This window comes from Aplidium turbinatum, chromosome 9, assembly GCF_918807975.1.
Source record: "Aplidium turbinatum chromosome 9, kaAplTurb1.1, whole genome shotgun sequence".
NCBI lineage: Eukaryota > Metazoa > Chordata > Ascidiacea > Aplousobranchia > Polyclinidae > Aplidium > Aplidium turbinatum.
In genome coordinates, this window is record NC_137480.1 from 19247849 (window position 1) to 19319937 (window position 72089).

General features: G+C 38.0%; 3 protein-coding genes across 4 annotated transcripts in view; 1 reads left to right on the top strand and 2 right to left on the bottom strand.

The window, feature by feature from the left end:
• The first annotated feature begins 11670 nt into the window (after window positions 1-11670).
• LOC145777025 (uncharacterized) lies at window positions 11671-28994 on the top strand. 2 transcript variants are annotated; one of them, XM_082588293.1, is made up of 16 exons: window positions 11671-11762; window positions 14151-14271; window positions 14568-14705; window positions 17134-17333; window positions 18447-18562; window positions 18741-18829; window positions 19217-19375; window positions 19656-19785; window positions 20140-20241; window positions 20503-20590; window positions 21213-21285; window positions 21624-21773; window positions 21877-21944; window positions 22114-22165; window positions 27650-27715; window positions 28260-28994. In XM_082588293.1, exons 1-16 carry the CDS (start codon window positions 11716-11718, stop codon window positions 28347-28349), a joined length of 1689 nt encoding a protein of 562 aa, XP_082444419.1. In that variant the 5' UTR covers window positions 11671-11715; the 3' UTR covers window positions 28350-28994. The 2 variants fall into 2 exon arrangements, with proteins under 2 accessions (XP_082444419.1, XP_082444420.1); XM_082588294.1 differs by lacking the exon at window positions 19217-19375.
• A 224-nt stretch (window positions 28995-29218) lies between these two features.
• On the bottom strand, window positions 29219-57131 carry LOC145777024 (extended synaptotagmin-2-like). Its single transcript, XM_082588292.1, has 26 exons — window positions 56990-57131; window positions 56526-56631; window positions 55825-55934; window positions 55505-55563; window positions 53455-53544; window positions 52843-52944; window positions 52270-52424; window positions 51734-51890; window positions 51187-51363; window positions 50914-51016; window positions 48912-48926; window positions 45759-45921; window positions 41669-41717; window positions 41155-41244; window positions 40511-40591; window positions 40144-40221; window positions 39610-39696; window positions 36730-36882; window positions 35620-35725; window positions 34819-34923; window positions 34153-34179; window positions 32539-32644; window positions 32057-32176; window positions 31630-31761; window positions 31225-31380; window positions 29219-30415 (listed from the first exon to the last, which is right to left on the bottom strand). The coding sequence occupies exons 1-26, from the start codon at window positions 57054-57056 to the stop codon at window positions 30385-30387; spliced, it is 2625 nt and encodes an 874-aa protein (XP_082444418.1). The 5' UTR covers window positions 57057-57131; the 3' UTR covers window positions 29219-30384.
• A 12001-nt stretch (window positions 57132-69132) lies between these two features.
• Window positions 69133-72089, bottom strand: part of LOC145777534 (ubiquitin-conjugating enzyme E2 J1-like) — a 6579-nt gene continuing 3622 nt past the window's right edge. The window contains exon 2 of the mRNA XM_082588937.1: window positions 69133-69464. The gene's annotated coding sequence lies outside the window, so the exon portion shown is untranslated. The remainder of the gene's footprint in view (window positions 69465-72089) is intronic.

Sequence of the window (72089 nt, forward strand, 5' to 3'; positions counted from 1 at the left end):
AATGCCAGATGCAGATTTATCTGTAGCTTTCCATCACGCATTGAAGCGGTGATCTGATCATGAAATTTTCTACGGTTCGAGAAAAAGTTTTCTCTGCCTATAAAACGTTGAATGGTAGTTTAATCAATTATTTCTAAAAATGTATGGTCATATAAAAGGCATTATGAACAAAGTACGACTTTGGAAAGCTCACACACAGACAGGACATTTTTTCCACTTTCCAACTTTGAGAGACTATGGAATGCATCCGGAGAAGAAAACTAAATTTGAAAAATTGTTGTATGAATTTTTGGCTCGTTTCAAGGACTTCAAATCTCATGAACATTTGTTTGATATATTCTCTTCGCCATTCAACACGGACATTGACAAAGCACCAGCTGATATCCAACTTGAACTGATTGATCTTCAAGAGAAAAAGGATTTGAAAGCAAAGTATTTAAAAATGAATCTTGGCGATTTTTACCGAAAACATTTCAACTAAGATGACTTTCCACGTTTCAAAAATCCATGGCTTCAAAAATGGCACTTTTTGGCTCAACGTATTTGCGCGAACATTTTTTTCTAAAACGGGCGTCATGAAATCTTCCTATTCATCGGTTCTGACAGACCAACACTTGGAAAATGGACTTCGAATTGCGATCACTTCCATTAAAGTAAATTTGGAAAAAGCCGCCAGGAAAAGAAGCCAGCTGCAAACTTCTCACTGAGCTCGTTTAAAGACAGTGTGACAATAAATTTGAATAGTAGTTTTCTTCAGAAATTTATGCGTCCTAACTTATTATTTCAGGAAGGAGATAACCCCTAATATAAGAATAACATGAATAACAAGAAAAACTACTCTTTTGTGCCTGCAACTACTAAAAATCATATGTTAAATAAACGTGCGGCCCGCGGTTTCACCCAATTATTTATATCTGGCCCTCCTGTAACAAAGGTTGCACACCCTTGAGCTACAGTATTGGTGGTAGGCTAGTTAGTGTACATTCGCATTAGGCTACACATACTGACAATGTTTCTTGATTTGCAATGCTTGTTGGAAGCAGTTTATGCTTTTTTTCGAATCATAGCTTATTTTGAAAAACAAAAAAGTATTTGCGACCAATTTTCTGTTTTATTTGTATTTTTAATTAATTTTATTTTATTTCTTAAATGAAACTAATAAGCAAACTCATGTAATGAATTCAAGATATTTTTAAGCTTTCAATTGTTTAAAACTTTTTATGCGAAATACCCTAGAACTTCACTAACTTGCAAATTATCTTTCACTTTTTGTACCGTTTGTTTGCTTGGTTTTGCTTGCGTTCTTTGTTGCTGGACTTTGGCATTTAATTTTGACACTGTGACGTTAAATTTGCGAAAAAAAAATTAAATTCTAATTGCAATGTGTTAATTCAACATTACCGTAAATGCGCTACAGCAAATAATGGATGCAACTTAAATTTCCATTAACTACACGCATCGAAGTAATTTTGTAGGCTGATGAGAGGCTTTGGTTGCGGATAACTTTTTTCCACCAAATTGACCTGTCCATTTTCCTTAGGCTGCGCGTCAAACTTCATTAGAAGTGAAATGTAATTTTTTACATCCCATCAAAGAAATAACCGTTGTTTCATTTTTTACCAGCATCAATGACAGCTTTTGGAATGTCACTGAGATGATAGCCATTTTTTAAAGATTCTTTGGTAGTAGATTGTGGTCTACACCCTTTTCTACACGAGCTTTCTGATCTTAACCTTCATGGTCTCTGATTTGATATCTTCGCTTTTTTCAGCATCATCAATGGAAGCTGTGGGAATGTCACTGAGATGATAACCATTCTTTATGGATTCTTCTGTAGTAGATTGTGGTCTATGTAGTAAAACCATCTACAATTCCTCTATTAGAGAATATTCTGCTAAAAATGCAGCTAGGTTACTCTGAAGACAGACAGAAACTGCAAACTGAAATCAGACTGAAAATAAACACCAGTAAAAGCGACAAAGGAACTTAAGGCAACGTAGCAACAAAGCAATCAGCAACAACGTAAATTACAATACAACTTAAAGCAATAACATAACATTCACCCCTTCCAAAGATTATAAATAGGGATCAACATAAAATTAATGACATTAATACATTAAAGACATAAAATTAATTCACAAATCTATTTGGCGGTCGCCTTAAACGTGATGTGCGTCTCAATTGCAAAAGGTCGCAATGACATGACAGTCCACACACCTTTTTTACAAGCTTTATAATCGCCTTCATGGTCTGATTTAATATCTTCGTCTTTTTCAGTAGCATCAACGGAAGCTGTGGGAGTGTCACTGAGATGAGAACCATTCTTTAAAGATTCTTCGGTCGTAGATTGTAGTCTACACTCATTTTTCTTTACGAGCTTCATAATCTTAACCTTTGGTCTGATTTAATATCTTCGCTTTTTACAGCAGCATCAACGGAAGCTGTGGGATGTCACTGAGATGATAACCATTCTTTAAGGATTCTTCGGTAGTAGAGTGTATTGTAGTCTACACCTTTTTCTTTACTAGTTTTATGATCTTAGCTTTCATGGTCTGATTTAATAACTTCGCTTTTTACAGCAGCATCAATGGAAGCTGTGGGAATGTCACTGAGATGATATCCATTCTTTAAAGATTCTGCTGTTGTAGATTGTGATCTACACCTTTTCTTTGGCATTTTTATGATTTTTACCTTTATACGGTAGTTCATTGATTGTTCATTACCAAAAATGAAGATTTGTTGTCGTGCAGCATATGATTCTGTCCTATAAAGCACATATGGGCAGTAAAAGCATGCAGAAATTGACATTCACCTTTTTTGGTTATATAGTCGTAGGCCACATCAGTTATAGTCTATTTCGTTTAGTTTACTTGTCAATGTGGCAATGTAGTTTCTTGTAAGTTGATTAAAATGATTTAATAAGCGACAAAAAAACAGTGATATAGATACTTTGATATTTTGACTTTTCAACATTTTGATAGCCTTATGAAAAAACAGCCATCATCATTTTCCAATTCGCTCTCTCAACGCCCATGTATATTGTGTATAGGGCTACACCAGGGTGCACACTATTCCGTTAGCCTATACATTTTTTCTTTGTCTTTAATTGACTTTTTCTCTGGAAGAAAAACATTTTCATACATTTGTAGATTTTGACCAGAGTAGTAAATGTTAAAATATCAATATTTTAAAAAAACAATTATCACCTTTCTCGGCCACATTTCCTTACTGACAAATAGTCAAATACATTGTGCGCCCTGTCTGGTTCTCTTTCTTTTCTTTCAGGTCTAGGTTTATAACGCCATGCAAATAAGAAGAAACAATAGTGCGCGTCTTCGTTTTATTTCTCCATTTTTCTCAACTGCTGGTGATAAGGAAAAGAAACGACCGGACAATTTTTCTCCACAGTCAAAAGATGAATCGTGTGACTTACAAAAAATGTGAGATCATCTGAAGACAAGCGCGAGACTAATTTAGTTTCTCGCGCGAGCTTGCGGTGATCGAAGCCAAACGTCACAACATAGCAGGCCTACAGCCTACTCATAAATATGTTTTTAGTAGCTCGTTTGGTAGAATGGATGATTCTTTTCTTTGAACGGATTTCGTTGAACTTCTCGTCTTTTGAATGGATTTCGTCTTTTGAATGCATTTCGTTGAACTTTTCTGTTTCAATCTTCTGGGTCTCACCTGTCATCAATGCATTGAAACTTCAAAATTTTGTAAAACTAGAAATGTCTCCCATTCCGGTAACAAATGTATTTGAAAAAAATTGATAGCCTACGTAGCCTATATATTTTCTTTTTTGCCCATTTTTCATAGCAAACCATCTTATACCTACTATCATCAGCACTTTTGATGAAGCATCACGGTAATTTGTAGCAAAGCTATAAAGCAATGGTCATTTGTTTGAGTTTTGATGACGTACGTTTTCATCGTGAAGTTTCATCATTTTGTTTTCGCACCTATTTTCTTCTAATTTTGTTTCAATGATGCGGTATTCTGAGTGCTTAAATTATTTTAATTGTTTGTTTTTTTTACTTCACTTCGGTCGAGCACGTCCTGGCGTTCGCATTTTATCGCTACCGGTACTCCATTTTGTCTGAACTACTTTTGATTGTATGGTAAAAATAGGCCAACAAATATAATGTGTTTTTTTGTTTTTTTGAAAAACAACATCAAAGAAAACTAACAGATAAGTAAAAAAATAAAAATGACGCTTGTTGCGGGAATATTTTGATGCCCCAGTAGATGAAGAATATATTTGCAAAATAATAAACTGATAAGTTGGTTAATGTTGAACTATCTCCTACAGTTGGTTAGCTCTGTTTGCTGACTTTTCAGTTTTATACCCGATTTTCTTGTGTTAATTATAATTTATAAACATTTTTAATGGTGTGGTTGAATGTTGTGTTAAACAGACAGACTCGAAATCTATTGCTGGTTAGAACCAGAGTGCACCAGTTTCCAGTTGCAGAACACCAGGATTGCAATATAGTACGGTGCTGAAAGAACTGTACAATCAACGACTGGCAATCCCGAATGTATATAAACTTGGCGCTACTGTGGCTTATCTCGGATAAACGCTTAAACGGATTATCTCGGATAGGCAAGCCTACACGCAAGTCTATGTTCCAGACGAGACAGGCGAACTTGGTTCTGTTGGGGTTTGAAAAGGAAATGACCAAGAAAATAGACCTGGACGTTTTTGTTTTGTTAATAGATTCAGTGAAGTCCATCCACGCCGTCTGTTGAAGGACCTAACCTATCTATGGCGACATGGCCACCTGGAGATGCGGCCTGATTTGTCACATTTTGCAGATTTTGATTACAGCTACTGCTAGTGTTTGACTGACATTTTTTGAAATGTTTTTACTTTTTGCGGTTTCCCAAAGACATAAAACTTTTTTGTTGCCTTGGGGAAGCAGTAGCAAATGAGAAAAAGCAAGTTGAAAAACGCTGAATCAGACTGTTATTGAAAAATTAACAGTCTGACTAAAATCTTCGAAATCAAATTTTCTTTGCTTTTCAACATGTGAGGATGTTAAAACCTATTGTGTCATCTGGAGAAAAGAGAAAAGAAAGCGTAAAAATCTAATTTTTAGAAAAATTTATTTAAACGTTCGCCCAAAGTTAGAAAAACCTGGAAATTTTTGCAAAATGTGACAAATCAGGCCGTATCTTTAGGTGGCCATGATGGCGAGGATACATTTCACTGATGGTGTGAAATACATTCTCACTATTGTCATTAAAGAATTGATCTTGAAGAGATGATTGTTGATTCTGCACTAATGAAAATGAGGTGTCATGTAAACTTCTTCTTCATCCGTTTAGTCGTTTACGACTCTCGGTCACTCTATGTGTAATCTTTCTCCACATCTCTCGATCCCACGCAGCCTCCTTCAATTCATGCACTCCCATACCACTGTCATTTACGATTGTGTCAAGCCATCTTGTTTTTGGGCGCCCCCTTCCTCTTCCTCCGCTGACCAAACCAAGCATGATGTCTTTTTTCCATTGATTTGCTTCTCATCATGTGGCCAAAATATGAACGTTTCTGCCTGACGATTCTAGCTTCTAGGGTTATGTCCGGTTTAATTTGTTCGAGAATTTTCTCATTTGTTACTTTGGCTGTCCAAGGAACACGCAGTAACCTTCTCCAACACCACAATTCAAATGTGTCAATCTTTCCTCTGTCTGTTTTGTTCATTGTCCATGTTTCGCATCCGTAAGTTGCAATTGGGAATATAATAGTTTTGATCAGCTTCTTTTTTGTTTCTAATTTTACATTCTTGCTCTTCCAAATACTATTCATTCCAACAAATGCATTTCTTTCCAGCACTATTCTTCTCCTTATCTCTGGTGAGTTATTAGAGTCCCAGCTTATTTTTGAGCCTAGAAATATGAATTCCTTCACTGCTTCAATTTCTTGATTATCAATCTTGATATTTATGTTATCTGCTTTACCAGTTGTTATAATTTTTGTTTTTTTTGATGTTGAGTTCGTAAATAATTGTGCAATGTAAAATTGCACAATTATTTACAAAACGATGAGTGACAGGTGCAGCGGCTGCAGCCTTATTTGGTCATAGTTAAATGCAGTGATGTACGCGCATACAAAAAATATTGACGCCGTCAGCGTAAACGCAAACGTTTAAAAAACCATACGCCGTATGCGTCAACGTAACTTGTAAAAAAGTTGTCAGCGTCAGCGCATACACTCGCGTAAACTCATTTTGTTTGCTAGGTGCCAAACGTTCACACGGTATAAACCACTCGAAACAAACAAGTTTTATATTGAATTTCCACGAAGAAACACAAGTATCTGAAAGTGTTCATCTGACATTTTGCTGCGTTTTGGTTTCAATATGTCTTTGCCCTTTGAAAACGTTCTTTCAACTGCAGCGCTGGAAGGTAGGCTATTGGCGTGTTGTATCGAAAAAAGGACATTAAAAAGTATACGTTGACGCTATACGCTAAAAAAACGCGAAAACTTTACGGCGTTGCCTCAAGCGACAACTATCCAAAAAAATGTGGCCGTAAGCGTTAGCGTAAATAAAAAGTTTACGGCGTAGAATTTGCGACGTATACGTAGCCTTCATCTCTGGTTAAATGCATATTTTCTATGTATAGTATGTTTTGTGTGATGTATGCAGCGCATTAGATATGATAATTATGCCAATGTAAACACTGTAATACGATTAATGTTTTTGCGTAAATATACACCCAGATTGTGTAGGCTACAAACATCGTTTTCGTACATAATACGGAAGGTTGGGTGGTTTTGAATCTTAATCCTCGGATTGACAAAGCCTTGATAGGTTATTCCTGATAGTTTCGTATACTTGTAGAGGCTTTTGACGTAGGGCCGGTTACCGAGATTGACAGAGTGAAGTTTCCGATTGTTGAAGCGTTGTTGCCCGGGAATTGCTCCATCCATTAGGTGCCACTGAGTGGAGAGCGGTCCTTAATTGCTTTGCTCAAGCGCACATCCCGACAGTCGAAACAGCGCCGCTTGATCTTGATGCTTCTTCGTTCACGAAGTCACGCGCTAATCAACTGAGCTATCGGGGCGGATATTTTTTTGTCCCGATAAAAGTTAGGCCCCCCTCTAGAATACTTATTGTCCCACTGGACCCTGGTGCTCCAAGGTAGTTACGGACCTAACCTCTTTGATATTTTTGCTTATTTTTACAAAATTGATGTAAGGACGAAAGCTTATTACTTTCAATCTTTGATAAGACCCGATCTTGGATTTAGCACAAGCTTGCAAGAAGCAGAGGTGATAAAACAAACCTGCTGAGCTGGTAGTGAGCGAAAGTGTTTTTCTGACAAATCAAATTTTTGACGCCTAGATACGTTAAATCATTGGAAAACAAACTTATTTGACGGCTGATTCAACAATCGTAGGATAGTAGCCTACACCACAGTATCAGTTATGTTAACATGGGGTCCGGGAGTAGGTTACGTTTGGTAGCCTACTCGGGCCCAGGATGACTTCAAGGCCCGTAACCCATCTACCAAGCTCGGAAACTTGAAAAAAACACCTCATATTCTTTGGATCTATAGTACGTTTTTTCTATAGCCTAAGTGTCTTGATTTGGGCCAGAGTATCTCATTGCTACCGAGGCTAAATGATACTCTCAACGGCTCAACATATTGTTATGCTGACCGACACTACCTACAGACTACCATTTGTCAAACAAGCCTGCAATGTGTTTTGTTGGGCATGAAGATTACGGTCGGAATCGTTTTTCAAGTCGTTTGACTGAATCTGCAGTATAATGTGAAATCGGACCTAGGGCTACGTAAAGCAAGGATGAAGACATTTCAATCAGCCATGAGCTGGTAGCTACTCACGGAAGTACTGTACCGTAGTAAAATTTTACCATAAAATACAGTAAAATTGAGTAAAATACAAACAATTTCAGGAGAGAGTTCGCTTTTTGCTCCATCAACCGGCTGGGCACAAGGTGAAATTATTTTCTACTTTATCAACTCGCCAACGTTGCAGGACAGCTGCAAACAGTTGCTCTGAAGTAGGCTTTCCGCAAAACACGAGGAAGTTGCCATTACAATTTAGCGCATGACTACAGTACACAAGTTCGTAGAAGTGTGGCATAAATTGAAACACTTCGTATAAAGCTGTTAAGCTGGTTATGTTTATTTTACCGCAAATTAGAATTTTCACTCTAAACTATCTCGAAAAATAGCCAACTTTTAAAAAAAGTCAGACGTCTTATGTTTGTTTTGTGGGGATACTGTAGCTGATAAACTCAAACTGATAAAAATTAAGCAAGTTTGGCTTCTGTCCACAAAAATTCTGAATCAGGCTCTAAATTCTGAAATTTTCCATCAATCTCATTTCATCTACCTTCTACTGTGATTTTCATCTTTGCGATAACGTAGCCTAGGCTACTGGATGACCAGAAATAAATTGTCCAATGTCCTTTGCTGGCTTTGGTCCAATCGCTTAGGTTGACATGGCCTTTGCTGTGCTGCTGCAACGCCCAATTGATTTGATTTATCATAGGAATCTTTGTCTTCGGACTGAGAAAGCTTCTTCGAGAACTTAATCTTGTCAGTTTTGCATATTTTTAGAAGTGTTGTAGACTTATCACTAAAGCAGGCCCAGTCAGACAGTTACCGAGATCTTTTCCCTAGAACTTGAAGTCAAGTCATGGGGAATCACAAAAAAATGTAGCCTATCGATTTGATCAAGGCTGTGCAAGCACCATCTTGCTCCACGTAATCTACTAGCGGGCCCCTATGTTTGGTGAACAAATGTTTCAATGTGAGGAAAAAATTATATTTATTATTTTGGCAAAGAGTAGGCCTAGGCCTAAACCACATTTTTATATTTTATAAAAAAAAGTTAATAAGCTATGCCGACAGTGCAGAATTTGATCAAGAAAAAAGTTGGAAAAATGACCAGAGTTTTAACAAAGTAAAGTTTATAACATGGCCTAAATCAACAATGCAATGCAAAACTTTATGTCCATACAAATGAAACGGAAAGAGGTGTGGGGGGCTTGCCCCCCAGAATATTTTGACAAATATAATCACTTTTCAGAAGCAATATTTTTTTTATCAAAATGCACACTTTATATGTAACCAAATTCATCAAATTAAAATTGGATTGGTGTAGAAGTTTTGTTTAAGCCTAACATTTCAATATTTTTTTTATTCACAACGACAGAAAGATTTCAATAATTTATTATTAGAAAGTTTGTATAGCCTAAGTGTGTTGTAACCTTTCAGCAGGCTAGAACTTCGAAAATTTTACCTGAGGTGTAATTTACTTTCACTGATAATATTTTCACTTCATAACCTATCTCGATTCATATTTAAATTTATAAATTTAATTATTATTAAGTAACTAGGCTTTTTGAGTGAGCAGTGCTTACTTCGAAACATTGGATTATTTTGTTAGTTTTTTTTAAACATAAAAAATTGTTCACTCCCGTTATCCTCAACTATGCTTCTGACAGGTTGTCCAATATTGCAGAGATGAACGTGGTCACAGCGGTAAACCATAATATCTTCGTGGGAAAGTTGTAACATAAAATTCCCGAATCCTTTTGTCTGTATGCGATAACATGGAAAAAATACTCTTCTGAAAACGTCTTTCAAGAATTGTATTTCAGCAAAAAATAGCCAACAGGCTGTCGAAAATGGGACACAACACGGTACGCCGCTAAAACGTGTCACCACAATACAATTTACTTGAATAAAAGACGGAAATTTCGTTTAGTTGGTAAGCACAATCAAAACAGACCAACTTGCAACCTTTCCAACGACGATTCTAAAATAACGAAACTGACTTGAGATAATTCAAATGCACATAACCAGCTTCTGTGACGTAACAGTGATAAACCTTGTGAACCAATTCGCACAGCTGCTGAAAAGGATTGTGCAATGTTTTAGAGGTCTTACGAAGTATTGCAACAGAAGAATTTCAATTTGGACTTTGTCATGAACATTGAATTTCCACCCAACATTTTCTATTTCTGTTTGAACTACATGTACTTTAAAAGGTCGTCAATATTACTGCATTTAATTTTTTTCACTAAATTACATGCTTTTGTATCTGCTTTACTCGGATCCTCTATTGACTTTACGTTAATCAGGGTTTAAAGTGTCGAAATTCTCTTTTTTTCACTTGCGAAGTATGTTGCAATCTCAGCTCATTTTTTAGCAATTTTCATGACGTAAGACACCAGGTTCAGTAGACCATAACGGTTTTATATGACGCTTGATTTGGGGAACGATTGTCCGTAACAGAGCGAAATGTGGTTGAGCGAGCAAAGCGAGGGAAAATTTTTTGCAAAATGGAAAAAATGTAAAGTTACAAGCCTAAAAACGCCGCACAAACTAGGCTAAGTATGAGTGGGCCCTAGTTAGACTAGAGGTAGGCTCCCAGTAAGGGGTTTAGAAAGCAATAAATTAGGCCTTGCATGTTTTAATTAGCTACCGCATTGATTAATATCGAGTTTCTGTAGTATTTTATTTTTTATTTTTAAGCAGTCAAACCATTAGACAAATTAACATTAGTGGGAATCGAAATCAAGCGTGGCCTCCTTCGACCGGGAGGTAAGGGGGCGGCTACGCACGGCTCTGAGTGTGATATACTGTACTTTTAAAATCCGGAAAGTTGTCAACTTCGTAGCTATTGAAATCTCTGCAGATATAATAAAATTATTTGAAAACTTTTTTTTCGGTCGGAAACATGAATTTCTGTCGTCATCATGTTTTTGTTAAATAATCGTGCTTGTCGTCTGCAGAGTGCGGTAATTGCGATTTCAGTTCAGCGGCAAGGTAGCCTATTGTTTTGGACTTCATGTTTTCTTTACTAATTTATTGTACTTTTGCAGTTGTGGTGAGTTACTGGCAAAGAAAAATTAGACAAAGCGTTGGAAACAACGTACGGTAGCCTATCTGTGTCAATTATTGTATAAAGCAAGTGAAGTTGTTTAGGTTATTTCACTTTCAGACTATTTTAGTTTTTTTAAGTATACATACATCAGGTTCCCTAAAACATTAGCAAAAATTTAAATGCGAAGTAATGCATATAAAAGAAGCGCATTAAAAAGCAATATTGACAAGCAATCGGCTCTTAACAATTTAAAGTAGAAACTAAACTTAGCGCCGACACACAGCTTACATTAAATTGATAAATGTAATTACTTTTACATCTTGATTTAGATATGTAATGTACTATTAGTAGAGCAATGTAATGCTTTATTTACCTGGCAAGTGTAGTTTTTCTAATGAAGCTGCAAGTTATGGCAAACAATAAGTTTTATTGCCTATGACATTAATGTAGCAAGACAATGGCCTTGTGGTCATATCTCTCTCTAAAGCATGAGTAATGTCAACAGAATAGAAATTAGTGTGCAAAAGTTTTTAATTTCAGACTATAAGACTTATTCAGGAATATATTTTTAAACTTGGGGAATTATACTAAGGCTGATAAGTTTTGTTAAAGTTAAGACTTTTACTTACAAGCGTTAGGCCTTTCATTGGCCAATTTACAATGTTATTGTGTCTTTAAAACCTTTCCTTCTATTTAAGCTTATTTAACTGTCTTGTTAGGCATTTGTTCAGTTTGATGTGTCCTTCTCTCAGTCAAATATATAAAGATGGTAGCTGTTTGACTTTTGGTGATTTTTCAGGCTATGATTAAAGATTAGATTTTATTAAATATTTAGCTTGAATATGCCACAAAGAAAAATCAATTCATTTTTCAATCATAGAAGTTCAGAGTAAGGGTTTGTAGCTTCTAAAGATTGTTCAGAGTACCGTAGCTTAAAGAATAATAATAAGTATGTTTTGTTTTATGGCAACAACAGGCAACTGAATGCAGCAAAAGGACATGCAGTCATTAAGTCTGTTTCTCTTAATTATTTTAGCATTTGATTAAGCGTCTTGCCAAGACATAGCCACAATGCCACATTGTTGTATAGGGATGTGTTAAACTGGTGTTCTTTCAAGAATTACACAGCTGTTCTTGCTACTGACCACACAGCCTGTGCATAGATAGCATAATATTTTTTTTTACTCAATAAACAAACTCGCCAGCTCAGAATAAAGGAATTTTATGGCAACATTAGGCAATTGTGTTAACTTTTAGCAAGTGTAGTTAAACAACACGCAAGTTCAGCTTTCTATTTAATGACACCTAGTTGATAAAATAAATTACAGGCAACAAAGTTCAAATGTTTTGCTCTCAATATTAGTGATTGGTTGCTTCACAATGTGCATATTAACGACCTGTTTTAGCCTGATGCTGCTAGTTTGCTGTGGTTATAGCAAATTGCACTAGCTTTTGAAACACAGTTCCATAGTCATATGGTATGATTTGGTGATTGGGCCTACTTCACTGATTCAAAGTGTATATATATCATACTCTGTACTGTACATAGTATGTAAAACTAAAAATATTATTCATGGATAAGGATTATTTTCACAAATACATTATCTTCTATTTTGTCAGCAAGTGCGTGGATATCATGATGAATCGATTGGTCGATTGATTGATTGAATTTTTATCCTCGGACTGGGAAAGCTTCTTGCAGAGCTTAATCCTGGCAGTTTCGCATACTTGTAGAGGCTTCGAATCACTGACGCAGGCCCGGTCACCGAGATTGACAGAGTGAAGTTTCCGATTGTTGAAGTCTTGTTGCCGGGGAACTATTCCATCCATTAGATGCCGCTGAATGGAGAGCAGTCCTTAACGTGCGTTGCTCAAGCGCACACCCCGAGAGTCGAACCAGCGCCGCTTGATCTTGAAGCTTCTTCGTTCCAGAAGTGACGTGCTAACCAATTGAGCTATCGGGGCGGGCAATCATCAGGGTTATCCAGCTTTTCTGCAGCAAAACCATGCAATTATTGGCATCATCAACAGTAAAACTTTACCATATCACGTAATCTTTTATTGTTTTGTCCAATGTTTTCTTGGGTCTTTTTTTTTCTTGCATTCCCAATCACTACTTTTTTGTACTTTTCTTACAACACACTTTTCACACATCTTTTTCAGATAACTTAATAATCTCAGATGATGCCCCTTGGATGCTCATCAATCCTCTTAACATCAGTCTACTCTCTTAACATATTCTTGGTGGTTTTATCACAAAAGGTTTTGCCATACATATCATTTCAATCATCCTCATATGTCTCTTGATATTCTTCTCCATCTGCATTTGCTTGATATTCTTCTTCATAGACCAGCATTAAGTTGCATATCACATTGAGAAACATATCACATTTCGTACACCTGCCATATACACTATACAGTCTTCTTTTCAACCTGCGAGATAACATTCCACCGCAAATTACATCTGATAATATATCTTCAAATTTTTTCTATCCGGCTTGAATCCCTGCTAGTGCTGTCACAGTCTCTTGACATATTTTCAAGATAAAAGTAGTGATTCAAAACTCGCTTGAAAACGTTCTACTTCAATGAACATTATGACTGAAATTACCGTATTAATTATCACCATTGTCATGTACAGCGCCCAGGAGCATAGTTTGACTGTGGATGTGGCGCTATATAAATATTGTTATTATTATTATAACAAACTTTTTAACAATCTCAGTTTCATCACCTCCCAGCATTACAAATTTCTCATCTGCTTCGCCGTCCAGTATATTACTTTTACATCCCCCACAATCGTACTTTATTTCACTTAATTCAGTCTCTCAATGATTCCTGAACACTTCTTGGCATTCAATACTTGTACTTTTTACATTGAATGGAGTTCACATTACTCTTTTCCCACATGCTGTATTGCACATGGATCAATGTCTCTTAAAATTTCTTTTACCAAACACTCTCACCCCCACATGCATGTCCATAGCAAAACAGTATTTTATCACCATTTACCAGTACTGAATACAATGCCAGGTAGCTGTCATGTTGTAGCGGAATGGCCCGTTTCGGTGAGTCCGATCCCTTAACGGGGGATTTTTTCAATTTTTTTTTTAAATTATCAGGTACCGTAGCCTAATTATCATTGCCGTTTTAGGGTTAGGGTTAGAGGTTAGGAACTCACCGAATCGGACTCACCGAATAGTAGCAGACCCTGTTGTAGTGGCGATCATTATCTTTGTAACTTCAGAAATGTCAATAATTTTGTTGTACTGAACAGGATTGTGAATCCAGTATCGAACTTTCAAACAAATATCAACCCTTCTGCCACAATGTCTATGCATTGGAATGCACCTAATTATCATCAGGCGTCAGCTTATCAAAGATACCACAATGGCAGGGTTAGTAAAGCAAGCTAATTTACTGTGGTTTTACAAAAAGAAAGTTGCGATGTGATTGTTGAAGTATGTTGCAAGCAAATATTTATCAAATCCTTAAACTAAAACGCTGTTATTGTTCTCTTCTAATTAGGATCATGTTTTTTGCATGAACTGGTGCAACTATAAACCTGTTGTAATGAAGCTTACTAGTAAAAGTATTATTGGTTGGCTACAGTGTGTTTACCAGTGAAATAGTCAGTGTTGTGTTGCAAGTATTATAGCTTATTCATTTTAACTCTTGTGTACCGGTACCGCAGAAAAAACAAAAGAATCTTCAAGCGAATGAACATGTGCTGTTTCAAAATAAACTGATGACGCCGAGCAATTCTCAACTGAATCAACACTCACAAGTTTCAGACGACTCTCAAAAGTTCCCAAACTCTTCACAATCCCAGGTCCAATATCAGCAAAGATTCTTTTTGAATTATTCTTGTCATAGGGTACTCATCTACTTATAATCATGGGCGTCCGCACATAGGGGCAAATGGGGTCAGCTGACCCTCCTGGAAAATTGTTAGATGAAAATAAAAAAGCGAGAACATGCAAAAATAGGCAATTTTCTAAAAAAGGGGGGAGGGGTGAAGGTGATACGAGTGATGACTGGCTGGTCAAGCTCTCCGATTGTGATCATCACCCTTCTTCGGGAGTATCCCACTTCCTCTATTAATTTACGAAGATAGCCTACCTACGAGCTACCGGCAATCGCAAAATTCGACAACTTGAGCTCCTGTACTCTCAGAACCACATTACTAGTGCGGGCACTGGCTTTATCTCACATAAATCTGAAGAAGGATAATTCACAGTTTCAGATAAAATCATCTCGTATTTCCTGAATTCAATGAAGCTGTTCGTAACATTGAATCATACAGAAAAGAACAATCAACCACCAGTCCACCACTTTAGTTAATCAGTTCTTGAATAAAAAGTGAAGTCGACGTGGGTCTTTGCCGAATTTTTCGATGGCTTTTTGGATGAACAAATTTTGTCCCAGTTTATTCGGCTTCTGTGAACACTCATCATACACAGCCCGGATAGCCTGTCATCAGACATAGCTGATCTGAGCCATGTTTTGACCCACCTCATTGTGCTGAATGATCTTTTTACCGTACAAGTAGTGGCGGGGAAGGTCAGTAATGTTATCATCGCTTGACGTACAGCTGGAAAAAGTTTCATAGTTTTCACCAAGTCCACAAATTCCAATTCTTCCTGGTCTTCGGACTAAGGAAATTTTTCTTTTATGGTTATGTCATACCACGACATGGCGTCCTGCTGAAAATTGTCAAAGTTGTAGAATTGGTGTATGGTTTTGACCAGGGCTTTGTAGTCTGAACGGTCAATTTTCTCCATCTGCGCTGCATGCAGTCGGTATAACATGAATGCCGGCATGTTCGTCTCTGAGAAGCAGCTTCAGAGACTGGATTAAAGAGTCCATGTAAGGAACGTAAATAGAGCGGCGATAGTATTCCTCACTGGTGCCACCGCAGTAGGCTATTTGCTCTGAATACTTGACGATAATTTTCAAATTTGCTGTTGATATATTCACAACTCATAACTTTTTTCTGTGTATGGTTTTAAAGATTATATAGACTCCCAAATACCATCGCGTAATTGAAATGCTTCTTTTTCTCTGTTCTTACCTTCCTTTCCTATCTCTTCTTGGAACTACTAGCTACTAGCAGTCGGTCGCTGCGGAAACCACACAGTTATGACAAAACAAAGTGCATTATTACCCCAAATGTATATATTACACATTACGCAAGGTCCACTTGAGCACGATAATAGTATGCAATAACACGATTATATAACTCTGATAATTTTTGCTCTGGCCAATTTTGATAAAAATCCGTAGAAATGTAAACACTGATAAAAATGATAAATTGTCTGGATGGTATAATAATCAAATTTTTAAAAAAATGGTGCGGATGCCCTTGCGGACGCCCTGCTTATAATAGTTTATTTTTGCACTTGCTTGTTTTTGTAGTTCTTTACACCCGCCACCCGATTAGAAAAGCTGAAAACAAATAGGCTAATTTAACTTTAAAAAATTATCAGTCCAGGGTAAAATATATTACAGTAGAACTTGGATAACTCGTCACCCCAGGGGGAACAGAAAAAGTGACGACTTACGCGAACTGACGACCAATGCAAACAGCTAAATTTTGCCATTGTTTCGTGTCGCATTAATTTCATGGTGCTTCGCGACCTAATTAACAGCTTTACTGAAGAACACAGATATTTTTATCTGCGTTTGCTTGCAAGTGTCTTGTCAACCAAGTATTCATGCATATTTGATAGTGAGCTTGCGAATTCACCACTGTCTTCTTGGCATAACATATAGGTGGCACAGGCTCTTCTTCCTCTTGACCATCATCTTCATTTTCTGTACCTAAGGTGCCTTGGATTTCTTACAGCGCTTCTCTTATCGGCAACAGAGCACGTGCGCGCACACCCGCAATCGACCAGACCAACATACTCCACGCATGTGCGTCTGGCCCGATAGAGTGTGTGCGTGCACACGTCTCAGTGCAGTAATTTCTTCTCGAAAGAGTCTGTAAATGCCACGTCAGCATTTGGGTGGATGACAACTTAGACGAATTTTACGTCCCAGGGGAAGAAAAACAGTGACGACATAATCGAATTGACGAATTATGCGATGACCACTTAACCGAACTTGATTGTGTACAAAAGATAGGCTTTCTGCCGGGACCCGGCAATCATTGACGACTTGGGCAAACTGACGAGTTTTCCGAAGACGAGTTATCCAAGTTCTACTGTAGTTCGAAACAACCCATGCAAACTGGTATCACTAATTTATTGATTTAGAGCCAAGAAACTACTGTGAGGAATCAAACAGCACTCCGTCCTGTTGGAAGCAGTTTTTATTTATCTCAGAATAAATTTGCCAGTTCAGGACATCTTGCTAATGTTGGCGCAGAGTATAATTCTGTTGAGGCTGATGTCAAAAAAGAATTCAACTCACGCTGGCATGCGCATTTACAAGCAGAAAAGGAACAAGAAGAAAGGTGAGTTAAGAGTTAAGTTATTTCTTCCTTGTATCTTTGTATTGATGAAGCAGAAATTATTACCGTTGGATTCGATTAAAATAGACGATTTGAGTGAACAGTCTATTGTTTACTGCACAACAAAAATATTAAACCAAATAACAACAAAAAGTGTAACGTTTCTTCAATTCAATACTCGACTTTCAAACTGAAAATGCATTGAATGATTGTCGCCTTCTACGGTAGTCTCATCATGAATTTTAAGTATGCAATAAACGCATCACGTTATTTAATTTAAGAATAAAAGTTTATATTAAAAAAAGCTTAACAGCTAGAAAAATGCGAACAATTTTGAAACTGATGACCACAATTAGATGTCAAACAACAGAAACGACAGATGTTACATCAACTGAAGCAAAAACATAAGGAGTAAAAGATTGATTGCTTGCTTTTTTTTTGATTGATTGCTTGAATCTTTATCCTCGGACTGGGAAAGCTTCTTGCAGAGCTTAATCCTGGCAGTTTCGCATACTTGTGGAGGCTTCGGATCACTGACGCAGGCCCGGTCACCGAGATTGACAGAGTGAAGTTTCCGATTGTTAAAGTCTTGTTGCCGGGGAACTATTCCATCCATTAGATGCCGCTGAATGGAGAGCAGTCCTTAACGTGCGTTGCTCAAGCGCACACCCGAGAGTCGAACCAGCGCCGCTTGATCTTGAAGTTTCTTCGTTCCAGATAATATAAGCCTTGCTACTCACGCAACAAACAGTTTACTAGCCTCATTTTTTAATCATAAATCGATTTCGCCATCACAGCATCCTCAATTTGTTCACGTCAAGAGCCTTCAAGTGAACAGTTTGCTGGATTGGTTCATAGAAACAGAAAGGTTTTATTAGACAGTGTAAAAGATAAGTCAGAAAGCATGCAATTGATAAATCACTGACATGTAATTGTTTATTTTATCAAGGAATTGAAGACTTCTTGGTATTTAATTGGTAAAGCTTCAAGAATTTTATTTTCAAACTCGAGTTTCATTCCACATACAAATATCTTAAGTTGGTCCACGGAAGCGTTGTTTTAGTAATTTTTAATGAACAACTACTGTATCTGCTGATGCGAATTTTTTATTTCCAGAGAAATGCTGCATCACTTTCTCGTATCTGCAAAACAATGTTGCGAAGAAGCAAATGCAATCGCTGAAAGAGTGACCAACAATATCGACAGTTTTTCTTCGAATGTCATCATGAAAAGTTTGTAGTTTTGCTCTTCCCTGGCAGGTTTAGTCACATGCTATGCTGGTTTCGTGTTTTGTAACATAGCCTATGTTCTTTCACATTTAACAAGAGCTTTGTTGTTCTGCCAATATTTAGAAGCAAAATTTGGAGAATCAATATCATCTCCTGGTATTTTTTTTTCGATTATTTCCAGTGAAAGAATGTTTAGAGACGATCGTTCCGAAACTGCTGCAAAAAATAACCGACAACAATGACGAAAAAGAAGTCGCTTTTCAAATCAAGGTTATTTTCATCAGTATTCTTTTTACGGTTGCATATCTTGAGTAATTTACAGAAATTTTATTTGTTAAATCTTGCTGCAATCGGCTGCCGAGAAAGATATAGTTGATTGGATGGTCTAAATGACTAGCGTGGAAGCTACATCGTTATATGGTTAGCGAATCGCAACTGCTCTTATCCGGAAAGAACGCTCCCTTCTTCACAATATAACAATTCAGATTGCCGCTGTAGCGTTTTTTTTAGTGGTTCGATTGAATATTATTTTCTAGCATCGCTAAAATTGCAATACGTAATATAAAAGGCATATTATGATTTCAAGGAAGACTTTTGCCTTTTAATTTTCAGAAGACAACAACTTGGTTTCTTTTAAGTAAAAAAAAAATGTTTCAGTTGACCGAGATAGAAAATGAGGTGAAGAAGCGAGATGAACAGATTGCCACAATGGAACAGAAGCTTTTAGAAAGCATAGAGAACAAGGGAGATCACTGCACGAAGGAAATAGTGGAGACAATCAACTTGACTAACCAAAACAGTCAAAAGACAATTGAAGTATTTAGACTAAAGTGATGTTAGAACCCAGCTAGTAGGCCTATTTGCGATAAAATTATTTGGTCTTTGGTAAAAGTTAGCTGCCCATTGTGTTGGGTGATGAAAGGCAGAATCTAAGAGAGGTACAGAGTAAAGTGCCACAGATTTCAAGAAATGTAAAGACATTTTTACGAGTTTGATTTTTCATACCGCTATTGCTTGAAATAGTTTATTGCTTTTTAAACACGATGGTGTCAATTGGATTGGTGTTGGATTGGTGTCAATTGCATTACACTCGCAGGAGCTGATTTGGGAAATTCGGATGAATTTCAACAAGCCGAAGCCTCTGCTATGTGAAATGGCAAGCCAGTATTCCCCGCAGTTGCAGATCAACGCTTATCCATGCACAGATCAGGCAGTTCACTCTTCAAGTTAGTTAAGTCTGTATTCAGAGACTGGTGGTAAAGTGTCCATTTGAAAGTAAAGCATAACACGAGACCACGTTTTATGATGCTTAAATTATTGCATAGTTAAGGTTTATTGTGTTATGATATTTTGGTGCAAGCTTCACAATCTTTTTATGCCGCGTCTACTGTCTGTGTCGATCCCGAAATCATAAAAACAGTGCAGTGCCATTTTCTTGAAATTTAGACCACACTCATGCTTCCTGTTGTATCATTAGACATAGCCAACAAGTTACAAAGCAAGCCTGTGTGTAGCAACGTGTAAATATAGTTATAGTTGCATCAAGTCCATTGTTTCATTTTTTATCCGAACTTTTTCAGATAAGGTTGAAAATCGTCTGGTTCATAATGCGAACAAGCAGCGAGTCGTACAAACGCACAAATATCCAGCGTCGAAAGTGACTTTTCCATTTCAAGCTCCGAGTACGTGGGCTGCATTTCTTAACATTCAATTTTTGCGCTAACAGCCATCGACTTTGTGCGATGTTTAAATTTTTGGTTTACATTTGACGTGATCACTTCCAAAATTAATTTAAAACTTTATCGTTTATTTAATGAAGAGGGTTATGTATACCATGGCGACCTCCGTTAAATTATGTAATATGTATGGATCGTTATTATCCATGCAACTTATTCGATGCACCATGATCATTGTCGCTGTCTCGCTGACTACTGTTTTTATAGCATCACCACACAAACTATGCACAGGAAAATTTAAGCGTCTTTCTCGATCTCCACTTGGCATGAGAGAAAACGACAGCTACATGTACAAGTTAGTAGTGCACAGGGCTGTGGAGTCGGACTTTGGCACGTCCGGAGTCGGAGTTGCTAAGAAAAAGGTCGACTTTCAAAATACATTTTTTTGTGTTCTCTGTATTGCGCTCTTACACGTTACCAGAAAATAGAAGTGTTTGTTCTTTCCAGTTTTTGGAAAAGTCGCCGTTTCAATTTCGATCGTAGCGTGAAATTAAATATAAAAAAAAAACGGCATAAACTTAAAAGAAATCTGGCAACAGTTGATCCGGAGTCGGCCAGTTAAAAATCGAAGAGTCGGAGTCGTATAATTTTCGCCCGACACCACAGCCCTGGACAGTGCATCTGCATTTTCACATTTGTTTAGTTTGGGGTTAATTAATTAGAGTATAGTTATTAAGCAATGTCTTCTAAAATCTAAGCTACTCTACGTATTAACGCCTACTTTCTTTTTTGGGTCACAAACGCAGACTAATTACTCCGGATTTTATTATCTTGACAGCAAGTCTTTCCAGTTAAAAACTTTAAAATACCGAGAAGTAATAACTGAGGTGTGTTTTGTCTACTGTCAACAACAAATCTTGTTTGCATTCCATGTGGATTGTTGTGTAACAACTAATGGAGAAAATTTGCGATATCAGGTCCCCAACTGTGGCAATGTACCCAAGAAAGTCTTTACGAAGTCCAATCCCGCCGAAGACTCCAGTGAGCGAGGTATTTAAAATGAATAGAAATTTGTTTTTGTTAAAAGCTTGAATTTTGTTGAATATCTTATAAAACAGGCGTGTTCTGTGCTGCGTATCCGAATGGTGGTGCCCTAGTTCGACAGAGCGCCTGTTGGACACCCCTCGAGCATGTGACTGTCTTTCGCAAGACACTTAAATGCATGCCATCGATTGCGGAGTGGCGCTCCTTGGACTATAGCTTTTGATTTTTCACATGGCTATGAAGTACTCTGCTCCAGAGAGAAATGCCTACGACCCTTAGGGATATGGCCTGCTGAACAGTATTTACTTTTGCACAATAGGCTCAGTGATGATTCTTACCTCTAGAAACTCAAACAGCCACGAGCCTCAGATGTCGAATGGTTTGATCAAGAAAATGCGGAAAGTCAGATACCAAAGTTTGGGAAAAAACGACAGACTCGAAAACGAAAGAAGCAAGCAACAGCGTCCAGTACCACAGCATCTAATGCGCAACGAGTAAGTTGTGCGACAAGTGTGACTGTTTAACCAGATCAGCATTGTAATGCACCCCGAACTACGATCTTGTATAGTAGAATCACATTATGATGAACGTTTGCAGAAAATCAAGTCAGGTTCCAGCGGTTCGGCGAACTTTGCCTCAAAGAAAGAAGTTCAATCGAAAACTTGGTATGTTTACATGTGGGTCAGTTCAACTCAATTGTCGATACTAGCGCATACTATTTTAGCCATAGAATCAGTGGATGAGATTTCATCGACAAGTAGGTAGGCTGTCTCTTTTGCATTAATAAAGTGCTGTGATTGGTGTAAGAAACGTAACCTGGTTCGATGTTTGCAGGAACATTTTTGATGACAGTGACGTACAAGACACACACAATAAATCCACTGAGGTGAGTTGGCATATAGCTCGCGATTGAAACTCCTTGCAAGAACGGCAGAGAACTGTCCAAACATCCCATGATAGTTCAGGCCCTTAGGGGAATCTTTAGGCTAAACGTGTTACACGTTGTTTTTTTGCATATTTTTGCAGTTGAACAACCCAACTTTGATTTTAGTGGGTGCCGCAACTTTTTGGGTCACGTGATCACCCCCAAATCGGGGATTTCCCCAGAAATCACGTTTCAGCTCTTTTTACGTCATTTTTGTGCAATTACATATTTGATTTTTGTATATTTTAACTTAAAAAGCACATACAAATAAGTGAGACAAAATAAACACAAAATAATTTTACTGATGACGTCATTGTGACGTCATCACATATATTTCTTTGCTTTTTTAACCTATTTTGGTCGTTTGCTGTTGGTTTTAGTTGGAGTACCGGTTACTAAAACCATTTCACAATTCCTAAAAGTAGTTTCGTCATGATTACATCTTTTATGACGTCATCATTACATTATTAAAACTAGACAACTTCAAATTCAGGAACCAAAGGTAAGTTTATTCCGAAAAAGGCGATCAAATACTCTCATTATAAGTTTTGCAAATGCTTAAAATTTTACAATTGCAAGCAACAACAATAATTCCAGTACAGTATGACGCAATAACGACGTCATCAAGGGAATAACCAGAAGAGCAGCTACCAGGGGTGAATTTCCCTTTTGGTCATGTCACTTTAAAATTTAAAATAATATGTAGGCCTAATTATGATCTACAAATCAAATTAATACACGACCCCAGATGATGCAATGTCAGAGTCTTAACACTGTTAATTCAAGATGAAAAAACTAGCGGTTTTCGATGTTAAATTTCTACCATACGTAATTTGATGTTAAAAAAATTCGTGTACGACAAGTTTTTTCAAGTTACAAGATGGAGTTTAGAAAGTCAAAAGCATTTCTTGAATGATCAGTGTGGATTGGAGATGAAACGTCAATGTGGATTGAAGATGAAACATCAGAGAGGATTGGATATTTTGTGGTCGAATTGCATGTTTCGTACTCGCATGAACAAAGACTTGTGCATTTTATGGATTTTTTCTTACAGGAACATCGAGAGCCACAAGTAGACTGACAAAACGGAACAAGCTGATTTGCATCATTATGCTTCCAACCCCAAGCTAAAGGAGAAGGTAGTTGCTGAACATTTACGAGGCTTGATTTCCGTATTTCAGCTTGATGTATCGCTCTGCGTGTATGTTGCATCAGAGCAGCTGACGTTGGTTGCAGCTTTTCAATAGTGCAACCATTGGTAAACATCATATAACGGCATTCGTCTACATCCGTGATAGTAGGACTATTGCCTAAAGAGCTATGACATACTTTTGTATGTCATTTATAGAACTAGGTGAGCTTGAGAAATTCAGAGAGTTAAATAAGCCACACATTGCGGTAACATTAAGCTTCCAACAATCCCAAGCCTTTTTTTCCAAAGACGAAACAGTATCACAGATTGTGATAGTATAAAACAAAGGTAAAGAAGCGCAAATCATCGGAGATTGAGGTGAAGATGAAACAATGTCATGGATTGGAATGAAGCGAGTTTTTTCTCCAACTCCAAATTCAACCCATAGTTTACAGATTTCTAACTTGTCAAAACACGAAATTGCAATAACTACCACATCAGTATCTACTGTTTTGACTATGGCATCGGATTTTTCATGTTTCACATGGAGAAACATACGGGTGTCTGCCTCTTCGTGATCACATGGGGAAACCTCAGACATGTCCAATGTTTGATTGTTAAGAGCTGTATCTAACGATGTTACAACAATCGTAAACAAGTTTGGATCGACTGGAGTTATCACAGCTTGTTGAACCAGTTGATATCACGTAGTTTTGTTGCTGTCATTTCCCAAAAACTCAGGCCAGTTGAGAGGAAGACGAGTATTACTTGTGACAGCCACGTAACACCCAGACCCTGTTTCTTGCAGAAGATAAGCCTCAAATACCTACTGCCATCACAGAACATGCCAGCAGTGTGATGTCAGCTGATTATGAAGTAGTGAAAGAATCTGCCTCGAAAACCGATCACTACGTCCTTGATGGAGGGTTCTTGTTGCATCGAGTGCCATTGAAACTGGAGACAGTTATGGGTCTATTGCACAGTCGTATGCAGATTTTACCATTCGTCATTATCGCTTAGCAACGGTGGTCTGTGGTGGATATGGTGGTCCGTCTATCAAAGACAATACCCATCAAAGACGCGGCATGAACGTCCACCCGGTTGTTCACTTTACTGTAGACACCAAGTTCATTGGAAAGAAGGAGCAGTTCTTGCCTCGAGCTTCCAACAAGGAAGGATTAACTTCTGCTCAACTGAGGAATAGAAGCTGCAATGTGAGGAACGCTCCAGGTGATGCAGATGTTGACATCGTCAAGACGGCAGATGGACAGCCCTCATCGACATAGTACGACTTTAATTGGTGAAGCTACATTATCCACCACATCAGCCACATCTCCTACATCAGCCATCATCTACTACATCAGCCACCTACATCATCCTTTACCAAATTCCACTGCCTCAGAGTTTACTACCAGATTATGGTCAGGATGGGTAGGTTACTGAAGATGGTATGGATGCTCTAGACTGGGGATGGAAAGTAGACAATAATCAGATGGTTCCAATCATGACGGACATGAAAGCTGCCCCGGACAACCTACTGAAAATGATCACTGCATTTGCGAATCGTGTTCACCTCACTGTAGTTGCCGGAGATATGTGCTACCATACCATGCTGGATGTGGACCATGCCAAACTGGTTCATGTGTCCATACAGCAATCACATAATTACAGACGATGACATCGAGAGTGACAGCGATGAGCATTAGTAATACTTGATCCATTTGCTTTCTTTACGCTGATTATGTCAAGAGTCTACATGACCACATCGTATGAGCTCTTTATGCCTGCTCAGTTAACACAAATAGGCTATACAGGGTCATCAGTATTTATCGTTACAACTTAAATTGGTTATATTTATGAAATGAAAGAAAATTTAGAATTTTGGCAAATGTATTATTGTGGAAAAAGCAATAGAGAATTAATACACAAAATATTATTCAATATGTCCTCCATCTGCGTCAATAACTAGTTGAAGACGTTTAGGAAAAGCCTTGCATGTGTCACGAATTACTTTCTAAGGGACTTTGGCCCACTCCTTCTGCAGTTTCACCTTCAGAGCTTCCAAACTTTGATGGTGAGTGGCCGAGACCTTGCTCTCAAGGTATGACCAGATCCCAAAATCAAGGGGATTCAGATCGGGAGAAGATGGGGGGCATTCCTCTTTGAGAATGAAGTGCGGGACATTCTCGGAAAGCCACTCCTGAGTATTTTTAGCCCCATGTGATGGTGTAGAGTCCTGCTGAAAAGACCAGGGACGTTTTTTGAAGTGCTTGTGGGCCCAGGGCAACAATGCGCTAACGAGGATGTCATCTCGATAGTTTTGCTGGTTCAATTTCACCCCCTGGTCAACGAAAAAGAGGGGTCTTTTACCGGACTCTGTCACGGCTGCCCAGACCATCACTGAGGTGGCACATTGTTTCCTTGTTACCACTCGAGATGCTTCATCCCATCCCTCGACCAAACCCGATCGTTTTGGGTGTTAAAGTGATGTTCAACATCAAATTTCTTCTCATCACTGAAAACGAGATTTGGTAGCATGCCATCCTGAATGCAGGAAAGACGAATCTGGGATCTTTGGAGTTGTTTATCAACAACTTGAGCAGAAAGTTGTTGTTTCTTGACATGCTTGAATGGAGACATCTTCAGGTCCTTTCGGAGTAAAGTTGACATGGTCCCATACGACACTCTCGACTCTTTAGCCAGAACCTCGATGGATGAAATAGATTGTAACGCTAAATATTGATGACCCTGTATATAGAAATCCCTGTGATAGAAATTTACCGGGTTGTTTAATAAACAATACATTGTTATTGTACATTTTTAATTGTTTTGGCAGCCATCTTGGATTGCCATATTGAATTTATAGGCTATCAGATAATTTAACAATTCTGAGAATGGTCTCATTGACTTCACAAGGTATAAAAACCTAGATATAGACACCAAAACTACACGTTTTGGTCATATGATAACCTAGTTATGGTCAATTTACTGTTATTTTAATGGTTTGGCGGCCATCTTGGTTTGCCATATTGAATTTATAGGCTATCAGATAATTCAACAATTCTGAGAATAGTCTCATTGACTTCACAGGGTATAAAAACCTAGATATAGACACCAAAACTACATGTTTTGGTCATATGATGACCTAGTTATGGTCAATTTACTATGTTATTTTAATGGTTTAGCGGCCATCTTGGATTGCCATATTGAATTTATAGGCTATCCGATAATTTAACAATTCTGAGAATGGTCTCATTGACTTCATAGGGTATAAAAACCTAGATATAGACACCAAAACTACACGTTTGGTCATATGATAACCTAGTTATGGTCAATTTACTGTTATTTTAATGGTTTAGCGGCCATCTTGGTTTGCCATATTGAATTTATAGGCTATCAGATAATTCAAAAATTCTGAGAATAGTCTCATTGACTTCACAGGGTATAAAAACCTAGATATAGACACCAAAACTACATGTTTTGGTCATATGATGACTGAGTTATGGTCAATTTACTGATTTGTTCAATGGTTTGGCGGCCATCTTGGAAGCTATCTTGAAAATAACCACTTTCCGGAAGTTGGATTCCTTAACATTTTGAATATGTTAGTACTGACACTCAATACTAATCAAATCAGTTGAAAAACCATTGGTAACTTATTGTAACCAAAAAAGTAACACCAACAACAAACAAGCGACTACAATAAGAAAAAAACAAGCAAAAAATTAATACATGACGTCATTAATAACATAATTTTGTGTGATTTTTATCTCGTGCATTTTGTAGTGGCAGTCAGTCCAAATGTAAAAAAATAACGTATCTAATTGCATAAAAATGCCGTGAAAAGAGCTCAAAATTGACTTGGGGGAACCCCCGATTTGGGGGTGATCACGTGACCCAAAAAGTTGCGGCACCCACTAAAATTGAAGTTAGATTCATCAACTACAAAAAAACAACGTGTAACACGTTTAGCCTAAAGATGCTCATTTTTGCCCCTAAGGGCCTGCACTAATGACACTCAGTTCTTCAGAAGTGTATGGGGTTGGTCGATTGTATAAATAATTAAATATGCCTTCTGTAAGTGATCGCAGTTTTGGAGTCACACAAAATTTGGCAATTTTGGTCTGGAACCACAGCTCATCGTCGTGTGAGCCTCTGGGGCCAAAGGTCTATCCTTTTACCACCCCAGATTAACGTTGTTTCCAGACTAGAGTGGCCATAGCTAAGAATTAGATAGCTTATAATAGCTCAATCGTTGTGCACGCCAAGCCACATTGATCTACTCACAATTTCATCTATTTGTATATCTTTAGAGCATTGATGATGACACAATCTTACATAAAGGCAATAACAACTACCGGTACCAGTTGTCGTGGCTCGTAAGTACAAATATATGGCTAAACATTCTGGGACTGCGAAATTATCGTTTGAAGCTTCATCCTGGTAGTTTTGCATAACTTACTTGTTTTATTTATAAGCTCTGAAGCACTGTGTTTAGACAAATCACACATGCTGACAGTACAGTCTTTCCGTTGGTTGTGTTGCATGTAAAATTTTCCAATGACTTGGTGATGGTTAATGAAGAGCTTGGTCATCCCTTGAGGTCTCTAGATTTTCTTTTGCGTTCGTTTCACTCGTAAAGCCACGTGCAGTCACACAACATTTTTTGTACGTTGATTCAACGTCTACAGATGTAAAAAAACGGCCTTTTCTGGCTTGAATAGTCACCGGTTTGAGATTATCTCATCACTAATTTGAATCATGGATTTGGTTACTGTGGACTGACAAAAATTAAAGCAAGATTGTTATCCGTAGTGCACGCGTGGTTCGGTGCTTGGATTAGACCTAGAATTTAAGTTTTCTGCAAAATTGCTTGGCAACGAGTTTGGCAAAGCGTTAACAATTTCCTACATGGGTATGAAGACGGGAAGATCATCAGATAGCGAGGAGTCGGACTTCACCTACAGCTTCCGCCCGACAAGCAACGACAGGATCAGTTTGCAGAAGAAGTAACGTGATGGCGATTGCAAATCCATCTCAATTTGCATTGATGTATTCGAGCATTGGCTGTTTGAGATGGGAATTTTCACTTGTGTAGATATTTTCAAGTGACCCTCAACAGTCCTCTGTGTGGTGAGATAGTTTTGATCATTATAGTACAAAGTCTGCTAGTGCTACACTCAGTGTAGCACTAGCAGCAGCTACAGCCTCGTCTCAAGCCATGTAGAGTTAAACCAACGACAATCCCGTTTCGTTTTTCAACATGATGCAACGTTGCTGTGTCTAACATTCTGTAGAAGCTGTTCAAACATCACATGACTCTTTGGAGGGGTAAGCTGCTTGTCAGAATTGTTGTATAACATAGGTTGGCAAGAAACGTCATACGAGAGGGGGTATATTATAGTGCTAGGAAAATTGGGTCGTGTGATATTTGAACAAACTTTTCATACCAAGATGTCTTCATTTCTAAAGCAGGCCTGATGACTTGCGTAGCTTTTTTCGTTTTGTCGATTCCTTTTAACGTTGCTTTGTTTCAAATGAGATTGTTTGTTAGGGATTTTTTGCTTTTGAAATGAAATTTTGTTTTGGCTTTGGCGTGTTATTTGTTTCATGCGTTGCTGGTTCAGCTTTACGAAAGGATTCCATTTGGAATGAAAGTGGACTTTTTTATTTCCAATTTAAATCTTTTTACAGTAAAAGGCCTGCACGAACAACGAACATGCTGTTTTAAGTGCTTTACTTGTAAACAGTATAGGCTGCCGGTACCATTTCGAACATGTACTACTGTCTACTAACGCTTCGTATAGTGTTTTACAGCAAACAAAATAAGCGATGTATTAAAGAAATCATTTTACATTGATCAAGTGTTGACACGGCGCAATAACAAAGTGCATTCGTTTCGCAGTTCAGCTCATGACTTTTGCATCGCGCAGAGTGAGAGTCCGCGCTGCATGCAGTTGAGTGAAAAGACCTTAGAGGTCGACACAAACTACAATTTCATTTTTATCATGACAGTACAAGAATAGCAATATCTAATGAAATTGACAGCTACCTAGGCAACAAAATCCGTCATTTTTCCATTGATTCAACGTCTACAGACGTTAAATAAATGTAAAATTGACGGATTTTGTTGTTTGCGCAAAATCAAAAAAAAACAACAGAGGCAAATAGCGTGGGTGTAACAAAAACAAGCACTAAACGTAATGGTTTCTTTCATCACCATCGCAAAACTAAACACATTGTGACAACATAGTTACTGTTAGTAGCGCATACTATAACACGGGTTACTTTTAGCAATGGTTATGCTTGCACCGAAAAGAAGTGTAAAAACGTCAAAATTTTACCTATGTCCGCAAAGAAACACAAAATTATGTTGTTTGACCAGAAGTTCTGATGTTAGCGGATTTCAAACAGACAACTTGCATCAGGGAGATCTATTTTCGGTAACTGATAGAGTTCTTTACAACTTTAAGTTGAATTTTTCAAGATGGGAAGATGCCATTCATTCACCATCTGGTGCTAATTAACTGGCATACGCCTTTAAGTGATGTAAACTACAAATACCATATATTTTACATTGAACTATGTGCTTGAAACAATGTAAAGTATTTGGCGGAAATATAATCGGGGTGTGCGCTTGAGCAACGCACGTTAAGGACTGCTCTCCATTCAGCGGCATCTAATGGATGGAATAATTCCCTGGCAACAAGACTTCAACAATCGGAAACTTCACTCTGTCAATCTCGGTGACCGGGCCTGCGTCAGTGATTCAAAGCCTCTACAAGTATGCGAAACTGCCAGGATTAAGCTCTGCAAGAAGCTTTCCCAGTCCGAGGATAAAGATTCAATCAATCAATCAATCAATTAATGTGATAAAAAAAAAACACTCCGAAACAAAGATACCTCGTAGGAGCTAGAAAGTTATATTACTTTGATTATGAAAACATGCAAAGCAAGGCAGTAACCACAAACTTAATTCGCTTCTTCACGCAATGAAGACAATCATAATGTTGGTAGAAGTGCAGTGACCAAGGTGCTAAATTAGCATTTATGTTCCGTCAGGTAGCGTCAAAGGGTACCTGAAATAACACGATATAAAATCAGAGTATGGCTCTTTCGAAAAAACGTTAAAAAAACTGACTGATACCTTTTGTTGTGACGAACAAAACAGAACTAAAACATTTGAAATATATCGAGTGGAATTCGTTGCTAATTCTTTCTAGTGGGACACATTTGCACAAATGAACGGTGTTCCGTTGTGCCCCACTAGTCTTGATTGCTGAAACTATTCTAAGTGAGGTTACAAACAATTTTGTGATCCAATAAAAATGTCCAACAATCCATGTGAGGAAATAATTTTTAAAAACTTGAGATTATTCAACAGGTTAGCAGTAAAAATCCAATTTGATGAATACTGTAGTTTCATTTTTTCTTCCAAATGGTTGTTACATAATGCGTACCACACGGTTTATTTCACGTTTTTCAAACTTAAATGTAAAACTAATCTTAATCAATAGCCTATACAGCAATTAATAATAATAAATCCTGATGTAGGCTACAGTACAACAAACAGGAAAAATAATAATAACCAGCAACATGTGGCAACTTTCAAGAATTTAAAAATCCTACTGCCACATAAAAATTTGTTCTTTACTAAACTCTATCATACCTGCGATTCACTAATAAAAAAGTAAAGCCAGCTCCCAGGTAATTTTTATCATGGCACACATATGTATTACCAACCCTCAAAGGGTTAACAAAAACCAACAAAACGCAACTTCCATTTCATTGTGACAAAACCAAAACACTTAAAGCTAAAAGTGCAGTTTGGGAGCTGGTCTTACAACAATCGGATTATTACTTCACAACTTCCCATTATGCAACGTACCACTGAGTTACAGGTTGGGAGAGATCCATTTGTGACATGTCGATAACGACCTGGCCCATCAAAACCTTTTCCGAAGATAAGAAGCCTGTCTGGTTCTTCACTGTAACATGCAGCTTTTTTCGGGCGACTTCTTTCGCTGATGCATCAAATTCCAATCTGGACAAAGCATCATGAGTTGCCACCACGCAAACATTCAAAATACACAGTGAGTTTCATTTTTCATTGGCACAATAAACTGACTTCTCATAAACGAATTGATTGAACAGAATTTTAGACAAAGTGATACTGGCACAAGCCAAACAGCAAAATCCGTAATTTTTTACATTGACTCAACGTCTGTAGGTGCAATGTAAAAATGACGGATTTTGCTGTCGGGGAATAGCCTTATTTATGTAAATAACTGACTTTTGATCGAAGACCGGGTTAAGATTATTCTTAACAACTCTTGTTTTCTTTCGTTGGCTTTTGTTCGGTTCAATATAAACCCGAACATAAGGATCAGACGTGGAGTTGTCCTCGTCGCAAATGATCAGGTTTCTGAAAAAAAAAGATTACTTGGAAATTTCGGAATAAATTCTAAGCATTCTCGTTTCAACGTTTAATACAGGGAAGGCCACGTCATGCAATTTAGCATTGAAGCTTACACCTACACATCAGGATATTTTCTTTGGCACTGCAGGGTTAAGTCCTACGACGGCCGTTTAGAATGGAGCATGCAATTCTGCAGACTAGACTTCAACTACGTGCATTTTGGCGAAATTTGCCTTAACAGCCAAGGCTGTTTTTCGCTAAATTTACGTCAAACAAACCCTACATTTCCTTTTGTTCTTACTCTGCTTTAATGACTAGCACCAACAAACTGTGCTGACGGTATCTCAGAGTTATGTTGATTCGTCCAAGTCCGTAGTCTTCCTTTTTCTTGTCATCACCATTAGCTCTGTTGTTGTTCAACCTGTTCAATGGGTAAATGAATAAAACTTCTCTCAGATCAGGAAGACAAAGCAAAATAAAGAGAAAACGAAAAAATTGGAATTTACAGCTGAAATATTTAAATGTAAAGTGGTGTTTTAGATATTTTGACCGAAAAATTATTGAATTTAGTAGCGTCGTGCCGATGGTGATGTATTTGGCCACTATCGATCATCAAACAAACTAACTCAAATCTTTGCAAGTTCTTAATCCATTACAACAAACAAGACCATACTCAGTAGGGCCAAAATGAAGATAATATATATATATTAAAAAATCTATATCAACCGCAAGGTCACATCCAGATTTCCTACAACCTTTTGTGATGTCATCCAGCAGACCTACTTAGCATTAAGACGTTTCCTCAAGTCATCCACCGCGCCGATGTTTGATATCTCCGAGGCTGAGCTCGCTGACCGATCGATCCGACGACTTATCTCTGGAGATGCTTCTGTGAGATCACAGAACAGACATAAGAATGAAGCAAAAAAGCGCGTTTTGTGGTATTCTTCGATGAGTTTGACCTCTAGTGTCATTGAAGAGTGTTTACAAGAGTACGACATGATGTTTATGCGTTGGCACGAATGCCGACAATTTGCTTGGCCAACGGTTGATGATTTTATACAAACAGTTAGAAGTGTATTTTGAGTTGACAAATGACAATCCATGTTATTGCAACAAGCTGGGAATTATTTCCAAAAACATTTCGAAAGTCTTGCATTGCTGAGAGAACAGGAAATTGTACATGCTGCAATATAAGAACATGCTTTTGCAGTGATTGCCGAATAGAGGTCACTAGTTCTTGTCATTTTAACTACGACGGCTGATATAAGAAAATGAACGTGACATGAAATTACATTCACCAGAGGACATCAATTTGTACGGTAACTTAAAACACATCAACGGTTGGATATACCAGCAAAGGATTATTCTCCGAAAATTCGAGGACTATTTTTTCTTACGCGCTAACAGCAATCCATTGATTAGAATCGTGGATTTGTCATTTACCGATGAATTAGACGCAAACTGTTTTTCAGTTAAATAAACAGACAATATTAGTTTAACAGCTTGAAAAATCTCCTGCTGGTGCATCCAACCCTAAAATAATAATAATCTGGCAACACTGATTGCGGGATTCACGTGCCGCTCAGCGCAATTACTGGAATCGCAAAACTGTGAACGAAATATCACTTTATGAATACAAGCGATGTCACAACGTGTTGACTTTAGATTTTTGCAGTGGTCATTTTTACTTTGATTCAACGTGTGAAGACATTGAACTAATATAAAAGGACAAATTTTACCAGCTGGTAAAATGAAACTGTTGACGTCGGCATTTCAAATCGCTTCAACAATGACAACAATGAACACTGTAGCCGGGGAGACATTGTCATTAATAGCAATCCCTTATTTTGAAAACATGCATCAATATTGCGTTAATGCATCGTTTTATAACGTTAGACAAACCACCACACTGAAGCCTTTTCACGAATTACAGCATACCATGCTTATGGCGGAGCATTTTACCAACGTAAAATGAACATGCAAATGATAAAAAGAAACCGCAGCAGATTTAGTAATTATCACACCTTTCTCGCGCGTTTTACACCCCAGGTAGTAAAACCCGTCGTTATCACAAGGTGTTGACGGGTTTTACTGGCTGGGATATTGACATTCAAAAGTAACCAAGCACTTTGTTTTAGAAACTGATGCAAATGACAGATGAACATGGTAACTGGACTTGCCCATCCAGCAAATCAGTCCTTTCATACCGTGATCCAAACGTCTGCTGATGTTGAATCAATGTAAAAAAAAGACCGATTTTTCTAGCCGGGAGAAGGGCTGCTCAAAAAAAGAAAGCATTTTGCATTGAATTAACATCATCAAACATCATGAATGGATTTCTTTTCCTGAGTGTAAATGCAATTAGCAACGAAGCAGCGTGGAAGCCAGGCTTACCGTAGAATGCTTGTAAGGTTTTATCGACTGCGCAGAATGGAAATGCATATTAATCGTGACCCGCTTACACTCAACAAAATTATCTTCAAACTGTTGTAAAAGTAAAACGCAATTACGTTGAATCTCATGAACATAAAGAACTTCAGAAGCAGGCATAAAAAAGGTTATATTTTTACACCATGTAGTTAAATAAACGATGATATGAATAAATGTGGCACATTGAAGTTGAGTAGGCTATGATGAAACAGTAAGGTAACGCAGTTTTAGTGGGGAAGGGTATTTGTGTAATCATTTAGTTCCAGCACTCTATGGAAAAATGGCAGCATGCAGTATAGGAGAGATGTAGGGCATCTCAACGACATCTTCCTGAATTCACACTTTACCAGGTTGTTAGCTAGCAGATGCATTAAACACTTCGCTTTACACCGCAAATACGGCATTGCTCCCCGGGCCACATCAGATTAATGAAGCAAAATCTAGTAACGGCATTACATTGGCATCACCCTGCGACGAAACTTGGCTTTGAGTACTCATATTGCCATGTAAACCACAGAATACGAGTACGTATGTCGTATAATGCAAGACAAACCACAAACATGGGGTACTGTAGCATATGGGGCAGTATTTTGTGTTGGTATTCACCTTTTGTAGCATGTCATGACTTACCGAAATTCAAAGAACTCATTGAAGAGTTGTGTACACTGGGATTGTCGCCTTCCGACAGGGGGCTGCTACTAGAGACAGGTTTTGGTGACAATTTTCCGCTAGAATCTGTCGCATAAATAATGTAAAAAATGTCAGCTTAGCCAAGTGGGACGTCAATCCAGTTTATTATTAGCCAGTGGAGTAAGCAGGGAGGCATTGGGCCATATTCACATACTCAGTAATTTAATCAACAATCAATAAAAAATCAACTCAAACGTTTTCGACACGTACGTGTGTCCTCATCAGGAATTCTGCAATATACATAAAGTGAAAATTGCAAGAAAATTCTGAATATGCACTATAACTGTAACGACACTCCAGACTCAAAAGCACAAACTGAACAAGTGATACAAGAACGATTACAAGTAAATTATACGGCGGGAAACAGATCACACGAGGTGTAAAATATAGGCATGTGACAAACAATTGAGAAAAATCCTGTTTAAAATTCTGCTCCTTGAGAAAATCCTGCGTACGCCACTGCTCTTCGCCATATTATTGTTGAAAGAAAATGCATAATTTTACACAAGCAGCAGTCTCACACAACAAAACAAACATTTCGTGTCATAAGAACGCAACAGCGACACAAACAATATGGCGGAAAGACCACGGCAGATTTATGTACTTCATGTAATTTTACGTGTTTATACGTATATCCAATGTATTTCACAACACTGATACTACAAACACTCGTTGTGACACAACAACCAAGTGTTGCGAGTTTTATTCAAATAGTCGACATAAAAGGGCAAGCAGTCTTACTTGAACCTCGGTCCTTGTTATTGCGCGGAATAGTGGAGGGTGGGGTAATTACAAAAGATACGTTGTTGCTTCGAGATGGCGAAGTTGGAGTCTTCAGCTTCAGTATCTGCAAGGGAAGACGTTGAAACTAGACGTTGTACGGTTTGGAAATGGCGACTTGCTTTATCATGTCAGTGTAATCCACTGTTACAATGACTTAGTACATGGCGTGGCCTACGCGTATGTGGACATATAGATCCTCTGGTAAGGACGTCAATTTAAACTGCAATAAATCAAACTGCAGACAAACTTTGCAGAAGCGGATATTGTTGATAAAACTACATGCAATATTGCAATGCTATAGGTTTTATAATAATCATTCGATAAATCATCGATGATTAGACAAGTACGTTACATAAACGTACAACAGCGTTACAGTTTGCAGCATCTTGCTGGCATCCATGTAATAACAGTTGGGAAAAGGTTGAAAATTTATGATCAATTAGTTGAAGTTTTAAACTCAAATCAACCAATACATTAAAGAGTAATCAAATGAACTTTTAAAGGGTAGGCTATGTTAGACTAAATATAAGGTTATCAGCCAGTTATAAATGGTGCATGTCCAATATATTTATCTTATGCATACTAATCAAAAGCCACTACCCACTCAGCAATCAGTGCTATTTGCTTTGATTCAACGTCTACAGACGGTTCGCTAATTGGTCTTTCAGTCTCCGGCGAATTCTATTCAACTGATAGTTCACGACTAGATAGACTGGTATCTATAAAGAAAGTGCTAATGCATTCTGAAGGCATTGCACGTTGATGCTGATTTACCTAATTACGAGTGGATGCTAATTCAACAACGTGCCATACAGTTAGGCACTAAAATCAGTCCTTTTTAAATTGAATCAACGTCGACGGATAAATGTAAAAGGACGGGTCTTGCTACGTGAAGCAGTGAGCAATACAATGATCACCAGCAATCGACATAGTCGTAGATTGCGAAGGCAAAATAAAATGGTCCATTGTAAATTTTATCTGACGGACAATCGGGAAGCGAAGTCAACCTAATGTAAAGCTTTCGTTGGTCTCCAACAGAGAAACCTTTTAAATAATGGCGATACTCACTCGAAGAGACATTCGGATGTTTAACTCTGAGTTGGGTCCGGAATTTTGGAGGTGAAACGGTCGCTCTATCGTCATGTCGTTCGCGCTCAGAAGACGCTCCGTTGGGTACTTGAGATAGCCAAGACCTCCCAGGTTGGAATCCGAATCGTCAAGCTACAAATTATTGATTTGTTAACATGGGAAAATATGATGTCATAATGAAAGTACAGTATTACAAAGCACTATTATAAAAAATGCTTCAACAAAACCAGGCCTGAAACTACAACTTGAAAAGCAGGCACCGTTCAAGTGGCCTGCGTATGTATCGCTATTCCCATACCAATGTCACGGTATTTGACTTTCAATAGAATGAACGCCAAGGTTAACATACAACTAGCAATCAAAAGCTTTACAATACATTGGAGTTATTATATGCACTACTATCTTCAATACTGTTTTTTTTTTTCAAACAAATGATTGAGCTAAAATAGTAGAAAAATTAGTAGAGATAGCGGTCGATCACAGACCAAGAGAAGCCACAATGAAACAAATCAAGCAAGAAGTCTCTACCTGTGTAGTTGATCTTCATAGATACTTTATGCATAAATGGTATGGTTTCGCGTATTAGTAATACGGTTACAATATTTGCGGAAAACATCAGCTACCTTATTCGTTTGCAACTGGACCAAAAAGCTATTTCGTTTGATATCGCACCTTTTTTGAAAATCCATTGGAGGTTATTATTCAACTATTTTGTTTTCAATTCGCATACTTGCAAACAACAAAAGTCCAATAGCGTAAAACCTACTCTTTGTTAAAATTTAAACCCACCATTCTTACAAAATTATAAACTGGGTGTTTTTTTTTTGGAGAAACTCAGTAAGAAAGTAAATTTAGTGGGCGACGCTGTAGAGAACACCACATCTGGCAAGTTGAAAATGTACAAAGGTTACAAAGCCCAGCATCCCGTACCGTGCCAGCATATCAATCCGTACGTCCACAAAGGTTTAACCAATGTAAAAAAAGGGCTGGTTTGTTGGGTGGGAAATGGTCCAAATGGAGTAAAGTTTACTTTTCCGAAATTGACTTCACGGTAAAAGCAGAGTTACATCGAAGCGTACTGTTGTAAATCTCACAAAGAAAGTGCTAAAGTATGAAAAAGAGAGAAAATGCACTATTGTACAACATAAATGACAACAAAAAACGTCTACATGATGGACAAGTAATTTGACTACGCAATGCAAGGCACCAATCCATCCAAGACCGGCTTGTAATAACTTAATGCGAAAAGATATTCGTAGCCACAAAAATTTGATGATAGAAAACAAAATACCACCAATTACGCAGTGACAATGAAATGTCAAATACCCATGCAACACTGCTTGTAAAATACATTTATTCATGGCTAGTCCAGCGGTTTATAATCATGTGAAAACAACGTTAACAATTTTTGGATGCAACTCCCCTGAAGAATAGAAATTTTTCATAGTAAAAAAACAATTACAAATATGTTATTTTAACGTTTATCTAATGTTACCTTCCGTTACTCAAACACAAAAACATATGTTTTCCTTCAAGCAGATGAGCCAACAGAAAACAAAGACAACCAACAATCAAACATGTAATAAAAATCACCAGCACTCTCAGGAGAATGTTAGTAATCTATTGTACCATAATCGGCGCTATGTTGCCTGCAACCACATTTACGACCTTGTCGACTGCTCGCTGTTTTATCCTAGAACGAGTCCTGCTCAGATAGCGGAGAAGATGAGATTTTTGCTTGTCTTTGATCTGGCGATCAAGGGTTGAAAAATAAAAACAATCTTTCACCCACTTCCGGCCAACAAGTGTTCAAACTAATGTAGCTTTCGTTTTCTCATTTACTCGTAGTATCCGTCATACTCTATTGAACACATCTTAGACAGTTTATAGTTTTATACAAATAAATCAAACATAATCCAAAGCAAAAACACAGCAAATACGGCCTGATATTGAAAGCAATGCGGACAAAATCCGTTTTCTACATTGGCCAACATCTCCGGCGGAGAATTTGTTTTGAAGTGGTTGACTATAATCGCAGCTCATCATTCGGGATTCCTGCTTTCCAACACATTTCTGCAGGAACCGATTTCCTTCCCATCTGTTACCCCTGTACTTCCAATCATGATAGATCGAGCAACATTACTATACCGGGTTTTTGGGCGAATGAAAGTCACCTAGTTGCCCTATAGGTCGGATTAACAGGACTAGATCTAGAAGTCTCGTTGGTTTGATTTCATTATGTTAGTGCTGTAGTGAAGATTAGTAAATCATAGACATAAGGATTGCGCATGTAACGTCACCAGAGTTAACAGTAACCTTATCTGTGTACTTAAAGATGTGCATTAGTTAGTTGATGTGATTTACCAACTCAGCTCTGTGTTATAAAAACATGCGTGTGGAAAAAGGCATGCTTTCGTCAAGTGATCAAATTGCAATTCCGAAGTTGCGGATTTAAGTCGACTTTTATCATTAAATACATCAAACATAGTTCTTGTCATTTAACAGACAAAGCAAGACGTTAAACGTTTCTAAAGACAACCAACGTGCTGACGAGAGTCGATTGTAATATCCAAACCATGACGACCTTTTATTTAGAGATCCAAACATACGGTACCACAGAAGGGTGGACAATAAAAATATACACTAAGTTTAACGAAATCGACGGAGAAATTCCTGTGATAATGGGTCGTATAATATCTTCGCTTGACCAGAGAAAGGGGTGGATTTTCTTTGGCTCTTCTTCAAATAATAGCAAAATCATTTTCAGACAAAGTCAAGAAAATAGTGAAAATGTGACTGCAAGTTTGCATTTTTAGGTAAGGGAAATTTTTTTCTAGACAGAGTTAACAAGCTACCTACTTCAAACGTGATCTCATCCAGGCGAGGGTTAGGAAGCAATACACGAAAGTTCTCCTCCCATACAGGATTGTTGGTGTGGGATATGATCTGTAGAGGAAAATCCAATTTATTGTGTTCAATTTTTAACAACCCGACAACAGTGGTGGATTTAAAGGGAGGGGATTGGGGGCTATCGCATCCTCCATTAAAACACAACAAAGTAACTTTATTTAGTGTATTTCTGACAGTAGCCTCACAGTGTGGTGTCGATTCTGAATAGGTATGTCAAAAAACGTTTTTTAAGTCGTTGTTTTTTTAATCGCTTGTTTTCGTTTTTGATGCTATTTCCAAACTAGGTTGGACTAATGTTGACCTTACACATCATTGTGTTTTTTTGAAAGTGCCCCCTCCCCCTTAAGCTACTTTCTGAATCCGCCCCTGCTTAACAAATGCTTTGGCATAAAACAACAAACTATTCAAACATTCTGCATACTGCACTTGGTAAAAATATCTCAAAACGAAGCAGATGCAAATAACTAGCAAATTATACACTACCTTGGTCTTCATGGGATCTTTGTTTGGCGCATGAATCTTTAAAACCGGACTCGGATCTAGAGATTCTTCCTCATTGTCCTAAGAATTATCCAACAAATAAACACGAAAATATAATGTTTTTCGGGTGTTACTGATAGTCATATAAATCTTATTATTCATGGCAATCATGTCTGAGTAAAGGATCTGAAAATCAACCTTTGAATTCCTATACCATTGACGACACCATTAAATAATTGATAGCACAAAAAGCAGGCAAATACAAACCAACAATCCAGTTGGTAAATAAGTCATTTTAAACGTTGATTCAACGTTTGTTGACGTTGAACCAACGTGAAAAAGAATGATGCACTGGCTGGGAAATACGTACGGGAAGATGTTGTGCACTGTCAACATAGATGTTCAAGAATGAGGAATAAGCGATTCCGCTGGATGGTTTGATCTTCAATGCCTGCCAACAACACGACAAAACAAAGTTGTTCAACGGTTTCGCCACATTGATACAACGTAAAACAGGCGAAACCAGAGATTGCCTCGGGCTAAGAGGATTACAGAGCTACACGATTCTGCGCACGTACGGATGGATGTTGTAACTAAATATTTACCGCGAGTGTCCATCTACGCCACGGATTACTGAATTTTAGGCAAGGTGGCGATTCTACATCCTCAGCAAATCAGACCCTTTACATTGATTAAACGTCTTCAGATGTTTGATCAATGCAAAAGGATCGATTTTCCTTGCTGGATAACCACACGTCGAATCAGCCCGGACAGCAAAATCTGTCACTTTCAGATGTCTGCAAACGTTGAATCGATGTAATCATGGCGAATTTTGCTGTCTGGGAGAATAGTAAAATCCATTGATGCGAGATAACAAACCAAAATATTATAAAGGGTAAAGTAATTTGGATTTTAAGACAACGTGGCTAACACAGCATTTAAACGTTTTAGCTGTCGCAATTTGACGACAACATGCATTGGAAAGGTTTGTCAATCAGAACGATGCACAAATACCTGATCCAGGTCGTCAGGGTCACTGGAAAGGTCAAACCACTCCAGGCGAACGTGCAGCACCCCAGTGCTGACTTCCGACAACTGAATTTCCTGCACATGATACAAGTAAAGGACTTAACAGATATAATTGAAAGTCACATAAGATTTTACATAAGTTCAGAGGATAAACATCTTGCTTTTAAAATCAATACTTCAAATGGCAGTGGCTGTGAATTCCATGACCACAGTTTTAAACGTATCTATTTGACATATCTGCAGCTACAAAACAAAAATAAACAGAATTTTATCCATTTGAGACCAGTTAAAATTTTTGAAAAAAATTTAAATTAATCGAGAAAAAACTCTGTTAACTGCCTGATGACTTATCCATTTCATTCTATATCACACCAAGCACACAAATAATAACTTCTCTCAATCATCACCATGAGCTAGTTGAATATGGTAATTACGAATATTATAGTGAAATCTTTTCTTAACGTAATCAATGCAAATGTACATTGTACAGTTCTCTCACCTCATCAACAACACCTTGCTCGAATACAGTTCTAACCGGTAATTTGGCACTGAAAACGATAAAAAATTTGAAAATAGTTTTACATACGAATTTCTAGTCTTTACAAACTGGCACAATACTTTTGACAATTTTAAACGATAGATCTCTTAATGGCCAAAACAAGACATATTTTGAAGGCAATTTTATATTAGTGCCGCATTGCGATTTCTGGAAAAAGGGTCGACTCATTGCCACCAAATACAATTTATGGGTCTTTCAATACCGGGTCTGCTACTATTCGGTGAGTCCGATTCGGTGAGTTCCTAACCTCTAACCCAGTGGTTCCCAACCGGGGTGCCGCGGCACCCTGGGGTGCCAATTGCAATGCTCAAGGGTGCCGCGAGATATTGCAATAGTGCGGCCCATTCTTTATTTTAACTTTAACTCGTTAAGTGCGGAATTTATTTATTTCTAACCCAGTTTCAGTGCGTATTAAGTTTCGCGCCTCGTAGTTATTCCCGGCTCCTTTCTGGATAGTCGCTTAGTGGGGAAGTCGCTGGGCTGGCGGTAAGCCTTCGTTTTCTCGCCCAGGAAAAACAGCGTGAAAGAAATTTTGATTCGTTGCTGTTCTTTCCATCAAAACGAAACGCATCATTATTGCCAGGTTTCATGATTTTATTTTGCGTTTCACGCGCACAAAGTCAAATTGCAGTGATGGATTATTGGATTGTGTGATCCAGCACGATTATAAAATTGCACGATTGTTTGCGAATCATTGTAAAACGGTGGTTGGGTCAAGGTCAATTGAAGGATTTGTATCGTTAGCAAAAAGGCAAAATAGTGATATTCTTACAACAGTCACACTGTTTTCTCCATCGCGAAGTTCTTGTCGGAAAAACATTAGATTCAGACCTAAAAAAGTGTTAAACAAAGTTGTCAAAATGGTCAACTACATCAAAAGTAGACCACTTAAATCACGTCTATTTGCCCAGCTTTGTAAGGAAATGGGAGCAAACTATGCTAATCTTCTGTTGCATATCGTCGGAAGTAAGATGGTTGTCGCAAGGAAAAGCATTGTCACGAGTAGCCTACGCTATATGAGTTTCTTGGCTGTCGAGTGTAGCAAGACTTAGTGGTACGGTACTGATGAGCCAAGCCTCATGGGCGAAACAATTGTCTATCGCTGAGTTCTTGCTACACTCGACTGCCGAGAAACACATGTTTTTGGGAAAAGTCTTGATGGCTAGTGTGGAGGCTACACCGGTATGGTTAGCGAAACACAATGCTCGCTGTTCTATAGTGAGTAGTCAGGTAGTGCTGACGCCAGGAAGGTCGCTCCTTCTCAACTAGGCTTTATAAGTTGAAGGATGAAAGAATCTCTTTTTTCAGCCTTGACAAGCAAAAGAAATTTTGTGAATTGCTTTGCGATTAAAAATTGGGTCTCCAAATTAGCGTATTTAGTAGATATCTTCAACCATTTAAATAACGTGAATGTGAAAATGCAGGGCAAAATGAACCTCTCTTAACTTCAACCGATAAAATGAAAGCACTGAAAGAAAAACTGCAAATGTGGTCCTTAAAAGTGGAGAACGAAAACTTTGACATGCTTTCACCATTAATAACTCAGTACCTAAAATCATTGAAAGAAAAAATTTAAAAATATTTTTCCAGCTTGTCTATGGAAAATTACGCATGGGTGAGAAAGCCATTTTTATTGCACTCTCATATTGTTTTGAATCAGAAGAAGAATTCATTGACATTCGTAACGATGGAAATTTTAAGCTTATGCACAAACAGATGCCTCTCGACGATTTCTGGATAAAAATTCAAAATGAATATCCTTGTGTTGGAAAGAAAGCTATTGTGCTTTTGCTGCAGTTTACCACGTCATACCTAGCCTATATGTGAAAGTGGATTTTTCGTATAAACGAACATAAAAACTAAAAAACGAGAACAACTGCTTATAGTCAAGGAAGAAATGCGGGTGGCTTTATTCAATAGTGCCCTCAGATATTAAGGGACTTTCTGCAAGAAGTCAAGCCCAAATTTCACACTTACTTTTGAATAAATACATTTATTTACGCGCGCTATACTGTAGAACTGATTCTGTGTTATTTCATACAGTTATTTGAAACATAGGCGCCGACTTTTCAAAAAACCTTGGGGGGGGCGAGAAAGGTGATGACGTCATAACCATATTACTCAATTAAAATAGTCTTTGTTTAAGCTTACTGTCTTGTCTATATTGACACCTAGGTCGCAAACCGAATTTATTAGAGCCGCTGCTTGAAACGATTCAAAGTTTTACGCATGCAGTACGCCTTATCGTAAACATTTTGATATTGTTAGCTCATAATTGGAACAGTTGGAAAACAAGCCGATTCATTTCCTTTTCGTGCGAGTGAATAACAACAATCAAGACATTGAAGTTATCGAAATAAAACGCAAAAAATCATGATTTCAAGCAGAGTGGAAACCCGCTATCGGTTTTATTTACCTCCTTTCGCTCGTTCTGCTAATTACTTACCTTCAAAGCGTTAACAACGGCGAACTGTTTTCTCTTCTGTTTTTTTTATCGTATGTCTTAATAGTCTATTATTGAATACCGGTAGTGCAGTTCTCTCATAGTTGTTGATGTATATGAAAATATATACATCAATACAGTGCTTATTGAAGCAAAACACGGATGACAGTTTTGAAAAATGCATTTTTTCTTTAAGCTGTATTCACGTAATTGTTCGTTGTGTCGTAGTTTCAACTCGATAAAGTTGGCTAACATCGATTTCATGTTTGAAGTCACAGAAAATCTCACGGACGTTAGGATAACTCGTGAAATAAGAATGAACATTCAACCTCGCATTCGCTTTTTCGCTACCACGCATTTTGACTTTAAAGTTGCTCCTCACGCGCGGGAAGATAAGCACTGTGACTGTGAGCATTGAGCATGCACAATTTGCGCATCTCAGTAGTAATTCAAGTTTCAGAGAAAGCCATGCGATCAGCTGCTGTTTTGCGGGCAAGAGCAACGTAGGCTGTTTTTCGCTTTTGGCATTCTTTTGTCCGTTTAAAATAAATGATGTAAATCTACTTCGCCAAGTATTTTATCTTTGAAACACCACTTGTAATAGCCATTTTTGTTGCCCCTCAACCATAAATTTACGGGGGGCGCCGCCCCCCGGAAGTCGGCGCGTATGATTTAAAATACAGAAACCTCGTAAAGTTGATCCAGTTTTGCCAGGGTGCCGCAAACTATTTATCCATGGACTTCTAAATAGTAGTATCTGGACTGGAAACGCAGTGACCAACATGTGGCCAAACAGTTGGTACAACAGTGGGCCAACAACCAAGTAACTAACCCTGTTGGCCCACTGTTGGCCAACTGTTGTACCAACTGTTTGGCCACATGTTGGTCACTGCGTTTCCAGTCCAGATACTACTATTTAGAAGTCCATGATTTATCTCTTTGATAGGGTGCCGCAAGGTCAAAAAGGTTGGGAACCACTACTCTAACCCCTAACCCTAACTCCTAACCCCTAACCCTAAAACGCCAATGATAATTAGGCTACGGTACCCGATAATTTAAAAAAAAAAATTGAAAAAATTACCGAATAGAGATTGGACTCACTGAAACGGGCCATTCCGTTCAATACCGAAGCGAAATAAAAAAGTCCTTTGGCAATCGCAGACCATGGGTAAATATTTTATAAATACGCCCACTATTCCTCACCCGGACAGCCACGTTAAGTTTGACATGATCAATTGAAAAGTGAATGCAATCCAGATGCCAAATAATCAAGCCTTGGAAAGTTAAATGTGAGTGAATAGAACTCAAATCATGTGTGCATAATCTTGCTTAAACCTCAGTTACAATACAACTTGACACTTGGTCACTCATGCGTGAAAACACTAAATCACAAGTGAAAATTTTTCAAGGGATGGACTTGTGACAAGATTCGCAGAACTTTGTAATTTCAAATTTCTTGTAACCAGGGTCCAAAACTACCAGAGCCATCGTTGATAAAAAGGAACAGACGGTCTACTAGTTTAAACTGAATATGCAAAAATTTGGGTTGTAAGATACACAACTTATTTGCAGAAACTTTATTCTTACCATCCGAGATAATCAGCTTTATTCAGCGCTCCATCATCGTCATATAACGTAAATTCTACGTTTGTTGATTGCACTTCGCTTATGAGAGCGTCGAACGATTCATTCCAAACGGGATTGAGGGAATGTTGGATGATTTTCGTCCTGAACGAGTTTTGGTGGCCAACTGATGAAATACGAAGCAAAATTTAGCGGACAGCGGTGCATCAAAAAGTCATTCGGCAATTGAAGGATAACCTTAACCGGTGATAGGTTTTGTTAACAACATAACTTCCATAATAGACATTAATAAAGGAGGATGCAAACTCACAACATTGTTTGCCACAATATCGCCGACTTAATGGACGAAGAAACAGCAAAAACAAACAGCGGTGGTTAGAATCTCGGAGTGTGCGCTTGAGCAATGCATTTCAAGGATAGCTTTTCATTCAGCTGCGCCTAATGGATGGAGTAACTCACATACAACAACACTTCAAGAACAAGTGGCAACGTTTCCCTGTTAAACTAGGCCTGCAACGTCAATGGTTTAAAGCCTCTGCAAGTATGCGAAACTGCCATGATTAAGCGTGCAAAAACGTCTCTCAGTCCGAAGATAAAGATTTCCACGATCAATCAACACGCATGTTGTTTATTTTTGTGTTTCAACGCAGTATATATACTGTTAATTATGATGATATCATGCAGAATGATAACACGGCGGCATACATTAAAGGCATGCCTTCTTTACCTGTTTGTAACTGGGAACTTTTTTCGGTGGCCTACTGCTAAATTATTTAATGCCTTATTTGTGATACTTTGAACTGAAGCATAAAAACCAGTATACCTTGCTCGGAAGCAAGAAATCAGTAATTATTATTATAGTCACAACTCACAACAATCAAAAACGTTCTTAGTCGCAACAGAGTAATCGTTCAAAAACAAAATATCATTTTCACACGTGCATGCCATTTTTACGTCACAGCAATTAAAATCATAATATGACAAGTTCATTGGGCTTCCTGCCTTGTGCAATCACTGTGGTTATGAAAAAGTGACCGAGAAAGCAAATTAACCGTTTAATCAATGTGAAAAACGGTTGATTTGTTGTCTGGGGAGAAACATGGGAAGTCTAAGAAACGCCACAGCAGTCATGATTGACATGGCCATTGCCAGATCCAGCCAGAAAATTAGTCCTATTTACATTGATTCAACGTCGGTACAAGTTGAATCAACGTAAAAAAGAATCGATTTGCTGGCTGGGAAATCTGTCTTCATATCACAATGAGCAGCACTTTCTTATTCGGTTCAAATTTCTCGAATATTGAAGCGACAATGAAGGCTGAAAAGTTATCTCCAGGAAAAAATTATCTTATAACGCAAGCACGGTTGCAATGTCTTGTTTCATTTTTCAGCATCACTTGTATGAGTAAGGTCAGATAAAGCTCACAACAAAGATCACCACCACTATAATCTCATTTATAATTTGAGCAAATGATCTAAAATCATAAAAAGCACCACAATGAAAAAAATAAAAAGGCAGATTCCAACGCCATCAGAAGTCAGATTCGAAGGCGTTGAATCAAAAAGGTTAGCTGGTTTACGCCTGTAGCTACTTCTGATAAGAAGCGATAACTTATCATGAGCCGAACGCACAGTCACAAACACTAGATCATGCATGTTGCAAAAACAGCCGTGCATTGTGGAACAACAAAAGCTTTGCAGGGAACCATATGACCGAGCAAATGCATTTCCCAGCCTCGTGAGCAAACGTTGAATCATTGCAATAAAAAGACTGATATGCGAGCAGGGTAAGCACACGCAATATCCCAGCCATCAAATCCGTTGGTTTGATGTCAGAAGCAAAGTGGGTGGATGAATTGAATAGCCACAAAAGCAATCGATTACGAACCAGAATGCGTAACACCCGACCTTTGAATTATGGTTTTGTTTTGCTTACAACTAATTTCCAGATAAAAGTTCACATGAGAGTTTTTCAAAATTATTCTTCGTCAGGCCTGCCTGACATATTTGCATTTTAAACGTCGTAGCTCAACGTCACTTGAATTTCAAACGTAAAGCAAATAAGGCAAAGTCGACGACTTGAAAGTGTATGGTTGATGCGCTCACACGTATCGCTCTGCAATCATAATACTCAAACAGCAAATAAACCATTTTTTGCATTGATTCAACGTATTTGCATCCTTTATGACATAAAGCTGTGTGTACTTCAACGCAGAACTTTCCCTAAACATCAAACCAACCGTTTATGACATTGATTCAACGTATTTGCTGTCTGCGTCATAGTAACCGTAAAGACACAATATAATCATTCTTAGAATTTCTTTCGCTAATGTTGAACTATAGACTACGGTATTGTAGCAAGTGAGCTAAGAAGGTGGTGTTGAAATAATGTTTTTGTTTGCTCACGGTCTTTCACGTGACACTCTACAACAGCTGAGGTCTTTCACCACTTTTGTGCCATTGTTGTAATTACGACGATGTTATCCAAGTATCGCCCGGGCTTATTTACACTGCTTTATGTAAAAGCAATTGATGCCACTTTGAAAGTCTTTAACTTCTTTAGCCTACACTCAGCCAACAAAATCCGTCCTTTTTAAATTAATTCAACGTCTGGAGACGGTGAAACAATGTAAAAAGAACGGGTTTTGATGGCTTGGTAGTCGAACTAAAGGTTATTACTGGTGGCAGGAGTGGAGCAACAACCAGACCGACCGTCGGGAAACTAAACTGCACTAAATGATCAACTTTTTGAAGAACTGATAGCTTCAGACAGAACGTAATTTCTTTAAGAGACTGGTAGTGCTTGGGTATCTCTGATGGGAAGTCTAGCCTCAGAACACAAGGATGAAAGATCTGCTGCTAAACTGGAAACTAAGTTCATGTTTGCAGTTACGTTGGCAACACCCCAAAACGGCGGTGGCAAAGACAACAGCCTTGCGCGTACCCGACGAATGCTCATCAGGCCACGTTTATAAATGCAACGGCATTGCGACTGCGAGCAATGAACATCACTGGATGGAAAAGCATGCTAACTGATAATGAGAAACAAAACGACTCAACCATGCGATACGAACAGTCACCCTTCCAAAAAATACAGTTTTTTAATGACAACAAAACAATGAAACAAAGCGTCATTATACCATCACATGTCCTCACCTCGAATGTGAACGCCTGCAACAAACAGTTAAAAACACAAATGCATTCAAAAAGTGGCCGAGGAAAAGCAGGGCAAACCTTAAAAATGCAACAACGTTAAAACACGCCACAAAATGTCATATTTTCTTATATGACATGTCACCGCTTGCGATTGCAGCAATATAACAGCAAAATCTGTCATTTTTACATTGATCTAACGTCTGCAGACGTTGAATTAATGTAAAAATTACGAATTATGCTATCTAGGATTAACGTCATCACCAAGGGCTGGACTGGCCTGACCGGCGGCCAAGCTACACGTTTTACTAGAATGTTAATTCGGTCCAGGAAACTCAACATTTTAGCAGTCATTTGTCCATACTACTAGCGTTGTAACGTTGTGAGCGAAAAACGTTAAGTTGTAAATATTTGATGTTGAGAGAAGGTATCTGCCACGACAGATAGCATCGTTCACGTGGCTGTTTTACTTCAATCAAACTTATAATTTGGAAACAGCAGACGTATAAGATTTAAAATAATCTGTTTCACAAACGTGAAAATGATACTTTAAACTGCATTGTGCTAAGTTTCGAGACCAATAGCAATGTCATGTTTTTACCTGCACTTTGCAGGTAGGCTACCTTTCAGTAGAGACAATAGCCAGTGGGCTAAGACGAATTTAAATGCATCTCCTTCTAATTTTCCGCGCAAATATAATTTTCTACAAAATAGTTTGATAGTCTTTGGTGCACAGAGCCAGCCCTTTGACATAAGTTGAAAGAAACCCAAAACAGCTAGGTAAGCAAACGTACGTTATGAACAATGTGCAAAACATAACTAATGTTATGTAATAGTTAGTACAGTATTAGAAGTAAATAAAAATTTAAGTTAGAAATTGTGCACCAGTGAAGAGCAAAGTGGGACAGAATAGCATTTTCAGTGAGGTAGCTAGCATTTACAAGCTGGATGGCAATGCGCAATGAAAATTTAACCAGTTCTTACAAAAAGTTTTATTTTCACCTCACGTAGACCATTGGGCGGATTGTTCTCACCAAACGCTTAGTTTATCTGACGTGTGGCCTATACAGTGGTTGGGACTGGATAAAACCAGTCCAAGCCAAATTCGACATATTATGTAACTCGCAGTGGCTTGGCTTTTCATTTGCATTTTTTCGGTTTTTGGACTAGCATGCAATGGTTTAATTTAAACATTTTGACTTTGTGGTAACATCACCGGAGATGCTTGCAAACCACTTCACCGTTCACTGTGTCACATTTTCTTCTTCGTTATCAAAGCAATGCTTTAAAAAGAGATCGCATAATCTTTGGCAATCGATTACACATGCGATGAAACATGAAATGACATGTTTCATTGACATGCTCGCATCGAAACCCTTAGAAATATAACAAAGTTAATATTCCGAGGTGATAGTTAAACAGAGGAGAACGCACCTCAAGCTCGATTTAATGTGTCGAAGTCAAAGCAGTTTGTGGCTTCAAACAAACTTACTTATCTTTCTTTTATAAAGTTTCATTTTACCCTCAACAAAATACATAATAAAGAAACCGAGAAAGTATTGCCATTGGTTGTGAATGTGATCAGTATAAGAGGGGCCAACTAGAGATGTTTGATTGAATTGACAAGTTAAATAAATGGCTGATATCTCTCGTTGGTATTGAAAAATTGGTAAAGGGTATACTGCACCGTGACTAATAAAAACAACAATAACAATGTGTCTTTTTAATATAGCACGCTATGCATCGCAGATATGCGTTGCTCTAAGCGCGACTTACAAAGGCGATAATTATTATCTGTCGCTGATATTAAATAATTTCAACAACACAAAACGCTAGTGAATTAATGTGCAATCGATAATAATGCTACACTTCCACACGGGAAGTAACGACGTTATGTTAGTTGTGGAAATTGCACAATAAAACCTTTTACACACCACAAACCCCAAGTAAGAAAGCAGCTTCATGCTTACAAATATGAAATCAGAATTATAAGAACAAACTTTACCTTTGACATCAACATAAGGGTCGCTACCACCACCAAACCCAAACACTCGGTTATCTTTCTCTTCAAGTTTTTTTGCGTCGAGAACGTGAATGCGTAAAAGGCCCTGCAAGTAGACAGCAAATGTGTAGTCTGCGTCGTAGCATTACCCAGACAGCAAAAATCCGTCATTTTTACATTGATTCAACGTCTGCGGACGTTGAATCAATGTAAAAATGACGGATTTTGCTGTCTCGGTAGGAACTCTGTTCGACCAATTACGTAGGTGGCTCTTACCTTTGGCAAGGGAAACCGCAGCAGACTAATATCTACATCCGGACACAGTTTCACAATGTACTTCTCGGGCAAGACAAACATGGCGCCAACGCTGTCAGATATCGCTCCTCGTAAGATGACGTCGATGCCAGGTAGATCGAACAGGTTGGCGAGGTGGGTGAGGTCGAAGTCGATTACCTGAAAAAATCCAAGAAAAGCGCTGCATTGGATCTTCACGGGTTGCAATCAGGGCCGGATTTAGCTGATGGGGGGCCCGGGGCACTTTTAGATCAGGGACCCCCGTGCAAAAAAATTTTTTGCGTCGCCTTTACGTCTACAGTAGCATTAATCCAGCACTGCACCGCACAGCATTTTGCAGAAACTTCAAAGGCTGAAAGAAAAAAAAAGTAACAACACAAAATTACATTTTTTTCCACGTCGGGGGCCCTTCAAAAGAGGAGCCCGGGGCACCTGCACCCCCGCAAATCCGGGCCTGGTTGCAATAACAGCGCAATCTGTTATCTGAAACGTCATACCTGATACAAACGACGCCGCTAAGTCAACTCACCGGGTCCTTGACGAAAGCAACCGACACAGCACCAACGAGTGGCATCTTTTCAAGAAGAGGGCGCATTTCAACACGGAGTAGGCCGCGCAATTGCAAGTTGCGTATTCCGGCTTTAAGGCGGTTGATGCCAATTGAGATGTTACATTCGCTGTGATATCTGCAATTGAGAAATTATAAAACAACAGTACAGTAAAGTTATTGTCAATCCTTCTGACATACAAATTTTTGGTTGAACGCACACTCGCACAGTGTTTATCCATCGTACCTGGGTATATATTTGTGAGGTTCTAATTGCGCTACTTGAGCAAAGCTAGCTTTTTGTTTGTCGAATAAAGGCAAACACTTTACGTATGACGCAAAGATAGACGTCAAAAAAACTTTCGGTTTATTCTTCGGTACAGTTTTCATGTAAAGCATGCGTCACAGTACCATGTGGTACTATACACAGTTCAAGAGAATGGTTGAGATTAACCGTCAAGCAAATACACAAAACACACATCACTATCCGTTTGCAGTTTATGTTGAAGTGTTCTTACACGATCTGCATATCCATGACTATCTCATTCCGTCGGGTGAGAGTGCCGCCGTAGACTTTAACTCCAGAGACGCGAGGCGCTATATCTCCGAGGTTGACGTCAGTAAAGGTAAACCCAGACAACAATGAAGACGATCGCTGAATCGATTTTTCAACCTTCACACAGTCACAAAAGCAATGCGATGAATGCACAATTCTATATTGTTACCTCAGACAGGGTCTCTTATTACAAGGGTTGGTTATTACAAGTTACACTTCATATTTAAATTACGACAAAGCCAATTGTATTATTTCATAAACTGGAAACAATTTCAGTGGATACAAAAGCTAGACATGAGAGTTATTAAAATACGACGTCATCAGTCATAACATCGGCCAATATGTGAGATACTGTACACAACACGCCCATGGTAAACCCTCGTTGGTTAAATAATAAAATTATTACAATGGCTTACGCTGCTGGATCAACTAGTTCAAATTTAATGTGCTAGTGCAGTAGTATATGCTGTATCTTCGGAAGAAACAGCATGTTACCTTGTTGTCAGAAATCAGTGCCAGTGTTGCAATAACTTACCTGATCGGTGAGCAAGTCCTTGACATAATCTCCGACATAAGGCCACATTTGCTGAAGTATTTTATTCAGCCATTCAGCTTTCTCAACGTCAGGATAATACATCTGGCATAAACATTTTGTTCAATGGTCAATACAAATGCCTAACAAAAACCGAATTTTTTAGCTGCTTTAAGAGTTCCCCAAAGAATCGTGTTTTCGAACATCAAGAATGGCTTCAGCAACAGTGTAGCTCAGACAAAATATATTTTCTTTAGACACTAAAGTACTTAAAAGTTGTCTTTCAATGCAAAAAAGACTTCATGACAAAGTATGCGTATGGTGCAAAGTGAACAATGAAACCAGTCGCCTTCAGCAGGAAACCATGTACAAGTTCATACCGTATTCAAATTACTTCTTCCTCATATAACTACAAGCTACGATGCACTTTAAGTATCAAAAGAGGCCATTTTCTTGCTTTGTTAACCACTTCCCCAAAAAAACACCAATTACGAAGATTTTTTTGACATAAATACAGGGTACATGAAACATAATATGACAACTCTGGCAACCTTGCAGCTAAAGGTCCCAGTCAAACAGTTGCGTGTAAACAAAAATCAAAAGTACGTCACCAACCCAGGAAGGAACGAGCTTTCCGCTCAGCTGATAGACTTCCTTCACACTTTCGATAAACTTTTTCGGATCGCTGCCGGTCTTTTTCGCCACCTGTAGAACAAGACGTTACATAAGACATTGGGTTGTTTCGATAACTACAAACCCAAGTGATTGATCTTTCGACCCCATATCAAACAATGTTATATAAAACATTTCAAACCCTTTTTAGAACTCGAACTCTTTCGAAATCTTTGGTGCAGATTTCTAATTTCTCTGGCTTTGACACTTGATGTAATCAGTGGTGTGTATATTTTGATCTGGTAAGACGACAGCAACAACGCTTCAAAGGCATTGTTTCCCAGGAATGGCCCGTTTCGGTGAGTCCGATTCGGTGAGTCCGATTCGGTGAGTCCAATTCGGTGAGTCCGATTCCCTATTCGGTGATTTTTTTAATTTTTTTTTAAATACTACGGTACGGTACTACCGTAGCCTAATTATCATTGCCGTTTTAGGAGTTAGGAACTCACCGAATCGGACTCACCGAATAGTAGCAGACCCTTGCTTCCCAATAAAGACTAAAAGCAGGAAACGTAATTCAATAAATAAAACTCAATCAATAATGAAATCAAGTTTTGTTTATTAATTGCCTCAGGATTTGAAATACAATACTTCCAAGTGACGTCAAAACATTGCAAGGCATAATGTGATGGTCATTTTAGAACCAAGTATTGGAACGAAAAGACGACGAAAGTTAAAACAATTGATTGGTGGGATGGCAAATATATCAAATATACTGACAAAAAAGTTCAAAATGCAGTGAGAAATCTTTGAGATAAATCGTATTTTTGAAGCAGTGTCATTTGACAAGTTGTTATTATTTTCAGTTTTTCTAAAAGAATATTTTTCCAATACAGTTGAAACTCTTCTACAGTGATCTTTAGATCTCGTGGCGTTTTCATTTCAAATACCGGTTTCTTACGTACAGTTACCATGATACAATATTCACAAACAAACGATATGTCCAGTCCACAGTATAATTTCCTACTTAAATATATCAACTTTCGCGGAATGGCCCGTTTCGGTGAGTCCGATCCCTTAACGGAGGATTTTTTTAATTTTTTTTTTAAATCATCGGGTACCGTAGCCTAATTATCATTGCCGTTTTAGGGTTAGGGGTTAGAGGTTAGGAACTCACCGAATCGGACTCACCGAATAGTAGCAGACCCCAACTTTCGTCACAATAAAACACAGTGTTGGTTGTTTAACTTGCAGTTAAAATGAGAACTGAACAATAGGATATGGTGATAAATTGAGCTTGAAGAAGGTAAACTGGTGAATGGTTTAACCAACTGAGTACATATCTAGCCTTGAAATAACTTGTTGTTTTGTATTTTTGGGAAGTTTTCATTGATTGTAGAGGAGAATAAAGTTTCTGTAACTCGTAATCCATAGAATAGACCACCAACTTGATATGGATAAGTTATAAGAAACAGCATCTTCCTATTTGGTTTAAAACGAAACCTTTCTCCAAAGCCGACACTTTATCCATGATGTCAAATAAAAAAAAATCCACACAAGTGACCGACAAAAGAAACAAATTATTATTTCTTCTTTCAAATTTTTTGATCTTCACAAAAGTTATACATACTCATTGACATTCTAACATCATGCTGCAATGCTGAAGTACCGCCAAACTAGAATCACTTTTCCATGAAAACACAAGTTATAATAATGCAGTGCACTTAACCTTCCCCAGTGGAATTTAGCACCCTTACCCCTTATAGACACTGTCAAAACAAAACTTCTAAAAATATGATAGGGCATACTTTAAGATTAAGCGATTATTCAAAAACTACTTTTTTAACTTCAATTTCTCCCTGCACCGTATATAACAAACTGTGCTCATTTGCTTCATGTCAATGCCATGAAGAATTATTTGCAAAGACAATTATTCCTTATCAGCAAGTTTTGAACAGAATATTACAATATAATATAGTGAGTACCCAGACAGAAAATCAGTCGTTTTTTACATTAATTCCACGTCTGCAGATGTAATTAGTGATGCATTTACCTCGGCAGCAGCTTCTTTTTTTCTGGCTCTCTGCACAACAAAAACAGAAACACAAACACCTGGAATAAAAATGACAAATTTTCAAAGCAACCAAACATATGCGCACTTCAGCATGATCCAAAAACTATATTTTAATAGACAATATATAATATATACAATATACATTTTCAATAAAAAAAAACACTTTGCATGGAAAGAAAAATAGTCGCATTTTAAAAACGAAAATACGTTAACTTTCAGCATGTCAATGTTTTGAAACATGTGGCATGTGAGAAAAAGTACCTTTAAGTAGATATGTGAGAAAAAGTAAGTATTCATACCACAAAAGAGCCACAATAAACTGAATCCAAAGTAGCCCATGCACCAAATAATTGTGGCAATTCCAAACTTAGCACCTCCAACTTTAATCATATCCTTGGTGTTTGCAAACCTGAGATTAAGTTATATATACAAGAATAATATTTAAAATTGTATAACCAGATTGATAAGTAATTGCAATTTATTGCTATAAAAATTTAAGTAAATTCAATTGTAAAAACCAAAGTTATTGTAATGAAGTATAAGGCCAATACTTCAATACTACCACTCGGCTGCATAGCCGAGCGATTAAAGCCCTAGTTCGACACCGCTCAACAGCATGTGGCTATGTCCAATGGAATCACTTATCATAACTCGTCACAATTTTAATATAGTAAACAATTACAAAGTAAACTTGAAACACAGTGTAATTAATTTTAAATATAAAAATGTTTACAATCAGACTTTTTGTTGCAAGGAATAGTTTCTATCGGATTTTTTAAGTCAGATAGATTTAGGGGCGTTGGACACCAGTAGGCTACATATATAGTTCTATAGCTTTAATTTTTCTTGCATTGTAAAAATCAGAGATAGTGAGTAAAAGAACCCAATATCTATTCCAACCAACAGCCTGCTTCTATTTTTCAGTGAGGTACTCAAACAGTATATTTAAAACAAAGAAAAAAAAATGCTTGCATTTAGTAAACGACCAACTGTACTGCACCTTGAACGCAAGACATTTTGAACTGCAGAGGCCATAGAGTCAGATGTCTTTGCAGTTTTCATACCAGGCTGTAAATTGTTGTCCATTTTGTTGTTAGTAGTTCCATCTAAACATAAACAGTAGCCTAATATAATACACCGTATTTAACTAAACTCATTCCACGGTAAAGAAATCCTATATACTCAACATCATGGTCAGTTGGAGTATAAAAGCTGCCCTAAACTTGATCCGCACAGACTTAAATAATTTTTAATATGCATTGTACTATTTAAAATGGCATGCTTTTTCTTTATATCAAGACTCTGCAATCTTGAGTTCCGATATATTTAAATCATAAAATATAGCCTAACTATAAAGCACAATGAATCTGCTTAATGGGTGACAACTTTACATTTCTTAGTAGATGTTTCCCTTTTTGAGAAGTGCTCTGAAAAAAATTGTCACCAAATACAGAGTAAACTTACCTGAATTGGTAGTTGTACCCTCTTCTTCCAATTCAGAATTGGTGTTCATATTCGCATTTTCTGACATAACCAGACATCAGCAACTTCGTTACCGTACTTAATGTTGTTCACAAGTGTATGATAGGTTAACTTGTAATTAAACTTTTAAAAACAAAATATTTTAAAACAAAAAAAGCAAAGAAATATTATTACTGTTTCTTACCGATATTATTATCCAGTAAATGCTTTTAAAATAAAAAGAAAACCACTGATTGTCAAAGCCCCAAATGTAGCTACGTCACATTTTAAACCCATTGATAATATTCTTGAGGTACGATAATTTATATAATCTATTTGTTACTTTGTTATATAAACTACTAGCACATAATAGAGTACCGGTAGTATATAGACGACAGTGGATATTTAAGTATTGTGAAGCATTTTCCAGAGATAAAATGTAGCAAGCAGAGTTGAAGAATGAAGATGAGGTGATTTAATCTAATAATAAACGTTTAATATTGCTCGTATTTCATGGACTGCTCTCCATTCATCACCACGTACAACAACAGTTCGATGATCGAAACCTTTACTCTGCCAGTCCCTGTAATTGTGTGTAGCAACTAGCAAAGACTGGTGTTGCGACCTTGCCATATTTTAAACTGATTGTCCTGCTTTGGTATCATGCACGTTATAACGTCCGCGTTTTGTCACTTCTATCTTTTTCTGGACCTCTGCTACGTTTGTCATATATTGTTTTTTTTGTTGTGATGGGCAAAAATAAAAACAAAGTGAACAGAACTGAGCAAAGTAGCAAGCAATCCAGAAATTTCTGCAGTCCAGGAGTAACCAAGGTTGCCACACATTTCATTTTTTTTTTTAATATTAAATTTCTAATCACTCAAAAAGTCACAGTGACAATTTTAAGCATTGAATAATTTTGATTACGCATAAGTCTGAAAGCAACAAATTAATTTAACTTAGTTCCAAAATTTTTGCAAATGGAAAATGCTACTGTGCTACTGTTACTCTACAGTAGTAGTCCAGAAGTTACTGCTATTGCAAGAAGGCATAAGCCTACTATTTCGAAAACTTGCAAATTGGTAGAATATTATGCAGTTGAAACTTTTTTGCATATGTTATAACTAAGCTTCATAGTGAACTGCAAAACTATGACTGATAAAGACATTGGCAATGCGGACAAGTCTAAAAGTTTTTTTTTAATAAGGGAACATTCAAATATTACGTAACGCTTTTTTTCCGAATTTTTGACCCCCCCTTTCCCCCATGTAACGCCAACATAACGCTTTTTTCAATCCCCCCTCCCCCATGTAACGCTTTTTCACTACGAATTTAGCATAAAAAACTACCATTCCGTACTCGAAAGCGTTACGTAACGTTTTGCTTGAACCCCCTCCCCCCCGATGTGACGCTAACGTAACGCTTTGCATAAACCCCCCCCCTCCCCCTCGAAGGCGTTACTTAATATTTGAACGTTCCCTAAAGCCCTTTTTAAAAATTTAAATGAGCTATGTTTTCATACTTTGTCATCGCACCAGTTGTGAGGCAAAATTGAATATTGATCGAACTTAGCCTAGGCTATATCTTTAGTTTTACGGTACCTTTTATAAAATTAAACTTTATGTGCATAAAGGTTGCCAGCTTGTTCCATATATTTGACACCAAGGATCTGCTTAGCTAGGGACGGTACATTACGGGACGCGCAACTCCGTTGTTCCTTCAACATTAGAAGGGTCAATTGCCAATTTGACATTTTTTTACGCTTTACTGCTGGCTTGTTTTCAACTAAAAACCTTAAATTACTTTAAAACCAACTTCACTCTTCTTATATAACCCATAAAAAGTAAAATATTTTGTAAATTACAAAAAAACGTAACCCTTCTAGTGTTGCGGATAAGCCAAAAGCGGATGAAGTTTCGCATCCCTATGATCTACAATCCCTAGCTTAGCCTATTACAGCTGTCACTATCGTGCGTCTGCCACCACCACCTAAAATTGTTCACAAGACGAGAAATTATATTCTGTATGTTATTCGCTCTGAGGATGCGCATTGTCATGGTGCGCGAAACGTCAGTGAAGCAATAAACCATCCTATTTGTCGCTGCTTTTACTTTCAATTTCATCAGATGAACGTTACAACTGGTGCTAGAAACAATAATATGCGATGTTATTGAAAGCCGTTATCAGGTACAAAATTCAATCACCATTCACCAGAAAGCATTTCAGAGCTTGAAGAGAAGTCTCCACTACCAGCTCAGTGGCCGAGTGGGTTTGCGTTGGGTTCCAGTCCTGGTAGATCTCAGATCGATTCCAGGTCGGACCAAATTACTGAAGACTTTAAAAACGGTCAGATTCTAGTATGGTCACTGCTGGCATGTAGGGATGTCTGCCAGTAACTTTCGTGAACACCAATTAATTTTATGTTCATTTTCCAACCTCATTTCATAAAATGTGCCTCCAATAAAATTGCGTCGAAGTTTCATAACTTTTTTTTTTTTTATAAAATCATACTGATGTGCAAAAAGATCTTGACCTGTTTATGACGGTGTAGTCCGGTATTTTTTGTCAAGAAAGGCTTATCAAATTTTCTACCGCTATCAGAAATTCCATATTTTTCCAGTCGCAGTTTACTATATAGGCTATACAAATACAGTAGGTCTATAATGTTTTATTCAATGCTTCAATTTCTAAATTTTTCAAGGTGTTGCGACTGTGAAAAAAGTCTTGTAGCTTGCTCAGAAAGTCAAGTCAATTTATTTTGACAATCAATTTATTATAGTAGGCCTAAATCATTTTGCTCTCAGCACGCCTCAACGTTCGTGTTTTGTCGCATCAACCTTTTTCCAAAACCCCGCTTTTTTGCTTCGATGGTCTGAAAGAAAGAACATAATGAATAACCGGAATAATATAGGCTAGTGCAGTGGTTCTTAACCTTTTTTTCCCCAGCGCCCCTTTTCAGAGATTTCCATAGTCTGGCGCCCACTATAATATAAGGGCTGTAGCCTACTAATGACATTTTCTTCCAAGACTGTAAGGCTAGCCTACAGCCAGTAGTAATTAGTTAGTAAGAAAAAACTAGTTTAAGCCGATGTTAGTTTTAATACTAAAAAATCAGCACAGATGTGCCTTAAGGCTCTTAACTTAAAAGTCTTAAGGCACATCTCTGCTGATTTTTTAGTAGTTAGTAAGAGTTACACTAATAACCATTATTGAATGACTATTATTATGACCAGTCCTTATAGTTTGCTTGCACTGCCTGCCCGCTGTCCCTGCCAAAAGCTGACCACAAAATGCCATTTACTTACTACAAGGAAAGGGAAACAATGCCCATTATCAACAACAAAGGCCATGCACAACACCATCCGACGTCCACGCTTGTCGGATGGTGTTGTGCATTGTGCTGTATAGGCCAACATAGAATGCTCTGAGAGAGAATCACTACTTCCCTTGTTAAGCACAATCTCTATACTGTATATAGCTCCTCACCCTCGGTGGATTCTCGTACCCCCAGCAGAACTACTAAAGCAAATTTGCAGTGAGAAAAATATCGTTACACCTTCTGAATGTAGCGCCCCCTATAACGCCCCCTGAATATTTCCGCCCCTCTAAAAGTTAACAGCGCCCACTAGGGGGCGGTAGCGCCCAGGTTAAGAACCACTGGGCTAGTGTTAGTCAGAGATGTACGTAGCCAATACGCCGCAAATTCTACGTCGTAGACTTTTTGTTTACGCTAACGCTTGCGGCCACATTTTTTTGGATGGTTGTCGCTTGAGGCTGCGCCGTAAAGTTTTCGCGTTTTTTAGCGCATAGCGTCAACGCATACTTTTTAATGTCTTTTTTCGCTACAACACGCTAATACCTTCCAGCGTTGCAGTTGAAAGAATGTTTTCAATGAGCAAAGACATATTGAAACCAAAACACAGCAAAATGTTAGATGAACACTTTCAGATGCTTGTGATTCTTCGTTGGAATTCAAAATAAAACTTGTTTGTTTCGAGTGGTTTATACCGTCAGGGCCGGATTTAGCCTAAGTGCTGCCCCCAAAAAATTTTTCGATGGTGATTTTCGATTTTTTGATACAACACAGGCACTTGTTCTCACATGTCCTCAATGCCGCCATTTTTATAAAACTTCATAAAACAAAAGTTTTTTCGTATGGTGCTAGTCTTACTTTTTGGCTTGTTTACATACTTTAAGCATCAAGGCAAGTACACAAAATAGCCTGCAACTTTTCCATCAACCTAACATTGACTAAAAACATTTTTTCTAGGCTTCTTCAAATTTACTAACAATGAAACAAACCGAACAAAGATTAACAAAAATTGCACAGACAAAGCCTAGTCCTCGATCCATACTAAACGAGACAGATAACTAAAAGAAGCGCTAAGCAGCACATATTGTTGAAAACCCATCAAGCGTGAAGTACTCTAGGGGCGATGACTTGCCGCACTGTTTATAAATATGTGTGATGTGATAACATAGCCTATTTATTAATTGTTATATATCTGAATATATATGTTGTAAATTATTATATTTACGTAGGCTACAGTATTATCAATGTAATATATTCCATAATATTCGTAAGGTACCCTTCCCTAATAAGGCCCGCCTTTTTGATTATGTCGCAAATTCATCATGAAATGGAAAAAGCGGGTACCAATGTGTGTTTTATTGTGTTTTAGCATCTTTAAAGCACCTCTTTAGAATAACTTTAATAACATATTGACCACGGTTTTAAAATTATAGTTGATTTGCTAATTACTTCTGAGTGGGCCTTAAAAAGGCACCATTGCCTTAATAAGGCCAGCCATCTGAACTCAATTTTTTGAACCATAAAGTGCGGAAAAAAAACAATACACAACATCAAAACCGCGAAAAATCCCAAAAACAATTTTGTTACCATAGTTTATTACAAAAAGAAATGTTAAACTTCACGTAATGAGTTCAAGTAAGTTCTTTTCCAATCAATCGTAAGTTCGTGCAAACAAGGTTTTTTTCAATCACAAGTTTAAATAAATTTCTTCAAAGAAATTCTTTTTTAACAATAAAACATTTACATATCACAATCAGGGCATGCAAATTCATCATCATCTTTTGTTAAACCAACGCAGTCTTCATGGTTGCCTACCACATTTTGCAACTTTCACGTTGCCTCATGTCGGAGACTGTATTTTCTAAACATACTGGGCAACACCAATTTCCTACACTTGGACGTCTTTTCATAATTACTGTTTTCCCCTTTCGTTTTGCCTTTTCTCTCCCTTTTCCATACGTGTCAAACAGAGACTTCGATACAGTTGTTGCGCGATAATTAATGCTCCTTTTTCTTTGCCCCCGCTTCTTGCTTAAAGTATTTTCTGACGGTGTAGCCATAATGCTATGACATGGTGTTGATATGGGGGGCTGTGTTGAGATCCCATGACTTGTTGATAGTTGAAGAGAGATCCCATGACTTGTTTATATTTTTGGAGACATCTCATGACTTGTTAATGGTTGTTGAGACATCTTATTACTTGTTGATATTTGTGGAGACATCTCATGACTTGTTAACGATTGTGGAGACATCCCATACCTTGTTGATATTTGTGGAGACAACTCATGACTTGTTGACGGTTGGGGAGACATCCCACAACTTGTTGGTGGCTATGAAAACATTTCATGATTCGGTGATGGCAGCTGAGATTGGTCACCGACTGTATGGTCAATGTTGGTGACATCACTTCGAGCAAAGACATGGTCAGCAGTAGCATTGTTAGCAAATGGAAAAATTCCAAATCCTAATAAAAGCGAAACCCAATTTTCGCAAAACTGGAAACAGGTAGCCGAAGTTATTTTGTGCCCTAACCACATGGTGGTGGTGTTTTGATCTGAGGTTGTACTTGTTAGTTGCCAGTAAGGGAGTATCAACTGCACTGTCTTTCTCCTAACAGCCCTTACAAGCCCACAATTGAATGCCAGGGGTACCTACCCTAATAAGGCCCATGGCTGATTTTGATGGGCCTTGTTAGGGCAAGTCTTCACAATCAGTTTAACTTTAACATGAACTACCTAAATACACTATCCAAGAAGGGTCAATATGTCAATACATGTTGAAACTTTCGACCCTTTAGAGCAGCGTTTCTCAAAGTGGGCGAAATCGCCCCCCTGGGGGCGATTTTGAGCGCCAGGGGGGCGAAAAAATCAAAGGGGGCGATCGGGGGGCGAAAACACTCGAAGGGGGCAAATTTATCAAACCACCAATAACAGTCCAACGCGCTAACAAATGTCCAACGCGCAAACCATTTAGGCTACTGCAAATAAATGATTCCACCTTGACCGACAATGTATCGCTGCTGCTTGGATATGTGTGTTTTGTTCATAATATGAGAACAAGAAAAAATGATTTTTGCGCTCAGTCTTCTTACAGATATTCGGGCTTCAAGCATCTTTAATGCAGTGAAAAACTTTTACGAAAAGGAGGGGATTTTACTGAAGAATATTCTACAATGCGCAACTGATGGTGCTCTGGCAATGGTTGGAAAGCATCTAGGGTTCATTGCACTGATGAAAAGAGCAATTCCTGGACTTATTGTAATTCATAGTGTAATTCACCGTGAGCATTTGGTTGCCCGTAATCTCAGTCCTGAACTGCATGAATCACTGAATATTGGGATAAAATGCGTCAACAAGATAAAAGCGCAGGTCAAAATGTCTCAGTTTCCCAATTTGAGGGAGAATGTTACTCAGTTTCCCAATTTGAGCGAGAATGTTATCACAGAAGAACAACGGCAAAATACTGCTCACATTTAGACATGCTTCATAAAGACATGAAACTTCGCTTTCCAGATGTCGTGGACCTCCATGTTCCAAACTGAGTGGTACAACTATTTTCTACCGAACCTACAGACATACTGTAGAAGTGGAACTTCAAGAGCAGTTCATTGATATGCAAACAGATGATGAGTCAAGAGTGAAATTCAGAAGTGATCGATAGGTAGGCTACGATTTTCTTTTGTACCAGGTTCCTGGCAAATATGAGCTTCTCTGGAAAGAAGCTAGAAGAATGTGGATTTTGTCGTTTCCTACTTCATATATGGTTGAAAAGGAGTTTTCGGCTGTGGCATCGATGCTTTCAAAGCAAAGACATGCTTGCTAGTTCATAAACGGAATGATCTTCGACTCTATCTTACGAAGATGTCGCCAAACATTTCAAAACTTTGTAAAAGTCGCCAAGCTCATCCATCCCATTGAACATTATCATGTGGCCTAATCATGTTACTGTCAATTTCGTTGAATAAATTCCTAAAACTAAATTTGTCTATCACTCTATTATCAATGTTTATTTTACTTTACGGAATTAGGGGGGCGAAATTTTATTTTTATAACGAAAAGGGGGCGATGGACTAAAAAAGTTTGAGAAACACTGCTTTAGAGTATCCTGAAACTCTAACAAAGGTAGAAAACAAACACCACTTACGAAAAACGCCGATAGATTAAGAACTGAACAAAATTTTACTCCTGCAAGATAGCTTTCAGAAATTTACAACTAACTCTGCTGGCATGTGGTTTCTTCTAGGAAACCAAATTACTTTTCTGTTCTTTCACATGATTATCGCAGCCAATTAGATTACAACAGATGTTCCGTGCTTGCTTTGGTTTTCCAGATATGAAAGGGTGGGCCTTATTTAGGCACGGGCCTTATTTGGGCAGGGTACCTTATATTTTGCCGCCCCCAATAATTTGCCGCCCTAGGCAATTGCCTACTGGTAAATCCGGCCCTGTATACCGTGTGAATGTTTGGCACCTGTAACAGATTGAACGATTAGGCCTATAGCGCCACCTACCATCTGTTTATATGTGCGGTTACCATCTCTATGACAAAATATACGTTCTCACGAGTTACTGATGTGTGCGCAAGACGCTAGTTTGATGAAGCTATAATTCAGTATAAGAATCAATATATCTTGAGAGATCAAGACGTTACATGGTGTCAGAATTTGCTTGAATCTACGTATTGAAAGAAGAAGTATCAATAATTTTTTTTTTAGTCTTAAAGCATGGCAAATTTTAAGCAGCCTGCCCCGATGAACTTCAACAGTTCAAGCATAGCAGAAGCATGGAAAAAATGGGAGATGTTTTTCCGAACCTATTATGTAGCCGCTGAGATCAGTAAGAAGTCAGCAGAGACGCAAGTCGCAATCTTGCTACACTGTGCTGGGACTGCAGCACAAGAAATCTTTAGCAATTTCGTCTTTCCAGATAATGATAGCAAAGACAATTACGACCATGTGGCATGTACTGAGAAAATTTCGGTTATATTGTGAACCAAAGAAGAATGAAATTTTTTCCACGTACAAGTTTTGGCATAGAAATCAACTTGATGGTGAGTCTTTTGATTGTTGGATTAATGATCTAAGAACACTTGCAAATGACTGTGCATTTCATAATCAAGCTGTTAAAGAGAGAAATCTTCGTGATCAAATTGTCTGTGGTATTTCAAACCAGAGTATTAGAGAAGAGCTGATGCAAACCTCAGACTTAACGCTGGCAAAAGCCATTGATTTATGCCACGCTTATGACGCAACAAGAAGCCATATGTGGGTCATGAATAACACACAACCACAGCATTAAAAGGAAACGCCAGCCAACCATGACGAACCGTGCAGCCTCTGCGGTGCAACCCGTTCCAAAGCCAAAAGACAGTTGTAGATACTGTGGTAAAGTCCACGCACCTAGGCAATGCCCTGCCTATGGTAAAACATGTCTCAACTGTGGTGTGCGTAATCATTTTAAATCGGTGTGTCGAAAGCCACCTACGAAGCCGAAGAATCAGAACCAACGTTTCTACCATTGATGAACAAGAAAGCAGCACGAAAATGCGAACTCGCCTGCTTATTGGTGATCGTGATGGTCACAAATATTCTATATTCCTTACAATTTTTTTGCACAAATGTCCGGTCTTGAATTGCAGCAGACGAGCACCAAGCTTTGTGGTTTTGGTAATAGCGTTGTTAAGCCGAATGGCACCACCGTAATCAAATGCTATGATAAAAGAGAACATTGTTTTGACTTGTTATTTTACGTAACTGATGTCATCGATATTGCTATTCTTGGTGAGCATGCATGTGCTATTTTAAACCTTGTTAAACGTTGTTACGGCCAATCTCTATACAAATCAAACGTCATATAAAACCGTTCAGGTCTACGTCATGGAATTTTTCTTAAAAATGAGCCAAAATTGCACCATCGTTCGTAAGACTTGTGTCAAACCTGTTTAAACATGAAATATTGCACCATCACCTTTGAACACCTGTTTGAATTGCGTGACAATGTCTTTCACTATTACGTCACAGTACTGCGTACGTGAGTTTGAGATATTGATATCTATTCTGGTCATTCGTGAAATGGTTGCTTGAGAGTTAGTCGCACATTTAACTGTTTGCTTAGTGCTTGCTAGCTGGACAAAAATTCCGTCTTTATCTAATTAGTTTGTATCGTAGTGACAAGTTTTAGTGCTGTACGGTGTTGCATCCCAATTTCGACAGCCAGGTGGCTAATTTTACAGAAATACAATTTTGAATAGACGTTTCAGAAGAATGTTTCTCTTTCGGTCATTACATACAGACGAACGGATTCGGGAATCTTATGTTACAATTTTCCCACGAAGAGATTATGTTTTACCGCTGTGAACAAACGTGTCGACGCATACACACAAAATGGCATTGGTACTATTGCTAACACTTTACTTGTGCCTAAAATTGTTGATGTGTATGCTGATTTATGAAAACGTCAAAATCGCTAGAAGTCTTATTTTGATCGTCATACAAAACCCTTACCTACTTTGCAGAAAGTAGATAAAGTACGTTATAAAACACGTAATTATTGGAACAATGCTGTTGTTTCGAATGTATGCAATGAGCCTCGATCTTACATTGTTCGTAATGAACGTGGACCTCTTCGACGTAATCGTAGACATCTATTGCGAAAGCCCGCTGATCCGTACTGTCATAGTGATTTCAATTTTGATCCTGATGGAAACTGTATCGCAAATAATCATGACTTGAATCAAAATGTGCCTGATGTTCAAAATGAATCAAGTACTTCTCGACTTGAAAATAGGACAACCCGATCTGGCAGACAAGTTGTTACCCCACAAAGATATCGTGATTGATTTATTCACTGACTTATGACTTACATGCATTTGTGTTACGGTTTATATTTCACGAGTGTATTTTTATGCTGTGTAAATAATGTTGGCCTATTTGAAGAAGGAAGATGTAACAGATTGAACGATTAGGCCTATAGCGCCACCTACCATCTGTTTATATGTGCGGTTACCATCTCTATGACAAAATATACATTCTCACGAGTTACTGATGTATGCGCAAGACGCTAGTTTGATGAAGCTATAATTCAGTATAAGAATCAATATATCTTGAGAGATCAAGACGTTACAGCACCTAGCAAACAAAATGAGTTTACGCTAGTGTATGCGCTGACACTGCCAACTTTTTTTTACAAGTTACGTTGACGCATATGGTTTTTCGAACGTTTGCGCTGACGGCGTCAATATTTTTTGTATGCGCGTACATCACTGGTGTTAGTGAAAGCTTCAAGCTTTTGGCGCAGTTGTTAGTTTTGTGCAGCCTACTTCTCTTGTGGGATGGCGCAACGGATAAGGCGTTTGCTTTCCAATTATGCAAACCTGGTTCGACTCCCGGCATCAGCTGGTTGTTGAAAAACACCGCTCACCTCTACCCAGGGTGTAATAAATTGGGTGGGCGTACTGTAGTTGCTGCAGTAAAGGCGGCCGAGAGAAAGGAACTGGCCACCATACTCTCCTTAGTGCCGAAGGCTTAGTATAATGAGAACCTTATCTTCTCATTCCCCAAAGCTCAGTATCTGAGTATGGGACCTTTATTCTCTTGTATGTTTTTTAAAATGTAATTTTTTTATTTAATAATAGCCCATGCTTGCAGCTTCTCCTTTCGTAATTTCATGACAAGGGAAGTTTTAGCCTAATGGAACGTTCAAATATTACGTAACGCCTTCGAGGGGGAGGGGGGGGCTTTATGCAAAACGTTACGTTAGCGTCACATCGGGGGGGAGGAGTTCAAGCAAAACGTTACGTAACGCCTTCGACCACAGAATGGTAGTTTTTTGTGCTGAATTTGTAGTGAAACAGCGTTACATGGGGAAGGGGGGGATTGAAAAAAAGCGTTACGTTGGCGTTACATGGGGGGTCAAAAATTCGGAAAAAAAGCGTTACGTAATATTTGAACGTTCCCTAAGTTAGAATAAAACAGATTGTGGCTTGCGTTCGAAGACGGAGTCAACATTTCTGAAATATTTGGAACAGGAATGGAGTTTGTGGTCACAAGCGTCGGAGTCCAAAAAATCCGACTCCGTACACCTCTGTTGCACAGTGGCATTTGTCGAGCATAGGCCTATATAGTAATTTATTTTACACCAGTTGGCTACAAAATAGCCTCAATAAAAAGTATTTGTGTATTGTGATTGGCAATTTTCAGCAAAATTAAGTAGCCCAGTTGTTTTGGTCTATACTCGGTAAAAGATAGAATTCTTTGCTTGAAAGTTTGGTTGTTAACCGAGCTTATTGGATGTCATACTTTACGCCTCATCCAGAGAATAGAATTTTGTTAAAGCAGGAGAGTTTCTCCAACAACAAATCATTGTGAATAACTGTCCAGATCATGAGATTTCGAAAATTACTTTTGATGATAGAGTGGAAGATCTGCGCGTCTTGGATGAAGATACCAAGTACAGTACTAGCTGCTCTCTAGTGGCTTAATTCCAGTGTAGTTTGGGAAGCATATTTGTAATCTGCTGGTCGCTGTACCAGATGAAGTTTCTAATCAGAAGTAAGATTTAAATCAGCTGATTACAGTCATGCATTAACTGACGTTTCGCCGTCGCTCTGCCCCAGAGGCTCATACGACGAAGAAGATTGGTGAAGACAATTATTCTTTTTTAATCTAAGCTTTGGCCTGATGGTTAAGGATTTAGCGTAATGCTTCATCTTTGCGTAATCACGCAAGTGTTTCACGCAAGCCACTTCGTGTTCTGCTAAAGACACAGCACATGCTCTTGAGCGGTGTCGAGCCGGCCACTTCTGTGGCTCAGACCATTCGGTGATGCAGCTAAATATTGATCGGCGAAGTTCAACTTTTCTCGAAATGTAAACCGTAAACAAATTTTTCTAATGTGTTTCTGAAAATGTCTTATCATTTTCACCCAGTTCAATGCTGACACGGCAAACGAAAGAGTAAATAGACAAAGTAAGCCTACGATATTGTGGTAAATATAGAGCAATAAAACAATGAAGAAGTAAACATACACAACAATACAAATTAAAGCAGCTCAAAATATTTGGCTGAAAGTTGAAATACAATGTAACCCAGTTTCTCTTGTACTGTATATACATGTATTGCACCAATGTTCAAACATTTACCTCTAGCACTTTGCAAGATGGGGTCTGCTACTATTCGGCTAGTCCGATTGGGCTGATCCGATTCGGCTAGTCCGATTCGGCTATTACCCTTTTCGGCTACAGCCCGATTCGGCTAGTCCGATTTGGCTGATCCGATTCGGCTAGTTCCCTATTGGGCTACAGTCTTTAGCGGTTAGTTCCCTATTCGGCAATTTTTTTGAAAATCCAACGATAATCCTTCTGTAATCCAACATCGTTTCTTTTGCATTCCGACAAAGAAAAACAAATTGAAATGAAATTTAGCGAAAAATGTTTGAACTATTAAATTTAACTGTTTGCTCACATAAAATGGACAACGACGTCTTCTGTTTATTTAGAGAATGTTGTAATATCGCTTCTTTTATAGTTGAAATCATCGAAGCTTTAGATGAGTGGGGTTTAGACCTAACCATTGAGATCTTAAAACTAAAAAACGAATTAAATTTATTTTTGAACTATCAATGTTTGCTCAGATAAAATTGACGTGTATCATGCATCGCCGTCTGCATGCAAACTTAGAATATATTAGAATCCTCAACTATTACAAAATTCTAAATCCAACGACGCCTTCTGTTTATTCGCAGTAGAGAATTTTGTATTTTATTCCACAATAGTTGATCTCGAAGCTTTAGATGAGTGGAGTCAAGACCTAACCACTGAGATCATAAATCATATTTATGACACCGGTTACATCCCCAGTGATATGGTACGTTCCATATTCATAACTTTACCAAAAAAAACCGGAGCAACAGAATGGTCACTCCACAGAACAATTAGCCTTGTGAATTACGTAACAAACAGCTCACTCCGAATCATGTTGATGAGATTGAGACCAAAACTACAATCGGAAATTTCAACAGCACAGTTTTTATTTGTTTCAGACAAAGGGACCACAAAAGGAATTTTTACATTAAAAATGATAACAGAGAAATGTATGTCCGGTTCTTCTGTTTATTTAGAGGATTTTGTATTTTAATTCGACAATATGGTATCTTTTGCATTCTTGCATTTTATCCAGTGTTTACCTTTGAGTGCTTTCCCAGACGGCAAAATCCGTCATTTTTACATTCATTCAACGTCTGCAGACGTTGAATCAATGTAAAAATGACGAGTTTTGATGTCTGGGTTCGTTCAAAATATGTGTTTTACATGAAAATAACAGTTTTCATGATTACCAATAGGGGTTAATGAGATGAAGTCTCAGCCAAAACGTGTCAACGAAAAAAAGACAGTTGCCAAATAGCGTTTGCCATAAAAGATGAAGTTAAAACCTAAGTGGCAGTTTAGAGTAAACCTGGGTTTCGGCGTTACATGACCTGAAATTCCTTTGGTTAGTTCCTTCGTTAGACTCTCAGTTGATGTTACTTGATCATGGCAGAGGAATCGATTAGTACGCAGCGCAAAGGTGAGGTTTTTCTACATGATGGCTACATGTTTCAACTAGCTCAATATAGTCCAGACGGGCTTAAGAAATACTGGCGTTGTTCCCGACGTGATGAGAAATGCAAGGCTCGCATCCACACTTGTGTGGCAACAAATCAGGTAATAATGTGTGTTATGATGACTATATTTTGATCATTTGAGAAAATGTGCCAAGAAATGTCAAGTACTTGAATTGTAATAATCGCAACCATTGTTCACCTGCATTGACGTTGGACCTGGGAATGCACCACGGACTGGCCTACCCTAATAATTACAACTGCTTTGATAGTGACGTTGTGCTAATACTTATTACTAGGGCCATTTTTTTTACCTAAAAAATTGAAAAATATGACTTTATTTTTTGAAATATATGATAATATATGACTTTGTTTTAAAGCATCAAATTTATGCTAATCTCTAATTAATAACTCGTATGTAAGTTTTTACATGTATTTTGAACAATAACACACTCGAACAACTAACAAAACACTTCTGTTTCGCTTGAAAATCATTACAAAAATGCAAATGTCTAATGCATCCACTGGCGCCGACTTACGGGGTGGCCAGCCACACCACCCCATAACCTCTATGGCATGATGGCAGCCACCCCGTTTAGGTTACATTACTTACTGCAAATAAATGTAATTTGAACGGACGTTTAAATCTTTTTTTGATTATTGGTTTTCGCTTCAAGTCAACGTAAAGCAAGAGGTGAACCAATACAGTATTGCGAAGAAAATGATTGTTTTTGTCACAAGCATGATACTCGCGTAACATCAAGCAAGCTACGTGAAGATTACGCAACACGTGGCTACGAGTTTTTTCCTTGTTGTTGTTGCGATCGTTTTATTTGTTACTTGTCATAAGTCATTGTTACATTTGTTAGGTTTACAATGGGATTTATTAATCAATAAAATACGATCTTTCCATTGCCTCCCTCAAAAATCTTTTTTGAAAAATTTTAAACTGCTCATAATATCGCTATAAATTATGCCAGCTATAAAATACTTGGAAATAAAATTATCTCGATGATTTATAGCTCCACCCCCTAAATGAATATCTATTTTCAAATTTCATTTAAAAAAAATGCAATTTTCGAAACTTTTTGAGTTTTTATTTAAAAAGTGCACCTAGTAAAGTAGCAGTTTTAACGTTCTGCAAATTTACACGTTTACATGATTCTATTCGAGGAAAGCTACACCCCCTGCCAAT

What these genes read in the sequence shown, in the direction of transcription:
- LOC145777025 (XM_082588293.1), top strand. Translation starts at nt 11,716, where the DNA reads ATGCCACAAAGAAAAATCAATTCATTTTTCAATCATAGAAGTTCAGA. An exon ending in AACGACAGCTACATGTACAA is followed by an intron (nt 20,591 to 21,212) that starts GTTAGTAGTGCA and finishes TTGCGATATCAG; the next exon opens with GTCCCCAACTGTGGCAATGT. An exon ending in GAAGTTCAATCGAAAACTTG is followed by an intron (nt 21,945 to 22,113) that starts GTATGTTTACAT and finishes CGATGTTTGCAG; the next exon opens with GAACATTTTTGATGACAGTG.
- LOC145777024 (XM_082588292.1), bottom strand. Translation starts at nt 57,056, where the DNA reads ATGTCAGAAAATGCGAATATGAACACCAATTCTGAATTGGAAGAAGAG. An exon ending in GAAAGCTCGTTCCTTCCTGG is followed by an intron (nt 52,945 to 53,454) that starts GTTGGTGACGTA and finishes TGTTTATGCCAG; the next exon opens with ATGTATTATCCTGACGTTGA. An exon ending in AACCTTACAAGCATTCTACG is followed by an intron (nt 32,645 to 34,152) that starts GTAAGCCTGGCT and finishes GTGATCTCACAG; the next exon opens with AAGCATCTCCAGAGATAAGT.